The following is a 60,948-nucleotide window of genomic DNA, read 5'->3' as shown; positions in this document are numbered from 1 at the left end:
AAGCCGTGGATAATTCGTGCGCTGGAATATTTGGTCCGTTTTATGCTGAATTTTCATGAACGGCCATTAGGAATTACGTTATATCGTGGCGAATAAAACAGGGATTTAAAAAAGGAGGTTAAGTGGTATTGAGAGACTCTGAGTAAGCTACTTTTCCTTTTTAACCCACCCCCTCCCCTTCCCACCCCGTCGCACAAGGTGTCCCCTAGCTGCGATTTTTAAAGAGACGACCGATCTCCTGCGAAAAGTCAAACAGCGAAAGGCAGTAGGATTTATATCTTTCAAAGGAGTACTATATTACTCTGTATCTCGATATCCTTTTTCATGTTCTTCTTACATGGTGTTTCGTAATGATACGAATTAAAGACGATGGATGGTAAAATGAAAAGTAATAGCGAGGAAGAAAGAAAATGACGGCGAGCTTTTGAATGAAATGAAATGAAATACGATGTTGTGGTCATATCGTTATTATTATCATAAATATTCTTTCGTATCGTGACAAGCTGAGGAACATAACGAGCATCGATACCAAAAAATTGGCAAAAATTCCGCTAACATCGTCTCTATTACACAAAGAATCGTGAAACTATGCTGCGTGCACGCGAGATATCTCTCTCTCTCTCTCTCTCTCTCTCGTTCGCTCGCTCTCTCTCTCTCTCGCTCTCTCTGACACTTTACATTTATTTTACTCTTTCTTCTTTCTATTAGACGCATAATATCTCGTCCGAAAATATCAATTACACCGCTCTCATGCGTTTTTTCTTTCTCTCTTTCTCGTTTCTTCGTCCTCGTCTATTCGTTTTTATTTGTTCTCTTTGGCTAATTCTTCGAATGAAACACGTTCCCTATCGAACGCTCGCTCGCGTTAGCTACGTAGAAACGATGACGGTTTCAAAAATACTTATTACAATTAGAAAATCATGTAGAGTATTATTCAGTCGTTGCGATCCTTAGTCGAGAATTCGTAACTAATACTAGCACACATCGCTCGTTAATACATAATATACATATACATATACATATATATACGATATTCTTCGTATCGCATCTTTCCATTCTTTCATTTCTTTTCCGTTTTTCGTCCTTTTTCTCTAATTCTTTCTTGTTCGATCGTCACGCGTTCGTCCGTTATTGCGAAAAACGACAAACAAAGAAACAAATAGATAATGGTTCGAGCGACGCGAGTCGCAAGACGTGGAATTTGTGCGCGTACCGATTCGAGGCGAACGATGCACCGGCGTGAGCAACAGGAAACAACGTTCCAAACCGGAAGCAAACGGGGGAGAACAGTAAGCTCGATATTCATTGTAAACAGAACGTGACTGTGTAAATCGCTTTTGTTGTTCGTTACGTACGAAGGCGTGTCACACGCGGTTGACAAATGTATCGGAGGGAAACGCATTAAATCGAACGGTAAATGGCTATTAATTTAATAAACCGAATACATAATAACCTTCTGCCGATGGAATTACACGGTGTGCACGCGAATAGAAGAGAAAAGCGTGGGGATAACAAACGACCAAAGTTTTTTCTCCTTTCCAACCGTAAACAGATAAACTTCTCTTTCACCGATGTTCTTCTCCTCCACGTTTGTTTGCCTCTCTTTTTTTTTATTTTTTCTCCTCTTTCGTCCTGCCCTTTTGTTTTCTCCGTTGCCGCCTATTTTCCCCGCACGACAGCTTTTCACGACGGCGAACAATTCGCGCGGGAAGAACGTTGTGGCGCGACAGCACCGTCCTTTTTCTTCGGTTTCGTTCATCGTCCTCGATTACAAGAATATTAGACACGATAACAGTAGCAACGCAAAGTGACTCGTCGAAAATCCGATTCATCAGGTACATCTACTCGCTTGCTGTTTCTTACGCGCTTCCATATTTCGTTTCATTCTTCTTGTTCGTTTAGGTGAATCGCGTGATGTGATAGAACCGCTTTGTTTTTCTTTTCTTTTCTATTTTTCAAAATTAAAATCGACGCACGGATGGAAAGACAGAGTTAAAAGAAGAAGAGAATTAGAGGCAATGAATAATGGCAGTGAGAGACGGATATAGAGACAGATTATACACACACACATATATATATTATATAGAATATACATGTATATATATATACATCCACGCTACGAGTTTAGTCCTTTGTCGGGCTTTATAAAAGTATGAAAAAGAAAACTGTCATTTTCGTCTTGGAAACGATGCCACCGTAAATGGTGTACTACACATTGCGAACACGCGATTTCTGCCAAAGAGAAAGCAAATACATAGTGTCTAATAATAATAAAATATTTCGTCGGACGTTGCCCGTTTCTTCTCCGATGTTCGGCCGATCACGGATGTACCTCTTTTCGCGAGAAGTTGGTTCGTCGATCGCCATCGTCATAGAGAAAATTAAGATGCCGCGATACAGCTGTATCCAAGTTCTCCGCGATTCACCGGCGAATTTCCTCTGTCCATTGCCTCCTCTGCTTTGGCTTTCTCGCTGCTCCTCCAATTTTGTCAGCTCGCGCCAACCGACTTATCCAGCATCGAAACTTCCTAATAACTCGTTTCGTCTCGTTTTCGTTCGATCTTCGGCCGAGTTCCTCTTCCTTTCTCCCTCACACTGTGGTCCAGAAAAGGGTGTGACGCGGCACGCGCGTCGCCGGAGGACGACCATCGCGCGACACAAAGCGGCCTGGACTTTCTTACAAGCACGTCGATTTATATAAACAGCTCCAAAGCGCGCGTAGTTGAATGCGGTACGGTTAACGAATGGCGATCAAAAGGAACGCGAGCAGTCCCAGGACCAGCCGCGCCGACGGCAGCCGCATCTCCGACCTGGACGAGCCGAGAACTGAAAACAGAGAATACACAGGCTGCTGCACTCAAAGTTCTGCGTTCGTTGGATTCGTCGCGTGCTCGCGGCGATCGCTCGCCCGGAACGCCATGGATGAATAAATGAATTTATACCCACCGCTTCCATTTTGGCTTTTAGACGTACGAAGCGGGTTAAGTGGAGTTTCGACCAGGCTGAGATTACGTTTTCGACCATGTTTGAACAGAGAATATTATGAATTTTTGCCTCGGAGCAGTGATGACCAACAACGGTAACAGGCTAAATCGCGTATTCGACCGTGCTATTGTCGCGTAATTTCTGAATAATTACACAACTGTTGATTTTAGTATAGTCTTTATTTTTTAGACTTTTATTTATTTTTTAGAGTTTTATTACAAAGGTTAATATTGTGACTGAATTGGAATTGAGAATGGAACTGTTTGAACGGTCTCTTACCATCAAAGAAGAAAGCTCGGTGTGGGTGTTCCCTTTTGAACTCAGAACGCGGATTCGTTGTCCACACTTTTTGGTGGAAAAGTGAGGGTAACGATCCGCGATGCCCATTGGTAAATGAATTAGGTAGTAAAGACAAGGAGAGCTAGATATGGCTCGTGGGCATCCTTGTTTATGGGAAAAGTCTTATCTTGCCAGACACCCGCTTTCTCCGTATTAGGTAAGAGTCGAGTGCAACAAACATAAACCGAAAATGTTTAAGTGAAGAAAACTGAAACTGAACAGATTCGGTTTATGTCGTCTTCTTAGGCCTGCTGCGAGTTATTAGAACAATAGATAGGTCTTGGCGTCCGGACTACGGGGAATCTCGCAAGGACCGTCACATCTGGCGTACCACATGGCAAAAAGGAAAGTTGATTCGTGACACTATCCGCGAGTGTTTCCGCGATACAGTAACGCTGTACTTTGAACCGACAAATGCTTCTCCGCAACGAACGATCGTTGGAACGGAACGTTTTTCCGATCGTTTCGAAAATGAACAGAGTAATCGGAGAACGCGACGAAAGCAAATTATTTGCTGGAAGCGAAAGCTACGAATTTCTTAGATCGTCAAACGAATGGAATTTATGGACGCTCGTGATCGACGTTTCCGAACATTGTTCGGGTTGGAATCGTCGCTAATGGATCGAATTACCGATCGACGTTCTCCATAGGGCAGCTCTTTCTTTTTCCGAGAGAACAAAGCGAGGAGAAGGGGAGCGACTACGGGGAGGGATCCCGTTGCGTCGAGGCGCGAAACTTTCCGAATTAATACGCGCCATTCTACGTGCTAATACATCGCTGTGTAGTCAGCGATGTAGGTGCTGAGCACCGGGAATTGAAAGTAATAAAACGGCGCTTCCGAGCATAATAACGCCTGTAGAAAGAAAAAAAAATGAAATTGAGGGTACGCTTATGCTTTAACAGCCGCCTCCGGATGTAGGTCATAGAATTTCGATCGAGGCTTTCGAACGATGATGGATGACGGATTTCCTACGCGCTACTGCGAATGAACAAAAATTTCTCTCTCTCTGTCTCTGTCTGGACGGTTGTACGCGATGGCAAAACGATAAATAACATAGATAGAAGAGAAACGATTTTTGGCCTGTCGACGCTCGATCGCTAGGCTGGACTTTCTCGACCCACTAATTAACCCCTAACCATGGTGACTTGATTTACACTGGCAGTCCCGATCCAGTCACGGGTTTCGATCAAATATTATTCAATGCTCTGCGAGTGAATTAACTAACCTGGATCGCTGCAGTCACGCTTCAAGGCCTCGAATAACATTTGAACGAACCGCGAGCGAACCGTGACCGTAACGCGACTCTGTCTCTTTTCTCCTGCTCTCGTCTGTCATCCCCTCCTCGCCCCCCCCCCTTTATCACCAATTCTATCCGCATAAACGACGCTTAATTACGACGCCGGTTAATCGGTAGTATTACCACCTTTTACAATGCTCGTTTGTGCCCGATGGTTAATTTAGTAAATTTAAAGCTGAACGCGTTCCTAACTATACGTAAATCGCGCAAACACCGACCGCAGGCTAAATAAAGTAACACGGCCACCGTGGATGCCATATGCTGCCATTAATTATCGTTAATAATCGTCCCGTTCACTATTATATCGTATTATAGTTACACTTTGTTACAAACACTCGGCGGCTTCGCTCCTATATATTATATATTAACGTTTATTTATCGTCGCAATTACGCGCAATGGGCGCGCGGTTAATTCGTCCGCAAATCTGACTATCCAACGGCTCCATCCAGGGAAAAAGACGAATGGATATGATCGGTGGAATCGATACGCGATCTAACGAGCAAATATTTCGTTTATCAGGTAACTTGCTTTGCCACGATCCAGCGGAGAAACGAATACACAGAAAGTATGGATGAAACCGAAAGAGGGGTGGCTGCCGCTACCGATGGAAACTAGAAGAGCCGCTTCTATAACGAGGCAAACCGGCTAACTCGAATAACAAAACGAAGTTTTTTACAAGCCACCGTCAATGAATTCGATCCTGCGTTTTTTCCCATCAACGAGAATGATTTCGATCGAATTGCGACTGGCACGGGGGTCATTATATAACGCTTCTTCGCTGCACCGAGCAAACCTATATCGCGTCCTTTCGCTTCTCTCCTCTGTACGTTTATCTATTTCCATCCTTGTTTTTCGCTGTCGTTGTCTCGTCGTCGTTGTTTCGTCGTTGTGGCGCCGTTGTCATTTTCGAGAGGAGCGCGGCGCGCCGCTGAAGTGCGGCTCACTTGACGCCAAATAATCCAAAGCCGCAGCAAATAATCCTGGAATACGTCGGGAATTATCTTCGCCGCAGCCTCGGATTAGCTGGCGTGAAACGAATTATTTGATGGCGTGCCGAGCTATTTGACGTTAACCAGGATAATTCGACCGGTCAGATTATCCCGGACCACGATGTGGACAAACAATCGGATGCTCGGCCGTCGTGCACAGCCCGTTCGTTTACGGCTCGATGGGAGAAACGGAAGGAAAAAAATAGCGGACATGCCAGTTGCTCGATTTAATCGGTCAAAACCGGCTTCGTAACTCGCTAATCTGCAAAACGAACGTCTTTCGTTCGACAGAGTCGTCGTAAACGAGCCACCGATTGAAATGCCATTGCGAATTTCGAACTTGCCTGTAATGCTTTTCAGTTTAGCGCGCGATCGATGACGCGCTCTTTTAATGGATTTTTTCGTATTTTTTAATCTTCGTATAGAAGCGACACGGTTTAAATTCGTTAACGCTATAAGCCTACGGCGGTGATTGCGCGGTTTAAGTAATTGGTTTTGCTAATTAAATATTGGAAGCGTATATGCGGCAGCCACGTAAAATGATTGGCGATGTTTCTGCCGATGATAATAGGAAAAATGAATATTCGTTAATTTAATTAAATTAGAATGAAAATGCCACCATCTCGAGCAGCCATATCGAACACGACGATTTTTCTAACGAAGATACTCGGCTGTCGTAGATAAAGTGGCAAGTTTCTGAAGAATAAATCGTCTCTGTCTCAAAATTCACGATCTCCCGTTTTCCTCGTCTTTAAGATATTTATCGGAAAGTTTGGAAATTTCGGTATTCTCTCAGAAACTTATCGTCGCGTTTTAATCCCAACGGCTCTAGATTCTCCGGAATACTAATCTTTAACGTTTATCAAACATCGTTATTTCAGCCCAATAAATTCTCTGGAAATAACCAATGAAGACTGAAAGTTTGAAAGGGAAGACGGCAATCCCACAGTCTGCAACAGTAAACCAACCCCCAACAGTATCGCTATCGAAAAGTTCGATCAACGACGGGTGGAATGCTTTTCACGAAGCCTCCCTCCTTGTAAACACCCCGAAAGATCTAAGAACTCGCTAAGCCTATTATACGACTTAAGCAGCCCTTCTTCTCCCTTCGCGAGAACGCTCTTTCATCCTGTTGCAATTCTGGAATTTTCCGCTTTTCGATCTTACTTTCTTTTTTCCTCTCGCAGGTTGAAGCGTCAACTTAACGATCGAGATTCACGAAACGTTTCGTTCTAGAAGAAAATTTATCAGATTTTTACTTATCACGGACTACGATCGAAGAAGACTGAATCTTTCTACAACTTTGTGTAATCGCTCGTAGCGAATATTTTCTCAATCGTAGCGAACGTAAACGAAGTAGCGGTAAATTTGTCTTATAAATTCGATTGCTAATTAATAAAATTCTTCTCGAGGGCTTGACATAACAATAATTCTTAAATGACGAATAACGATCGTTGATGCTTAACAACAATCGTCTCTCGAACTTAACGAATCTTCCAACGATAAAAACGATAAAATTCTATGGAAAATTATCCGAAAACTGTAGGAAAGTTAATACTGGGTTGGCGACTAAGCGATTGCGGACTTTGTCGATACCACCCCAATGACAAACTCCGCAATCGCTTAGTTGCCAACCCGATGACAGTTCACCAAATGAAAATGCAAAGATTTGTTTTACCTTTGACTCCAACGTGTCCATCGGGTTTCTTCTGGCCGGTCTGGAAGTTTGGTGGCGGCTGTAGGTAGTTGATACCGACGATGGTCGCCGCTGGTTCGTAATGTATGAGCCTCGGTTTGTCCTCCTCGGTGCTGACCTCGGTGCTCTGCCAGTAAATGTCGTATATCGAGGCGCTGCATCGTATTTTCAGCTTGCCCCCCGCGAAATGGTCGTGCGTAACGAGGAACTGAAGGCCGATCTGTGAAACGTGCCACTCGGACTCGTTCGTGTCCAAGGGACTGTAGGTGCGGACGTGCGACTTGAGCGGCTGCGTGTGACAATTTGTACGAACAGGTTAAACAGGTGGCCTGTCATGTTCGTGAAAATTCTCTGGCTCCCGTTCGGCTTTCCACTTACCGATAATTAATCCGAACGTCGTCGTATCGATTTAAGGACAAATTTCAGCCAGATTAATTGGCTGCGACCGAGGAATTTGCTAATCGCTTCGAGCGTTTCCGATAATAAGGTTTCTACGACGTTTAGGGCTACTCGGATCCTTTGTGGTTTTCGACTGACGATAGTTTGAGAACCTGATACGCCGAGAGCGTAAAATGTTGGAATTTAATGGCTATTAAAGGCGTCATTGCGCACAGTATCGAAAATTAAGGATCGTTTCGAGGGAATTTTCAGAAAAATATTCGCACCATCGATCTTCGTCCTCGTCGGTTGATCTTTCGAACGATCGATTCGTCGATGAGTCTCTTGAACGACAACGTCCGATTTTATAGTCGAAACTGTCTATACCGTCTATACATCGGTTGCTTAGTATTTCGTTAATTATTCTAAAACTCTATCAAGTTTGAAGCGATACTTTGGTCGACGTGCTTCTTACACGATGACATTCATCGTTAGACTGGGATTGTCTATCGAGTGCGCGACGAGGTGCCCGTTAATTATTCTGCAATTTTATCAGGCGTTAAATTAATTTAAATTTATGTTGCAATATCTGCTTTCAACCATCAATTTCCAATGTTTTAACGGAAACTTTATAATGGAAGAATATTAATGAACATTGAATCCGTTTAAGGACAGATCGATTTAGAACCATTGGCGAGTAAAATGTAAAATTCGTGCAAAAGTCTAAACGAATGGTACTGTAACGGACGAAAGACAGGCTTCTATCGTAATATTTCACAACCAGAGAATCGTTCAAACTGTTAAAAATATACCGTTGTAAATCTGTGGAATTATCACGGAAAATTACGAATTGATTTTTCGAAAATTCGCTACTTGCACCGCAAATATCTCCTTTGAGGAATAATACGATTTTTAAAAGGGTGTACGGTGTCGCGTAAGAGCAGAAGACAAGCGCAGCGGCTTTCCGTCACTCCAAACTGCTGATAAAGAGGAGGGTGCACGTCAAAAGTATCGGTATTTCGAGCAACAATGCGATTTTATCGCCGGGCACGCACGTAGCACCGAATTGATAGACAACCGATTCGACAGCACCGTGTTTTGATAACGCCGTCATTACACGTCCAAGAAACTTCGATTACTTTTTGTTCTCTCTTTTATTTTTCTCCCTTATTTTTCGTCATAACGTTGCAACGTTGCTTTTTCCGTGATATGTCATTTTATTGAAGGAATAGACAGGAGAAAAACACGCGACGAGCTTTCGTTAGGTAACATTTCATCGCGAAATCAAATTTCCGTGCCTCGTTCCGATCGGAATATGCGTATTCATCTCGGACAAAAATGTCCGAAATGCGGTATTTCGCGAAATATTTCGCATCCCGATGAGACGAGAAACGTTTCTCTTGGAAGAAACTTGCCGAAAATATAATTCTTCGATCTTTCAACCTGACGTAATTAAAGAATAAAACGCATCGATGTTCGAAACGCGAAGGAACGAACGACATTAAAAACGTGACAATTTAGAAATTGGATCCGACGACGGATTCCACGCACGAGACCGTGTATTTAAAGACAGTGTAGAATTTGATCAGCTGAATAAATAATCAGCTGTTCTTCGCCGTAAAAAAATATAAAGCTTCGAGATGACACGAGACAGCGTGGGACGCGTCCGAACAAACGACGGAGCAATATCAACGAACTGTTCCGGATTCGACACGACGAATAATAAAAAATAACACGTACGCGTTATGAGTGAAAATTTTTGACTAGAAACGAGATTAGGTGGAGACGGCGTGGCTTGGAATAAAACGAAAGTCGAGAACAACGAGAAGAATTAACAAATTTTTTAATTGAACCGTCACGAAGACGAACCTTGAAATGGAAAAATTGCATTCTACATTTTCGATTCATTATCGTCCATAGAATGATATCTGGCGGAGAGGTAATGAAGCGTATTTGAGAAATTTTCAATTCGGTTCGATATTCAATTTTCGAAAATGATGCTCGCAGTGCAATTTTATAATTCTTTGTGGCGATCCTATTGTAAGTAGTAGCTGGCCGATCTCGTTTGTACTAGGAATTTCGATCCAAGCCCGTATAATTCAATTTCTCCACTCAATTTCGCTTCACATCAAGATAGAACGAATGAAATTGAGAAGGAAACCACGTATTCGACGTCTTGCGCGTATCGCTAGGCGAAAGACGCGACGAAACGATCGAAACGACCGTAACTCCTGTTGTCTTCTCTCCACAGCGTACGTCTATTTCGACATTTTAATTCAATTCTGTTCTATTTCGATGGATGATAAAAGCCGGGAAGCTGAGCCACGGATTTAGCGCAATCGATACACCGCGCTGCGTTCGAGTATCGCGGTGCATAACGGGAAACTCGGTGGAGGAACACGTCAAGACGCGTATTATAATCTGCAACTTTCCTAGAATCGAATAATCTCGAAACAAGTATCTTCCAAAATCCGCGGAAACGAGTCTACGGACAAATCGATGAGGCCAAGTATCGTGGAAAGCGTCGAAGACCAAGCGACATTGTCGGGTTGTCGCGATATCGTAAATACCTTGGTTTCGTTAAATTTCGCAAAAAAAAAAAAAAAAAAACCGTAGAATCTATGCGGAATGGATTGCAGGAAAAAAATACCTCTGGATTGTCTTTTGTAGCCGCGATATCCAAAGGTACAGAGGCGCATTATAAATTGATGGAAAAAGAAGGCAAGAGCGAAGCGTTGCCGCAATTTGATCGCAGCCCCTTAATGGATTAAATCCATCACAAACTGCGCAACCGTAGTTCCTCAACCGCCATAACAATTAACTCTAAAATCTCAGACGCGATTCCGCTAACTGTTTCCTAGCCAATGCATCCGCCGCGTAATGCACAGTTTCGAAGCATTCGTAGCGGCGGAAAGGGGTTGTAACTGGAAACGGGGCAGGGGGCGGGGGCTGCTTGGTTACGTCTTACAGGAGCCAGAGAACGAGAAGAGAATACGGTACGAGAGGTATGGGAAGACATCGGTGATAGGAGCTTAGGAATTTGTAGTCGCTATTCACGATTTCATATAGCAAACCGTACTTGTCGATCGTTGATGTACCAGGTGAGATTGGCCGCGGGTTTACTCCGTCCGGATGTGCAGTTCAAACGTAGCATATCGTCGATCCGGTATTTCCTCCTTAACCCGTGTATCGACGGCCCTTGAGAGGGTAATTCTGCGGAACAAGAGACGTCAGGTACACACGGGTCCCGGAAGTATGCGAAGCATGTTCGAAACACCGCTTTGACGTTCGACCGTTTCCTACGTGTGTGTGTGTGTATATACACACGTGCACGTACGTACATATATATATATATATATAACAAATATATGTATATAGATAGGACGTCGGGTGGTTTGGTTGCGGGGGCGGTGGCGGGGAGGGGGACTTTTCAAGATCCCCGGATGCACCAACCAACCAACCAACCAGTGTACTCACGTGTGCACAGATCGAGCCGATAGATCCGACCGTGTGTTCTCGCCAACGCACCGACAGCCTGCCTGCCTGATGAAAAATTCTTCTTTTATGCCTGGCAATTCGGGCTCGCGTTTCGATATCGGAATAATGCATTCGTAAGAGAGACAGCGTCGTCCCGATCCCTCCCCCTCGCAGAGAATTCACCGTGCCAAATGTTTCCGCGGAAGTGTTTTCGAAGCGGGATGCGTTTCATACTTTTCGTTTCGTCTCTACACCGATGCGCGCGTAAACGCGCGTGCACCGTTATACAGGGGCCTGATAAACTGTAATATAACGAACAGAGGTATACCCTAGGAGGAAAGAACCGGCGGTATAAAGGCGTAGAACAAAATTTTTCAATTATCGTTCTAGTTACCGGAGGAAATGGTTCTAGCAGGCAGTTTATATCGTTAGCTTAGGGGATTTAACCTGGGCAAACTTGGTCGGTGCGTTCTATTAGGGTAACCAAACAAAAAGTGGTACGCAAGAGGAGTAGGTCGTACAGAGAAGATCATTTTATATTATAATTAATTTTCTAATATAGAAGCTTAGATGTTTGTATAATATCGCGTGCTTGGTTCATATTCATGGGACACATCAGACCTTTTATACGAAAGTCACGAGCGTATAAATTTTCATTTTCGCATCGAAGAACGGTCGAGTATCTTTCTCTCGTTCTTAATTACGTAGATTAAAGAGACGAGTTTGTTTTGCGGGAAACGTAGTACGATAATGTAACGATTACGCCGCAAGCTTAATTCGTCTGATAATTTCACGTTGAATCGTAAATTTTTATATTTTTCACGACAGCGGCGTAAGAACGACGGATACGTATCGCACAAAGTTTAGCTGTTAAATCCTAGGACGCCCAGTATATAACTATAGACACGAACATACGTATAGGTAGCCGGATCTGAGGAGATTCGCGTGTTTCGTTTTTCCATCCGTGGATATAACGGGACCGTTTAAGCATACGGATCCCGTGACTCTCTTCTTTTTCAACCCCCTTATCCTACCCTTCTTTGTTCCGTATCGTTTTCGTGATTTGCGAGAGCCTCTCGAGTTCTTTTTTCCCCTCTTCCCCTTTCTCTTTCCTCCTGTATGCTTTTTTCCCTTTTTCTTTTTTTTTTTTTTGTTATTCCGCCAGGGAGAATTCACTAGCCTCGCGATCGTCGAGGAAGGAAACGTGGGAAGAGCGCGGACGAACTTCCCCCGACCAGCGAGCAATGCTCGGCTCCGATGTAAAAGTTTTCTCTTACCGTGTGCATACGTAAGGTCTTTTTATTGTCGTTCTTCCTTCGAAATTTGGGACTTATTAAAAGTTGAAAAAAACTGGCGAGAGAGTACGGTCGTAGGATTTCATCGTTGTCGCGAGTTGGAATATTCTAAGCATTTTGTTCTCCCTGCGCTCGCTCGTAATCCTCGTTAAACCGTTTCGGACAGGAATATATTCTATCGGAGCGGCAGCTTTTTCTCTCGTAAGAAAATTTCATAGTTCGCTGTCTCTTTTCCTCCGCTGTCTGTTTTCCATGAAAATTCGCCGCATGATTTCGTGGGTGTAAAAGCAAATGAAAAGAATAGAAGGAAGACCGGTTTGTTTCCACAGCGCGCTTTATCTTATCTCGTTTCTCGGAAATTTCCAATTTTTCGATACTTTTCTGATAAAAATAATCCGAATATAAATATCGGTTTCGAGTTTCGTACGAAAAATTCCTTTCCGCGAAACTTACCGCGCTATGATACGAGGAAACTTTTTCTAACCAACCACGAGATCGCCGGAAATAAAGGATCGCGACAAAAATTTCTCGCCAGAGACAACGAACTCTGATTCACTGGGAAACAGCGTGCAGGCGGCGACAAAATTCAAAACGGTCGGTGTTTTTGCAGTGTTCGTATAATTGTAATTCGGACGAAGCGACGGTGTCGTTTCGTGGAAAACACGGTTAATTCGATTCGAGTCCCGTTTGCGTTAACGCGTCAGGTACGAATGAATAAAACAAATTGGTTGGAGAGCGACGTTGAAATTGAATATTTATGTAGAAATATTCGCGAAAGTGGATATTTATGTAGAAAGGAATTCAATGATTCGTAACAAGATGAAATTTAGACACGCACTGTGTACATTACCGCCCGAAAGTATCTCGATACTTATAGGTTTCCAGTAAAATTGCATACGTAGAAGCACGATCATTTTATCCTCCAACCGGCACGTAGATTACAAGCCATATGATTTCTAGAAACTAACGTACGATGAGAAAACTACCGTCGATGCTCTTCAAATATCGCGAACCTGAGTGCATTAAGTAGTCGCACATGTCGTTGCCCCGTCTTACAACGAATAATTGAAACGATGAAGATAATTATGATTTTCAGAAACTAGTGCGCGGTGAGGAAACTACCGTCGATGCTCTTTTGTCCGAAAGATGTTTCTTTCTTGTTAAATTACCAGAACCAGCTCAAATATCGCGAACCTGTGTGCATTAAGTAGTCGCACATGTCGTTGCCCGGTCTTACAACGAATAATTGAAACGACGAAGATAATTATGATCTTTAGAAACTAATGTGCGATAAGAAAACTACCGTCGATGCTCTTCTGTCCAGAAGATGTTTCTTTCTTGTTAAATTACCAGAACCAGCACAATTATCGCGAACCTGTGTGCATTAAGTAGTCGCACATGTCGTTGCCCGGTCTTACAACGAATAATTGACACGATGAAGATAATTATGATCTTTAGAAATTAATGTGCGATAAGAAAACTACCGTCGATGTTCTTTTGTCCGAAAGATGTTTCTTTCTTGTTAAATTACCAGAACCAGCTCAGATATCGCGAACCTGTGTGCATTAAGTAGTCGCACATGTCGTTGCCCCGTCTTACAACGAATAATTGAAACGATGAAAATAATTATGATTTTCAGAAACAAGTGCGTGGTGAGGAAACTACCGTCGATGTTCTTTTGTCTGAAAGATGTTTCTTTTTTGTTAAATTACCAGAACCAGCACAAATATCGCGAACCTGTGTGCATTAAGTAGTCGCACATGTCGTTGCCCCGTCTTACAACGAATAATTGAAACGATGAAAATAATTATGATCTTTGGAAACTAATGTGCGATAAGAAAACTACCGTCGATGTTCTTTTGTCCGAAAGATGTTTCTTTCTTGTTAAATTACCAGAACCAGCTCAGATATCGCGAACCTGTGTGCATTAAGTAGTCGCACATGTCGTTGCCCCGTCTTACAACGAATAATTGAAACGATGAAGATAATTATGACCTTTAGAAACTAATGTGCGATAAGAAAACTACCGTCGATGCTCTTTCGTCCAGAAGATGTTTTTTTCTTGTTAAATTACCAGAACCAGCTCAGATATCGCGAACACGTGTGCATTAAGTAGTCGCACGTGTCGTTGCCCCGCTTTGCAACGAATAATTGAAACGATGAAAATAATTATGATCTTTAGAAACTAATTATCGATGAGAAAACTATCGTCGATGCTCTTTCGTCCAGAAGATGTTTCTTTCTTGTTAAATTACCAGAACCAGCTCAGATATCGCGAACACGTGTGCATTAAGTAGTCGCACATGTCGTTGCCCGGTCTTACAACGAATAATTGAAACGATGAAGATAATTATGATTTTCAGAAACTAGTGCGCGGTGAGGAAACTACCGTCGATGTTCTTTTATGCGAAAGATGTTTCTTTCTTGTTAAATTACCAGAACCAGCACAAATATCGCGAACCTGTGTGCATTAAGTAGTCGCACATGTCGTTGCCCCGTCTTACAAGGAATAATTGATATTTATAGTCTTTTGATTCCATTAAACGATGCCAAGTACTATTTGCGATCGTTAATTCATTATTAATTTACGTACTTTGTTTACATTTAAATGCTGTTACTGAAAATCGAGGGAAATGTTCAGATGCTTATGAACCGTAACGCGTATCGTCGATCGTGTATTTCCAACTACCATCATCGTATCTCTCGTTAATGAATCAAAAACAGATTGGTTTATGAAAATTCAATAATTTGCGTCCGCGCACGCGAAACTTCTCGTAAAGTTCGCACCGTTCTCTTCTCTCTTAAGCTTCAGTCAGAGGAGAGAACGTTGCGGCTCATTAGCTTTATTTCGCATCAACCTACACACTGCCCTTGTACCGCGTTTACAACGGATCCGTTCTACGTTACTTTTACCCTCTATTGGTGTCTTAATCATATTTTCCGATACGACAACTCTCTTTCTCCTTCTCTTTTACGTTGCTTGCAATTTAGAGACGTCTATGTTCCCCTGGCCTACAATTTTCCGGTTAACGCAGACGAGAAATTTAACGACCTCGTAAAGTGCTCGTTATACCGTAATTCTATTCGAACAAACGACAATTGCGTATAAATTAATACATCAAAATGATAACTCCGGTTGTCTGACTCTATTCCACGCGAACAATTAAGAAAGGCCTTCTAAATACTCTGCTAATATGGAACGTCGAAATTAACAACGCTGATTTACTTCTCTACGTTTAATAAAAAGTTCCTTTCGTTTCTACTAACCCTCCGATTCTTACAGATATCGCTTTTCGTTTGTTCCATAAACTATATCAATCTGCTAACGTCGTGTTAGACCAGGCAACGTATATGAAACGTGTAATTCGTCACAGCAACTTACATTTTCTTTCTCGATAATTATTTTCATGTTCGTAGAAATATCATCGTCGTAACGTATTACTTTAAATCTAAGGAATCGTCTTTGTAATATACGATTTAAAACAATGAAACTTGATTTGTTAAGATTCCGTGAAACGTCACGATCTGGTTTCCAACTCTCGTAACTGAGATTATTATATAATACAGGAAATTTTGATCATTTTTATCCATACTGACGCAATATTAAAAAGTTAAAGACTAGTTTGGAAAAATTTGTTTCGAGACGCGTACAGACTTCGAAGAAACTTCGAGCTTTTCAATTTTAATTTCCATAACGCAAAATGTGTGAAAGATGGTCAATACCTATTTCAATATTGTTGAAGTGATCGTCACTTCTGAGAAAACTCAACATCTGGTCTTCGGTTTTCTCAACCGCCTAAGGTCTTCGAAGGCGCATAGACAAAAGAATGCGTTTAGGAAAGGCCATAAGCGGTACACGTTCGATGTTGGTTGAGGCAGTTGCCTTTAGTCTAAGGGTAACGCTGCTAGAGAGAGGATCTGGATAGGCGCACATTGTACCACATATTTTGTAATTTACTAGTCACAAAATATACACTTTCAATACCTTGCAGTTTGCTCACGCATTTATTTAATTACATCCACTGAATAATCTTAACAAATATGTTAATTCACGATACTGTCGGTAGGATAATTGATTTCATTGCTATTTCGATTGCCTTTAGCGAAGCGATTTATTTTCTTAGAAAATATATTTTCCCGTTTCTTTGTCCCGTTCGATTAACTTTGCGATTACGGTTTCGAGAAAAGGGTAAATTAAAAAGTTATATATCTGGAATTTCCATCGCCGTATGAAATTTATAAGAAGTTAAATTGTTTGTAACTTGAAAAATAACTCTAAAATCACACGAACGTGTGAAATTTTTTCCTACCACGTACGCTTTAACATCCTACATAATAGATTCATATAGAACTTACTATAATAATATTTGTGTGATATTTGAGTTTTTATATGCATTACGCGAGCACATTGCATACTGATACAATACCGATATTATAATTTTAGCGTGCACCTGTTTTACCTCGTTCGCTTTTTTATCGTCGAGTTATGCTTTTTTGTTGCTTTCCACAACAACGAAATACGATAGAAAATATAGAATTTTTAATAAACACAGGAAAAATATTTTTCGTTTATACGAAAGCAAACTGTTCGAAAATCTTGCACTGTCTATCTTTGTAAGAATAAAAATTACTCAAATTTATATCGCGTTACATTTTGCGTTATGGAAATTAAAGTTGCGAAGCTTGTTCGAAATTTTCTAAATTAGCCTTCAACTTATATTGCGTCAGTATGGATAAAAAATGATGAAAATTCCCTGTATCATATAATAATCTCGGTTACGAGAACCGGAGGGTTAAACTCCGATCGAGTCGTTTAATATTTGTTCGGAAACAAATTAAACATATTCCCCTTGTTACTCTCCTAATTACTTCATTTAACAAGTTTTCGTTTCCAGCAACTCGACAGAGGCACGAGATGATAACCGAAACCGTCCTTTTGCCTCGACACGAAACGTATCGTCAAACGAAAGGGAAGGAACGCTCCTTAAATTTACATTCCGCAACATTCACGATACACGGGAGGAACCTGTTCAACCCTTTCGCGATTGAAACTTCGTTACTCTGCGCTCTCCAATTTGTCGCTCGACGAGCTGCCAAGTGTTGACAAACGTTCTCCGCCCCTATACCCAAATTCTCTTGCTAAATCCTTAGAAAAAAAAAAAAAAAATTGTCCAAAGAAGGAACAAGAAGAGACGAAAAATGAAGCGAGTGAAACGTCGACGTACTAATCTCGAGGCATTCGCAAAGAACGAAGTTAATCCGAGCAATGGTTTGGCAACTCGTTACAGTTTCTAACAATTATTATCTGATTTGAAACCGGTGCGAAGACTTTAGACGTTCGTTCGACTGCATTAACCGAAGAGTTAGCTAAAGAGAGCGAATCACTGCAGATTCTGTGGGTCTCGTGCAACTTTAAGCGAATCTCGGTATGGCGGAAGGTGGAATCGTCGAACGACCTGTTTTTCTTAATTAGTCGGTAAATGTGGACTGGCGATTTTTGTGCAGTGTTATAGCAAAAGGATCCGAGGATCCAAAATTTTTGTTTTTTTTTTATTTGGTAGAATTTTTACTACTGTAACTTGGATTATAAGTGTTCCTAGTATGTTTGATTCTAGTTGAAACTAATGCTTAGATCTAAAGGGTAATGTCTTCTTAGTCCGCGGATCTGACCCGTCGTGTCGGGTAAAGTGGATGCAAAATCGAACAGAACGCACGTAGTACGAAGACAACACGTAAAATATTCAAAGTGAACTGTACGATAATGTTTTCTATCATACTCCGTGAGCAAAATAATTTTCCACCGGGCTTCAACATTTTTAATTACACTCTGAAAAACGTACGAATTTGCATAAAAATTCGCTACAAGATACAAACAAGGTGCATAGGATTTTTACCCCCGATGTATGGTTTCGTACAGGTTCCTCGTATTTACGAACGACGGGGTAAACTCATTCTGCCAGTGGCCAATCGCGCAGCAAGTTCGAAAAGGGGGCGAAGCGAGGGGCAGAGGGTTGAAAAAGAAGAGTAGCAAAACGTAACCCCGGGGTGGCTTCGTTCCCTGGGCGCCTAAGACACCTAATTCCCGTTCATTCCGCCGCGTGTACCCGCAGTATTATCTTCGGCTCGGTCCACAGCGATTCGCGTAAGCCTTTAAGTCCACCGAGCCGGTGGCTGGCATTAATTCGCAGTTCGAAAGTGCGCTCGCAAGCCAACACAGCTTCGGCTATGTACACGTGCACGTGTACATATGTACACACGACCGAACCTTTCGGTTCTATGTGCCGCTTATGGCGGCTCGTAAAGTAAAGCAGCTCGAGTCTTTGACCGGAGGGTTAATAAACACGTTCTCTTACCAACTATGTTCATGGTGCCTTGGACGCAGGCCGTCTGGAACGAAGGAGCATCCGCGGACACTTCGCAACTGTAGACGCCCGCTGCGTCCAGTTCCAGGTTCGTCAGGGCAACCCGGGTCGAGTTGCTTTCGCTTTTCTGCAACAGACAGGATCGTCGTAGTCAGCCGTGTATCGTTTCTTTCGCTTAACCCTCGCGAGCAGTCGCTACTCGCTTTTCTGTTCTGAGGTCTTTTCAGAGGTTTTGTATTTTTTTCCTCAGAGCTCGTCGATGTACGACGCGGAAGAAAGGGGAGGTTCGGTAATAGGGAAAAGGGTGGACACAGCCTCGAAGATGCGTTAGGTGTATCGCGAGATCTTTGAAGCTTTCTCGTGGATGGGGCAATTTTTCTTTTTTTCTTTCTTTTTTTTTTTTTGTAGAGTAGAGATCGTTGTCGTTATCTTGATTTTATTTCTTTTGAAATACGTAGACGTATTCTCGTCCAAGCCAGACTAGAAACTCTTCTAGTTATCGCGATTCTGTTTCTCTTGCAACGGGGAATAAAGATGCAAATAGTGTGAAAAACGTGGAGATATGTTCTTCTTCGAGTTGAAGGGGGCTAATTCCGATAGAAGGAGGATTTTTTCGTTTTCAGTTTAGGAATTGAAGGTTCTCGTTTAAAAGCGGTTTTACAAGTACGACTGGGACAAACGTTTGAAGAATATGCAGTTATATTATATTCGTAAAATTTCCCTAACAAAGTACAAATTGTTCATTTTGTCCACTGTGCCAGTTGTAGCGTTAAAACGATCCTCACACTCGTTCATAAAAACAAAACATTTCCGTTCTGTAAGTGGTTTAAGGTTTTCGCATAGTACTGTAATTACTGCATTTGTTTAGCGCAATTTCAGTTCCATTAGAAGTTGAAAACAAAAGACACGGACGAATAATTAATCTGCGCGAACGTTGCACACAGCTAGGACTCGAAGATAAATGAAAAATATACAACGTCACCAGATGTATTAAACATCGTTTCGAATCAGCCGTACAAAGTTAACGTTAAACGAATGTCCGTCAGACATGTTCATTCCGAAGGTCGAAATATGTCAGCATTTGATTTCTATTCATTTGGATTTGTCACGTTTGGACAAGTCAGATGGTGCAGGTGCGCAACAGAGCCGAACAATGACGACAAATGTCTTTTGTTTCCATTGTCATTTATGAAGCCTATTGTCCACCGCCATTTACCGGAATATTCCAGAACAACTCTGCTTTCTTTGATCTATTTCTCCTTTTAGGAAAACACCGATGCCAATTTTACGTTCAATTGATATCAACGAAGGAATCATCGCCGTTCCATCGCCATCGTTCGATCTTTTGTTTTATCGCTCGATTCGAAACTATGCGACGATTCAACAGCGATAAACTGCGCAACGAACGTGGTACGAGAGAATCTCGAGCAATCTGTCACACACACACACACACCTCTGAATACTTATATTTAAACATTGATATCTATTCCCTGGAAAATATTGAAAATGCGCATCGTTCTTCCGCTTGAAAATTTTCGTGTCGAAGAAATAATTATTTCCCGCGTCGTTCGTTCGGGATTCTTCGTCCTTCGATTACGCTGTCAAACGATTAATCCGTCCCACGATGCTACGTCACCGCTCCATCCGTCATCCAACAACGCACGAGGAAAAGTTTCAAGTTCCTACTCTGTGACTAGTCTTTTGTCACGACCAGTCCTGCATCTTCGATGCCTATGAATCGGCTCTGACAATCGAGGATTTATGACTCTACCTGTCCATGCACGAGCAACCTGTGCCACGGCATGGAAAAAACTCGACGCAACAAAAAAAAAGAGAGAGAGAGAGAGAGAGACAAAGAAAGAAAAAAAACGAACATCGAAGAATGACCGCGCGAGCATCGATCAATCGACCGGAAGACAAAGGGTGATGGTCAGCTCGTCGCATTGTTTCGTCGCAGAATCGAGCCAGGAGAGCATTTCTACGACGAGGAAGACGAGTCGAGCTCAACGGACCGTACAAACGCCTCCTTGCGATATCGATTGCGAGGGCCACTCGATGTCAGCCTCGCCAACCGCACGTTGGCTTTTGGCGCGGTTTACGAGCAACATTACGACTCCGTAACGGCGCACCGACGGCCGGTTACGCGAAATTTCGCGACACCTCGCGATTTATTCGCGCGTAGGCTTGTCCCCGCGGCGGGAATTCGCCCGAGGTAAATGGCGACGGGATCGGCGAACGCGGTTTCCCTCGGATTTACTGGAGTTGATAAAAAATCCGACGCTGACTAGCCGCATGTTTATGGCGTGGCGACATTTTCGCTGCACACCTATTCGTTGCGGCTTTCGAAAGGAGTCCGCAGGGCCGATGACTATACCTTCGTAATAGGAAATTTTTGCCTGCCCGCAAAACACGCTTTAATTAATTACTGTCTTTCTTTATATTTCGGCCTGGCACAACGGGGGTTGATAATTTAGATGGTCGTTTTTCCAAGATCGAGTTGTCGCATCATGCACTGCATGGAATACAGCGAGCTACTAGAAGTGTTTCCAGAGGATATTTTATAATAAAATACCACGGACGGTATGTTTTTAATCTAATGTGTTGTTTGGTAAATAAATTGCCCTGGATGTCGGCCTGGTGAAAGGATCAGTGGAATAAAATGGTAAAAGTTGCGCAAATTCTTTCGTTACAAATAAAAAAAAAAATGAAATAACGTTCTCTCGCTTTGTTGACAAATAACAAAGTGGCGTGGAGGGCTGTCCTATTTTCATTAAACGTAACGTTATCGAATTGATACAAAGGATGGCCGAGGATTAATACAATGGAGAAACGATCGATTGCTAGAATCTTAACGACCTTTGTTCGAAGAAATTTTGGGAAAATTAAAAGTTTGCCAGAAAGGCGAAACATCGTTCTAAAAAAATAAATAAATAAATAAAGCAACGTATAATATACTATTGGCCAAAAAAAAAAAAAACAAGTGAACTGCAGTTTGCGTACGTCATTTTCGAAATTACGCGCATATGTAAACGCGATATTGCTTATGGAATCACTTAACGGCAAGCTTGGCACGCGGAGGTGTCGTAATAAAATATAGTAGCGCGGTGTTAAAGTAAATAAAAGATTTTTAAAAAATACAGACACGCGAGTATGTAGCTTCTACGTTACACGGCACGCTGCAAAGGATTAAAATGTATTTGTTCAGTTAGTGGAACCGTTGTAAGCTGGCGTATAGTTTGTTCGGAAGTTCGAAACGGTACTGAGGGGAAGTAATATTCGTTTTTCCGTTTCGAAATGGCGAGAGCCACCCCCCTTGTTTGTGGAAGACTGACAGGTTGGAAGATTGAATTTCCCCGATGGTTTTATTTCAATTTTAAAAAATTACATCGATTTTTATCTACTCGCGAAAATAGATAGATTTCATAAGGGTTGATTCGATCTTCAAATGGACGAATGCCAACTCGTCAGTGGTTAGCCCATGCGATCTCTCTCCCTCTCTTTTTCTTTTTCGTGTATTTAACTTTAAAAAAGTGTAATGTACGCTTGTACGAAAGGTGTTTCATCTTTTTGTTCCGGCTTTTACGAATATTCTCGATCGTCAAATATTCATTTCCGCGTTTGGCGGAAAACGATGGCTACGAAAATTAACACTACGAATTAAATTAACTTTGCTGCTCTCTCAGTGGGAATTGCGCTTGCCACTTGGTATTCTACTTCTGTCAAGAAACGAAGGAATTCCGATGTTAATTTGCCGTGGCGAGAAAACCACGAAAAATTTTCATTCGGACCAGACAAATGGGGAATCGCGAAACGTTAGACATCTACGTTTCGCGCTATTTATGCAAACATTTTGTAATTCGTTCAATATTTATTATTAGAGCTGTCAAATCCGACAAATCTGATAAGACGACAGGATCTCGATTATTATTTTTGGGCTTATGAAAATTTATTTTTACTTCTACTTAGATCGAATCGTGATCAAGTTATCGCGATATATTTCACTATTAAATTCGTTAAACTCGCCAGAATGACAGAATTCAGATTTTTCTACATTTTTCCGTTAACTTTTGACATTAATTTTTATCACAGTGCTACTATAGTTGTAAAGTAGAAAATGTACGCGGTACAAGCGAAGAGGAGACTTTTTACTTCAAGCGAAATTTAAATTTCACGATGCACTTTTTTCATGCAAGGCTTTATTTTCGAAAACAAACACTTGGAAATCTTTTTCGAGCATGCGTACGTTTATCGTGAAGCGACTTTTTCACCATGGACAAATATACTCCTACACACGTTTGTATTTACAAACGTGCTTCTGTTCCATCTATACAAATGAAAAACAAAGCTTGGCACGGAAAAGTTTTATTCTACAATTCTAGTCTTCCTTTCAAATCTTTGTTTCCGCGTAAGGAATCACACCTAGTGTCACGAATCATGTACAGATACGTTATCCTTACCGTACCATTTCGTGATACATGTTCACAATATTTCATAATATATGTCGGAGATGAAAGGACACCGGTGCCTTTCTTTCCGAATGTTTGGGAAAGTCCCCGATACTTTAGTCCAGACTTTTTATTATAGCCGTACTTGAACAATAAAACTGAGAAATAGCAGTTTATGAGTTAATTCAATTATGATTGTCCGAGATTTATGACAGTGGGCTTGGGCTCGAAGTAGCATAACGGGTCACTTGTCGCGTAATTTTAAACGATAACCAATTAATTCAGTAAAATGACTGCCTTTATTGGTAACACAGTCAAGTCTTTTTCTACAAAAAGATTACAAGAACTGTCGCAGACCCGTCTCGTACCATCAAGGAGGAAAGCTCGGTGTGGGTGTGCGGATTCGTCGTTCACACTTTTCGGTAGAAAAGCGAGGCTAACGATCCGCGATGCCCATTGGTTAATAAATAAAACTACGAAGACAAAGAGAAGCAGATGTGGCTCACGGGCATCCTTGTTCATGGGAAAAGCCTGCTATTTCGATAGACACCCGCTTTCTCCGTAATTGGTAAAAGGAATCTCGCAAGGACCAGCGCATTTGGCGCAACACATGGCAAGCAGAACTCGATCCGTGACACAGTGAACGTAGCCACGGTCACGGGAGGGACGTGTACCTAACAGAGGTGTAAAGTAATTAAATAACTCTCCTTAAAAACAGGGATTGACCCGAGGAATACGGAGAGGAGTATATAAGGGCAGTTCCACTTGGACTGAGGTGCAATCCGACAAGTTCGACCAGCCCAGTGAACACGTTCGTCGAGTTCCTAATCGCGATCGTCATCCCGTTGATCGTGTATTCGTTATCGAACCTAAATTCATCGTCATAGGCATCTCGAGCACTCGATCATCGATGTCACTTGTTAACTTTTGTAATGCATTTCCATAAACAAACATCATCTGGTATAAGGCAACTATGGACAACTAGCAACAAGACCCATCACGAATGAATCTTCGTGCGAGTTGGCCATCTTTGTTGCATACCGGATGATGTTCATTGAAGCGAATGTATTACAAAGGTTAACAAGTGATATCGGTGAGTGAATAATTAAGATGTCGACGACGATGAGTTTAGGTTCGATGGCGAGTACACGGTCAGCGGGATGACGATCGCGCTTAGGAACTCGACGTACGTGTTCACCGGACTGGTCGAACTTAATGGATCCAGAGGCAGTCCAAGTGGAACTGTCTGTTACGTCGCGTGAGGTAGTCTAGCCGCCGAGACCTACACATCGTTACACTGACCCGCAATAAACCTAAGGAACCACCATAAACCGAATCTTTCTAGCTTAATCTCTATTCATATGAGTATTCTCGGTTTATGGATGGTCCTTAAAACAGTCCTTATGTTTATTGCACGCTCCTACAAATTACGGAGAAGGCGGATGTTTGTCCAGCGAAATAGCAGGTTTTCCCATTAACAAGGACACCGAGCATCTGCAGGAGACTTTCTCCTCGTATTTTTATTTATTAACGTTGGCTATAATAATATAATTAGTTCAAAAAGGCACACCCACACCGAGCTTTCCTCCTTAATAGTACGAGGCGGGTCTACTACTGTTCTTCCAATCTTCGTGTAGTCGAATCAACGGTCTTATCCTTGGAGCAGTCATCTACTGTTCTTTCCATCTCAGCGCAGTCATCTACTATCGCTACACATTCAGATCAGTCAAATCTATTGTTCCTTCGATCTCCACGCAGTCATCTACCGTTGCTGCAAACTTAGGCCTCGCTACGGTCTACGCGACATTAACTTAATGTACTTTTTGCATAAAAGATATAACTTAAAAAACACAAAGCTGGCACCCCGCTGGGGGTAGCCACCCACATGCTATATTTATTTTATTTTATTTTTTTTATTACCAATGAGATACAACACTTTACCAAATGTCCTTCAGGACAAATCGTAAAAACCAAAAATAAACTATAAAAAAGAAAAAAAAATGTACTTTTTGCTTATACGACGCTACTAGCAAGTATACAATTATCAAATATATCTTCCGACACGGCGCAATAATAAGTGTAATAAATTGTTGAAAATATAAATCTTATAAAACTGTTGATTACAGTTTTATTACACAACAAACACCCCTATGATCCTACAAGAAATAAGGGGATCGATCTGTTCGTGGTGTCGATTGTTATAATCGTAACAGGAATTTACGACTCCCGTTGACGTGCTTCAACGCGATCGCGTCTCCCTGCGATTGGACGAAAAAACACTGCCCTTATATACTCTTCTACGTACCTCCCTGTATCCCTCGGGTCAATCTTTGTTGTTAAGGAGAGCTATTTAATTACTTCATACCTCTGTTAGGTACACGTCCCTCCCGTGACCGTGGCTACGTTCAGTGACCCATTATGTCGCTTCGAGCCCAAGACCACTATCATAAATCTCGAGCAAACATAATTGACTTAACTCATAAACAGCTATTTCTCACTTTTATTGTTCAAGTACGGCTATAATAAAAAGTCTGGACTAGAGTATCGGGGACCTTCCCAAACATTGCAAAAGAAAGGCCCCGATGTCCTTTCATCTCCGACATATATTAATAGCGTAGTATCGTGGACGAGGGATCTGGGGGGTGTCGGGCGAATTATAAACAAGCGGTTGCGAAACACGTGCGTGGTGAGGCTAAGACAAAAGACAAGGGGTTGCTAAGGGACGAAAACGAATTAACAGTCAGTGTCAGTTAACCCCTTGGCTTGCACGCTATCTGCTGATCGCGCGAGCCATTCGTCTGTTCAGCCGTCTGCTCGAACTGGCGCAAAATGTAAACTTCTTACGACTACAAAAGGAATTGTGAAATAATAAACAAGGTTTGAGGACGAATAGTATTTTTAAGGGCGTAATCACGATCAATTGATCAGTTAACAAAAACAATTTATTATTTCAAAGTGGATAACGAATCGTTAGCAATTTGTAAATTATCACGAGTCAGACTCACGGGTTCCGTTTATGGCACAAATCCCTTACCACGAGTCTCGCTCGTGGTTATAGGGGTTAAGGGGTTAAGAAGTCAGAGAGTGCGAATTGAGTCGTCGAGAGAGTGTAGCTAGCGTTGTCGAGAGTTACAAATTAACTATCTAGTTGTCTTAATTATAATACGTTATCGTGATTAGCTCGCGTTAAACAGCCATCTTCTCCTGTTTGATCAACATCTGTTTAATCCATTTATTGTAAATAAACTAATCGCAGTAAAGATACTACGTTAGTATATGTGAAACGTGGATGACGAACGCCTTAAACAACGCTCTTTTACCGACCAATCTCCGCTATAAATCCAGTCGAAAGAGACTTTTTCTTTCGAACTTTAGCTTCTCTTTCGACTCTTCGAAGACTAATTAGAACTCACTGTATTAAAGTTCATAAAAGATACACTTCTGAAGTATGAAATTGGTGAAAGAGAATTTTTAATCTCCAACGTTTTTCGAAAGTACGGTCCCCCCTCCTTAAAAAAAAAAAAAAAAAGAAAATAAAAAGACGGAAATTCGTGCTTCCCGTGATTAGTTTTACGTTCGAAAACGAATTTTCCACCGTTTCATGGAAAAGTGGAGATCTAATCAGTCTTTAGCAGGCGGATGCTGGTTTCGAAGAAAAGGAGAAGAGCAGCGACGAAATGGGGGGAAAAAATATACCCTGACGGGATTAAAATTCGGGTCGGACGATTATGAGACCACTGGTTGCCATTAAGCCGTCGTTTCTCTCGTAAGGGGTTCCAGCTCGCCGCTGTTTTACGCGTTACCGCATAAAACACCCCCTTTATCGCCCGAATATTCTAAGCTATCGAACGTCTATGAAATGTTCTTTAATCCTGCCGTCTACCAGCCCAACTTTCATCAGCATCAGCACCCACCAATGAATAGAATTTCCCATTTTCTCGTACCATTCCACCAAGGCAATTCTACCGTTTTAATATCCTTCTATCTGCCACTCCTAAAAATTAACGAATATGTTAACAGAGTTATTTCTCTTGGGGTTAAAAAAGTCACTTTCGACGTTAATCTATTCGGATTGTAACCAGCGACGAGAAACTATGAAATTCGTGTTTGCCGAAGAAATCGAAATGAAAGGCAACGTATTATTTTATGCATTGACTTTAAAGGTGAAGATTTTCTTTCTCGCGCGTGATTCCAATTGTTTGACATTTACGTACAGACGTAACCTTTTTCAGATTCAACGAAATATACAACCACACGGTACTATGATAAACTATGATTTCTTTTAAATCGTAGATCGGACGAACGTTTTATATAGCAAGTTTATTATAAAGCGTCTGTTTTTCCAGTTCGATGAGTACTTTTACAAAAGTTTACAAAAATTAACTTATAACGTCGCCTTCACGCAACCTTTACGCATTATTTCACTGCTTGGCCTTTAACGAGTCACGCACCCTTGTTATCCACGAGAAAACGAGCCGTGTTTACGATATCTTTGGCCATGATCGCAAAGTCTTCGCGATAATACTTCGATTCTCCAGGAACCCTTTTGCTCATTCCGTGACACACTCGTAAAAACGAACATTGGAATAATTCTTCGACGAAATTGACGGCGTTGCCTCCCTCCGCTCATTAAAGAAACCAACGCGACTCGAAGTTTCGTCGAAGAGAGGACAACGATATCTTTCTGTCGTATTTTACAACGATTGGTTATTGTTCCATCTAACCTTCCTTCATTGCGATAAATTTCTTAATAAACAGTCCCCTTCAGCTTCACCTGCCTTTTACCTTGCTTTACTTTTTATTATTTTTTTCTTGGTTTGGGGGTGTGAAAGGGTGGAATTAAAGTCAACGTACATTTAAAGCGCAGCATGGGAGCAACAACGTTATCTACGTATTAAAATATTAATCTAACTCGTCGACGTTGATACGACATCTGTATAACATTAGCAACTTTATCGATTCAAAAATAGAAATCACTTTGAATTATTTTGATATATTACGAGTGGAAAATGAAACGTTACTTTTTAGATGAAATGCGATTAATTGCAAGATTCCAATTTTTACGGAGAAAGAGAGAAATGTGTTGCTTTGTTTGAAACAGTAGTTGATTGCTACTTATGTTCAGTACTCGTTGAGGTATTCTTAAAAGGAATACAGAGTAAAAAGCAATATGACAGAATTAAGGAGAATATTATCAACGAAGAGGATATTTATTACTATTATTTATTAGTAAAATAACAAAAACAACTGTGAACTCAATTTCCGATTCTCGACTCGTATGTCATACTCTCGATTCTCGATCATGCTGCATTTTTAAATGTCTCACACGTGCAATATATATACATTCTGGCCACGTGCACCACTTACAAATCTCCACACAAATCTGCACGTACCACTCTGAATCTCAAATATCCATGTTCATTCACTGAATCCTCTGTAACCGATACTTTACCATAAAAATGAATATATCGGCGATCGAAATCCACCAATTTTTCATTATTCGCTACGTGAAAAATTGCAGCGTACTACGTGAAAGACTGAATTACTAATCGACAAACTTGATCGCGATATCATTTCTTGGACATTCTGTACAACGCTCTTTGTTGTTGCGATATCGTCGGTCGCGTTCTCATACTCTCCATTAAGCATCGACTCCCTTTTGGTCGTCGTGTCACGAGGTCGAAATGCCACGAGGAAGGCGAAATACAAATGGAGCACGATGCTCGCTGTTACTCTGCTACGTCGTGATTTCATTTCTGAGAAATGTTCTATAATATCATAAAAGATATAACTTAGAAAAAACGAAGCTGGCACCCCACTGGGGGTAACCACCCACTATATTTATTTTTATTTTATTTTTTTCACCAATAAGATATAACACTTTACCAAATGTCCATAAGGACAAATTGTAAAAAACCAAAATAAAATAAAATTAAAAAATGTTCTATAATAATCTGGTTTCGTTCGGATACCTGGTACGCTCTCTGTTCAACGTCGACGGTCCTGTAGACTTGGCGTAGGCTCGCGGGCCACGAGGTGGAGCATACGAGAAAAAGAAGACAAGCGATAGAAACAAGAAATACCGATATTCGTGGTTACTCTAGAAACCTCGTGGTGTTTTCATTTTTGGGGCACCCTGTATAACAATCTGGTGTCATTCCGATACCTGACACTCTCTATCGAGCATCGACGACCCTCCACACTCTGCATAGGCTCGCAGGCTACGAGGTCGAGTGTGCGAAAGAAAATGCATAGACAGAACACGATGCTCACCTTCACCGTCAGGTTGCCGATGGGGAAAGTCTTGACGACTGGGATCTCGTTCGGGGCATAGCGATAAAACTCTTGACCCCCTTTGTACCACTTGACGGCGTATAAAAGATCCCCCTCGGTGTCATACCAGCAGTTGAGTATCGCCGAGTCACCTTTCTTCACGGCCGTCGGTATCTGGATGCGCACCTCTCGCAAACCGGAGCAAATTCCTGCAACATACGGTTCACACGTATACAACATAGCTGTCGTTTTGTATTTGATATTGTACGTGCACAGCGTACAAAGTGTTGGTGCGTTCCCTCTCACACCAACAACATCGATCGTAGAAGGTGTCGACCCTCTTGAGCGAGAATTAATGAGCTCGAGACCTGGGTTCAAGTTGGAATAGTATTCTCGAACTTTCTTGGTAGAAAGAGGAGGCAAGAAAAAAGAAAGAGAGCAGGGACGAAGGAGTAGGAGGTAGAAGGAGAAGAAGGTGGTGGTTGTAGGAACCGCGGCGATGCGTTTAACGACAGGTAGCTCCTGCTCAGACTATTCCAGAGGTTTTATCGTTGGGTTTTGTTTCAGCGTGCAGTCAAGGAGCCTGCGGGTTTCCTTTTTTCGTTGCCTTTTTGGTCGAAGGAAAGGCTAAACCGAATTGTAAGCTCGGTTTCATGCTGGTACATTACGCTGCGTACACCAGCGAATTGTAGCTTTCATTGAGTTACACGACTGAAAATGTTGAAGTTTTTCGTGTTTGTAATTTTGCGGATGCACTTGGCTCCACGGTCTTCGAGACAGCCGCGTTTCACCGGAAATAATTGCGACTTCCGCCGCGATCCCGCTGAATAATAAAAATTCCGACGTGAATATTTTACTTAGAAAAATGCACGTCAACTGGTTCGCCCAGTGTGTTTCTCAACGTGCTTGGATTTTCGAACGCTGCTTGGAAATGGTGAATTTTCAAGTTGACCTTATTGGACACGCTACACTCGCCATTTCGCCCCGATCTTTCCAGATAAATTTTTAAATATAGCGGATATAAATGAAATAATAAATTCCCCGGAGTATAGCAGTCTCGAAGAAAGGAAAGGTAATCGCGTAATAGAATATTCCGCGCTTGATCGTCATTTCCAAGCTGATTTCTTAAACGTAGCAACGAATGCGATCGGAGGAATAAATAAAAAAATAAAAAGAAGCGAGGAAGAGATAATTCGTCATAGAATTAGTTATAAAATTTGGAAACAATTCTTAAAATTAGTCCTCCGAATAATCAGAAATTTTGCAAAATATTCCGAAAATATTTATCGTAAAATTTCTGAAGAAGAGAAGAGATATTATACCGTAATGTACCGTTGTCGATTAATGTTTTTCTAAAGATGCTTTCGTAAACGGAGCAATAAAGGCTGACATAACGATAATCGAGGTTTATAGAGGATCATAGAGGAGCAAGAACAGCGTTTCGCGTGCAACACTGAAGGAAGATCGATGTTTGTCATCAGTGGAAATCGTGAAAGGGTTTGAGGCACTTCAATCGACCTGTCCGGAACAGATTCACCACTTTGAATGCAGTTTAAAGCACAACAGACGAATACCGCATGAACCGAGCGAAATGAATTTCGCTGATTACGGTCAACAGAATTTAATATCCTACGGGCTAGTTAGGCGCAATCTTCTGCAGATATTTTAAGCTTGGGAAAACAACGAATTATCGTACGACTACGTAAGCGTGTGTTTTTTCTCGCTAATTAATTCCACTTGCGCGTTATCGTGTATAATGGTATTCGTAATTATTTAACGTATCGTTGTTTATATTGAAAATCCTATAATCGTATTATAATGTGAAATCAAAATTTTGACCTCCGCTTTATCCCTTGTACAACCAAAATTTTGTTTGCTTTCGCGAGACGTAAAAGTTGTAATTCGTTACACTTTGTTTGCTTAATCTGAAATCTCCGTTTAATTATTATCATAAATACGAGCAACGATTTAGTGCTATTGCGATGCTGCATTGGTAAAATACGATGGTAAAATGATATCGAAATGGAATAACATTAAAAAAGATACCGAGATTCGCGAAAGTATTTGAACGCTAACCGTAGAGCATTTTTATAAATATACTACGCGCGTTTAACATTCACTCGAGGTAGTTTTCTGGGAGCTACCCGGTTACATACAGGGTGCGACCGAGTAACATGTACGAGCTATGCATAAAATTCCGTTGCACGTATCTTGCTTATTTTCACACGCGCAATTCTGCCGATTGTTTACTCCTACCTATGTAGTAATTAACCGAGTTCAAGCGTGCTTGACAAATTTTGTAGCTCGATTTTCAAACTAAAATTAGGCGTCGTACGAAGCAATTCTATTCTACTGGTTGTTTTCTTATTTCTTCGTCAGATAGTGGCTTATGGCCGTTCGTACGTGTTATTGGACCGCAGCCTGTACACCGAAAATGTTCACATTGCCGAGAATTAGTTTGGCAAGTTGGCCCAGCGTAATTTAACAAGGTGAGTGCAAGAAAGCAGTTAACTAAATCCCGTCGCAAGGAAACGTTACAGTAGCGAAGACCATCGATTTCAACTAAATTTTGTCTAGCACGTAGAATCTAGTGCGGGCAAATCTAGAGCAAACCCGTATCCATGCATTTGGATGAATATGCATTATTTACGAAGACATCTGATATTGAAGTTTCGAGAACCGAAGACTCGTCTTGATTGCTTAAGTATTTAAGTCGAATTGCAACTTCCCACTGCAATTGCACAACGTAAATCGATATTAAATACAATCTTGTAACGCGTCCGTTACATTATTGATAACTATTGTAAATTTCTTACCGTTCTATAACGGACGACTTATACTTGCTTTATTTATATCGCTGCAGAAAGGGTGCACGTATGTATATTTACGGACATTGTCTAAGGATACATAATATATTATAGCAGGGCGACACGCGATATAACGGTTCGCGCAGAATATTCACCAACAACGTATTGTACGTATGTATAATAGATCGTTTCCAGATGATGTTTGCGAATTTATACACGTCTTAATGCTCGGTACACAGGATTTTACTTACTCGTATCAAATTTTCTGATAAATTGTATCTAGCAAAGTAGGAATTCACTCCCTCTCTCTCTCTCTCTTTAATTGTGGATCTTAACCGTCGAAATAAAAGTAAAGGAACGCTAAGGTTACACTTAGAATTCATATCAAAATAGTTTTAGACTTACTTAATAGACGATTTCTTCGTCGATATACATTTGCACGCGTCTCGGCACTTTCTTTGTCTCGCCATCTTCCATACCACACTACCAACGGAACAGCTACGTTCGTCTGTTTTTCGAGACGCAGCGCACACGCATACTTTCACACAATCATATTCACATACGTGTGTCACTACTACGCGGCCAATCTAGTCTAGCACACAAAATTATACGTATCTCGATAATATACATATATGTATAAAAGGAAGTACGATAAAGTAAAATAAAATTATTTAAATATAGACAATCGTAGTAAATCGCAACTCGCAAAGCATCTAATACTATTCGGAATTTTTTGTCGAAGAAAATGTTAGGTTTGTACGATCGCTAGTTCCTACGTGCAAAGTTGGTACGACTTTTGACGACGCTCTTTTGTTTTGACGTCCGCTACGTGTTAATTATCAGAGAGTATCCGGTGTTTCGTAATGGCTGTGTGAGTCAATTAAATATCGAACATGAAAACCTATTTAATAACGTTTTTATAACACGCGTGACTTGTAAACATTCCTCCAACGATCGATCGATCTTTCTAACGATTTTACAATAACAGGTCCACGCTGTGTGTGGAAATCGCATGCAAGTGGGAACATGAAAAGAAGAATTCTTTCCATTAACCGAATCGAAGGCAACACACGGGTGTCCACAATCGGGCAATTGGTGCTCTCAAAGGAGACGATCTTCGACCTAGTGAATCAAGTACAACAACCACGAACTCCCTACCGAGACTCGTTCGTTCCAATTCAAGTCTCGATTCAAGAAAATCAAAAGAAAAGCGGCGATCCAACGAACGAAAAGATGGATAGAGATAGAAGCAGGGGTAAAAGGAAGAATAGAAGTTAGAATGAAAAACGTCGGGAATCGGAAGGTTGGTGGAATGGCGGAGAGATCGAAGAGCAGCGGAACATCGAACGGAGGTGAGCGCGCGGGACTCGGGAAATTAGGTTGTTAAGATTTAATCGGACACAGAGGCATTTTAAGCGGCCCGTTGTCCCATCCTCCGCGCGATGGGGTTGGCGTCGCGAGGTTTGCCAGATTTAAATTGCACCGGCTCCCTTGAGCCACGCTTTCCCAGTCGCCCTGCCACTCTGTCCCGAGAAGATAGCGGAGGATCGTTAAGATTTCTGCCGGATTCCGTTCGCCGGAATTTCATTTGCGACTTGGCCCCGGTAGCTCACCTTTGCCCGGCCCCCGTAATTTAATCGTCGACAAGATTGCTTGGCTAGGATTGTTTAAAGAAGATCCTTGATGAACGTTTGAAACGGAGCTGTTGCTGCCTCGTCAGGGCGCGCGGATGTTTTCGCAGGGTCCATGGAGCGAGGGATGGCACACGAATTTCGAGGCGGAAGTTTCGGCACGGATGGGGGAAGCGCGTGTTGTTGGAAGTAATTAGGGGATCACATGCTTCGGCAAATGAGTAATATCGAGGGATAATGCGACTATTGTCGGAGTGTTTGATGTAAGATACGGCTCGCGTTAGGATTGTATCGCGCATTTTCCAACAGAATGGATACATTTTACAAGGATGACGCGATACGCGTATGCGACGAGCAGATTTTTGGAAGAACGACTCGAAACAATTACCAAGCTTATGGGGACGAATTTTTTAGCAAAGATGGAAGTTCATGGAAGGACGTGGCGTCGACGAGGTAATCGGGAAATCGCTTATTAGCGGAATAAAATATATTAGGACGATAACAGCGGATATAGAAGAGTTTGACGTAAGATATATGTATAGCTCGTGTTAAGTGACTTTGAGACAGCGTTCTTTTTCTTTTTTATTTTATTTTGCTTTTTACAATTTGTCCTGAAGGACATTTGGTAAAGTGTTATGTCTCATTGGTAAATACAAAAAATAAAATAAAATAAATATAGCACGTGGGTGGCTACCCCCAGCGGGGTGCCAGCTTCGTGTTTTCTAAGTTATATCTTTTATGAATTTGAGACAGCGTAGCAAGAGCTTTGAAGTAGAATGATGCCCTTACTATCGTTTAGTACGCAAAATAAATTTAGGAAAAGTATGCGAACGATTTACAGATCCGCGAAAGCGTAGTTTTCGATGAAAATGGAAGTTTAACGGAGTAGGTAGAAAATGGAAGGATGTATCGCTAATCGCAGGTTCGAGTACGCGGCTAATATCTTGAGGATAATGGAGGATATCGTTGAAGTGTGTGACGTAAGACATAGTCCGTGTTAGACAACTCTGATGATGTGCTAAAGATCTCGAAGATGGATGACGTAAAATAATATGGTATATCATTGTATTACGTAATAAGGTTGTAGCTTTCTGAAAACATATCCTTTGTTGAGAATGAACGTCTTAGCTTTTCAGAATTAAAGGCATGTACCCATAATTAAATTCTCTTTTCGCCTTGCCAGTTTTTGTATCTCGAAATGTATTTTTTATGAACCTTAAACGGATGAAATTCAATTAGTCCTCCTAAGACTGTTACTCGCAGAGAGGAAAGTAAAAATGTCGTTAAAATGCTACGGTACTTAAAATTATTGCTGATACCTCGGATATATAGAAACAGTGTACATTCTCGAGAGAAAAAAGAATTTCAAGAATCGTGTAAAAAAATATATATGTGCGTTTGTTATAAACCGGATCATTCATATTCACACCTGATCCTTTTTTATCGTTTTCGACGTACGAAAACTTGTTTAAAAAATTCTAGAATACTCGAAAAGATAAATCGAATAGAAGAAATTCGGCTTCGCGTTCCTCTGTTTCTTTTAATTAACATTCGCAATTGCTTTATCAACGAACCAAACTTTCTGTCGATCAGACGAGAAGTGCGTAATTCGTACAAAATTGCACAAAAGTCCGACTCATCTCGTTTAAAGCTATAAATTAATTTTCCAATAATGTAACTGAAGTAGACTTTACTTAAGCTTCTCATCCTACTAAACAAAACCTTGGTTATAGAGTATCTCTGAAAATCATGAAAATGTAAGCCGCCCATATAGTGAGCAGATGAAAGAGCATGAAATATACGAGAGTATCAAGATTTCGAGAGCAGTCGGTTCGCCGGAATTTCATTCGCGACACCGACCCACCTTCTGCCAGGCGGTCGTAATTTAATCGGCGATGTAATTGGCGGCGGGTGTGCCGGTCGTTTAAGAAAACCCTGGCGAATTCATTACGAGGCGGCGACGATTAAATCTTGGGCCCGTGAAAGCTCGTTCGTTCAGTGAAAATCATCGGGGATAGAAATGGTTTCGATAACTCATAACGTTATCAAAAGACTCGGCGAACAATCTTCCTTGCGATCGCAAGCTATGAAAATTGCTTCTCATGGCGAATAAACCGATTATATAAGAAGTTTGAAATCTGATGGATTTAACTTTGTAAGTCGAGTCGCGTTTCTTATGGTGAATGGTTTTACGAATTCCTGAATGCTCCGGCCAACTTAATGGCGCGAAAACACTTTACCGATTTCCATCGTTTTCCATCCGATCGTGTTTTCCTACCGTTAAAAAGTTTCTCAACTTCCAGCAAGATCTTTTTGTTTCAGTTTTGTAACAATGTTTTCCTTGCAATATTAAAAGTCTCTTTTATTCGTTCAAACAGCATGAGGATATAAAAATTTGAGGACCGTAACAGAGTTGGCTGTCATCCCTTGCGTCAATTTGTCACGTTAAGAGGAATGAAAAAAGCAGTTTGCTCTGCTTCTCGTTTTATCGTTTGTAGAGCTTAGCGAGAACTGCAAAAACGCATATTTTTCTAGAAACAAGATAAATAACGATAACGATCCACTGAGATATAGATATATCGTAATTGAAAGAGAAGCGGTACAAATGGTATAACAGCGACATGCGATGTCAATGTTACGAGTTATCCTTTACGCAGCGGGAATTATTACTATTATTTTTACAATGTACAATGAAATTGTTTTACGATAATTCTTCTATTGGATGTATCGTTGAATATTGAAGTTTTTACTTCGATACTACGCGGATATATCAACTAAATTCTTGTGTTTGAACTCTGTTGGACAATATATAACTTTCGTTAAAAGAAAGTGGTGATTGGTTGGACGAGAGAAGTGAAAAGTTCAGATGGTTGATTGAATAGTGAACGAAATTTGTAGAAGGAAAAGGTTAGGTTGAAAGAGGTCTGCAAACTAAATGAATGCGAGGAAACTCGGAAAAAGAGAGAGAAAGAGAGAGCGCTGATGGAAACAAGCCAAGGATGTAGCCCGTGGTATTGTTAAAAATTTTCAATTTACGCTGCTTCTTAGTTTTACAATAATCAATTATTCAGTTTAGCTATCTAACTCGCTAAAACTCGTTTCGTTATACCTTATACCTTGGACATTTTGACGCTAATAATAAAAAATCAAAAAAGATCTAACTTAGAAAAATCGAAGCTGGCACCCCGCTGAGGGTAGCCACCCACATGCTATATTTATTTTTATTTTATTTTTTTCACCAATAAGATATAACACTTTACCAAATGTCCTTCAGGACAAATTGTAAAAAAACCAAAATAAAATAAAAAAAATAATAATAAAAATCCGTAAAGTAGAATGTGCAATCTAAAAACAAAACAATTACCGATTACGAGATACGAGCTAATCACCGAAATACAGTAACATCCACGACAAGGAAAAAAGGAAAAGACCGTAAATCGAAGAATCGAACACCGACATGGATTGTTGCAACGACGATCGTAGTTCTGTGCGGAGTTGTAAATTTTTCAATAAGATATGGAACTAAAGCTAAAGTATAGTAGTTTCTAGGGAATCATAAAATCAGTCATCTCGACGAACAAGCTTAGACGACACAGTTGTAAAAGTTAATAGAAATGGCGGAAAATAAGTAGTCGAAGAGATCATAGATCGGATACAGAAAAGAATACCTTTTCGTTGTAGCGAGGTTGTGAATGAATACAGCGAGAAATTGACACAGTGACACAGGAATTTTATGCGGCATTCTACATTTTTTAACAGGACGTATAGTATCCTCCGTGAGACCGTAAAAGACTGAGAAACGTCATGGTTTACGTGTTCCGGTATATCGACGAGTAAATTGACATAAAGCATAGACGATAAAGTTTCGAAACCTCGGTCATGGGTCAGGAGATAGTATATATAGGAAGATACAGTATGTACTCTCTCTCTAATAAAAAGATTCTAAGCTAGAACATAGAATAAAGATGGTTGCACGACCGCACTGCGGATATTTAAGCAAATTGTGTTCTTACGAGAATACGTGTTTTGATAAAATCATTAATGTATCGATGGTGTACATTTTATTTATCCAAAAGATTCTATTTCACGTACGTAAGATCGCATACGCTACATGGCATCGCCCGATTTAAACTAACAAATAGTACAAATCATAAAGTTCTTTGAATTCAATTTCTTAAGGTTATTGGATACACAGGAACGCGTGGATAAATTGTAAGGTAGAAAATGTATACGTAAGATCGTAAATCTTGGGATAACTCGGGTGATCGATTCTGAATTCTGAAAATCGAGTTTTACTGTGAAAGTAATTAGATAAAATACAAAAATAAACAACGATTGATATCCGTCTATAACGATAAATAACAGTAAATTACATAAACGGGAAATAACAAGAGAATCGATTTTCAATGTCCTGAGCTACCGATCTTTCTCCGTCAGTCTCCAAAAATTTTAAATAATTATTCTGTGATCTTGTCTGTCTCCGATGTTGCTCTTTGTCCGTCCGTTTGGCAAACGAGTATCCCTCCAAAATGGTCGTCCGTAAAACGTAAGAGGGTCGTTCTGTCCGTGAAACAAAGAAAGTCGTGCTACCCGTAAAACAAAAAGAATCCCTATCCCACGTGAACTCTAGGGAGTTTACATACATATATATTTTGAATATTAAGGTATAAGTACAAAGTTTAAAATACGACATGAGCCGATTCAGATCCGCACGCTACCAGCGTTACCCTATGACTGAAAAACCCTGAAGCCTTCGACGCAGTCTATGCGCTGTCGATGGCTTCGGTGCTTGAGAAAACTAAGGACCAGATGTAGAGTTTTCTTAAAAGTGACCACTTGAACGCAATTCAAACAGTTTAGGAATAGTGGCGTTCAGGATACGATCTTTTAGGGAACGTACCAACGTAACTCTTGCTTACAGATTCGATGACAAGATGATCGGGCCAGTTATACCGCGAAAAGATCTTTTAATATATTTCTTCTGACTGCAACTTACTTATTACTGGTCATCGAAGCGCTACGATATATTTTCTAGGATCGTAGAAACGGAAAATCATTCGGTCGGCGATTCAAACGAATCACGTCGCGATATTCGTGAACGGAAGTGTATGTATCGTATTCTCCATCGGCTCGTAAAATCGGTCAAGCGTCATAGTTTACACGTTCAGGTGGCTGGACGAGGAAAGTGAGGGAAACCATAGAAGATAAGGGTTGGAAACTTCAGTCAGAGACCTCGAGAAGTGCATACTAACTTCCACCTAGTGAGATTCACAATCGAGGTGCCAAGTAACAGCATACCAATTGATGCAATGACAACCAGAATTCTATGCGCGACCGTTGTAAGCTTTTGGACAGGGGACCGAATCAGAGCTGCATTTCACGAGAAGCAAATTGAGGCTTCGTAGCCGCATCTTCCGAAATTTCGACAAATTGACTCGTACAAGCGTTCGAATATGTAAACTTCGATCGCCTAAACAGCGTTACGACACTTGGCCACATCGTAGAACCTATTATCCTTACGATTGTTCGGATTCGGGCGCGGCATTAAACGTTCAGGAAGAACATGTTGCTGACTTCCGAGCAGGAACGCGCGTTTCCTTCGACGATGAAACGCATCCAAGGCAATTATCTCCCACTCCGAATGATAAACATGGATGCAAATTAGCGAGATCGCGCGGATGGTGTCGCGAGGATTGCGTTTAACGCCAGCGTAGTGCCTTAACGCTCGACGATGCCGCTACAATCAGGGCAAGTTTCGTCTGTTTTGCTGTACACGGTGTCGCAGTTGTCGTGGGATTTCTACGTGAAAAGTAAGTATTTTGTTAGGAGACTCTTGTTTCGAAGAAAATCGGGTTTCGAAATCTTCGTGAACGAACGTGCTATGCTACGGTAACCTGAAATTCACGACATCCTCGTCCTAAAAGTCGCCAAAAACTTACGCTTCCGATTTGGAACGTAGCCTCTTAAAGCTAATACCAGCAACTGTTGTACCAAAATATGAAAATGTGCGTTTTAAATGTAAACAAAAGTTAAAAGACATACGTATCGTACACCGAATCTTCCATATCTCCGTCCTAAGTAATAATATGCAAAAGACGATAAATTGGTTATTTCTATTCTTCTATTTCGTAGTATTTCCCAATCTCTTCTAAGTCGCGATTCCCTTTTAACGATTGTCGATCAAACTGGATCTCCGAACATAGAAGAACACTTTCGACCGTATTGAAAAACATTATTTCGGAATATAATTCTAATCGAACGTTTCACCAGTGCTAAAAACAACCGAAACAAACGTCGCAAAAATACTTGACCTCGTTGAGTGAAAAATCCGAGTTGTACTGCTAATGGAGCCAGCGACCCGAAACATCAAACGCTGCCATTGCTTGATATTTTAATCTACGAGCCACGTATCGCTATATTTCGTCCTATCCAACCAGTTACCCGTGTCCCGGACTGGTTCCTGGCCATCAATTGAACCCAAAGAATTCTTCCGGTTTCTCGTGGCCGCGGTCTATACTTCTTTCGAAAGAAATAGTAGGAGGGTTGGGCGCGGCAAGAATCGCTGGTTGCGTAAGAACGGAATAAGGAACGGCGACCGGATAGGTCTGAATAAATCGGGTCGCTTGCTCGTCGGGAGAATTGCTTGGCCGCGGTGGGAAACGACGATCCAGGCTGCAAGAGTGGCGGAGCTATTCAACGGAGTCTAGCTGGCAGCGCAACGCCGCGCGATGCTGCGTGAAAGATGACAATCGTCGTGACTCGTTAACCTCTCGTGGCTGCTTGGCAAGGGGGTGAAAAGAACAGCTACGACGAGGAAGAAAGAAACGGTAGCTGTAAGGGTAGCACAGAGGACGGAGAACAGACAGAGAGAAAGACGTAGGAAGAAAGAACTGCGCGAGAGAGAATGCACCTGCTCCCTCCTAAGGGAGCGAAACGAGCGAAACGGGATGAGAAAGGAGAAGAACGGGGATAGGAAATAAAGAAGAAAGTCTGGCTGACGAAGATGGGACACTGCTCCAACCGATCCGACCGACTTGCATCTTTCATACGATCGTGTAAGTGCACGCGTATCGGGGGAGGCTTGGCGAGATATGATTAAAAAAGAGAGAGAGAGAGAGAATGGAAAATAGAATAAAGGGGTAGAAACGGAGAAAGGATCGCGCTGGAAGAAAATACACGGGGAAGGCTGAAGAGGCAGAAAGAGGCAAGGAAAACAATCTAGCGGCGCCGCGCGAGTAAAGAACAAAAAGCCGGTCGGGAAACGGGGAAAAAAGAGGAAGAAAAGAGCGCTCGATGTCGATGGAATCGCTACAATGGAATCGACGTTTCGACGCCGCGCGATCGTATTTCACGTCGGCGATTCGACGAAAGAGGGGTGTTCTCGCGGCTGAGAACCAAAACGAGACGCGCGAGTTTCGTGCGCGGTTCTGGCTCCCGGCGTTTCTATCCGTGAGCTCGTAAAACCGCACGAACATACACGTTCGATTAAACCGCAGTTCTTCGACACGAATTTTTCAACAACGAGTTTATCGTCGGTCGTGTTTAAAAAGTTGAAAGGGACGAGAGATCAGCTGGATGAAACTGGCGGTAAAAAAAAAAGGGGGGAAAAAAAACGAGAAGAATTCGATAGAGTGTCAATGAAATAACTCGACGATGAACGGACGCGAAGGATGGCTTGATGATGGAGGCCAAACCAACGGAGGGGGTTGCGATTTGTTGCGGCGAATGAATTACGATAGAAAGAGAGGGATGATCTGGCCTGAAACCGGCAGTGCTCGTTCGTGCAGCGTTAACGCAATTATCCATTGACACAATTAATCGTCAAATTCGCTAAATTTCCATCATCGAAACGACCGTTCGACCGTCCCAGAGCAGTGACCCTTCCAAGCAGCGTCTCGTCGTCGCGAGCCACCCCCCTTTCGCGAGTTCAATGCTCCGATGGATGAGAATCCTCTCGACTTCCTATTCTCCTTCGTATCTCGTACTTTGTCCAGGTCTTTGTTTATGTCTTTGTCTACGTCCGTCCATGTACCACTCGTTTCTTCTGCCATTTCCTCCTTTCGTATCCTATCCACCACCATCCTTTGTCTGTCTCTCCCCTCCTTCTGCAACTTCTTACGGTTTTTTGCTCCTTCACCTCTCTGCACGAATCTGCACGGAGTAATTTTTTTCCGATCGATCGATACGGTTGTTCGTCGATGAGATATCGGTTCTCAAACGTGTTCGCCAATCGAGCTGTTCGATTAGCGTTCGACGAATAAATAGTTTCGAGGACAAGTATTTTAACCGCCCTGCGACGAGTCAACCTCCTCGCCCCTTCGTGTATCGTCGAAAAACGATCTCGACATCTGACTTTCGTTCGCAGTTTTCCCTTCCTTTTCGCTCATTTCAACCTTGCTGTCCCTTTTCCTGTCTCTACTGCATATCCCCTGTGCGTATTTTGTACCTGTACATGTGTGCACGCGTATGTTCACTTTTTCGTTTCTCCTCTTTTACCTCTTTTTTCGCTTGTTTCCCTTTTTTTTTTTTTGTGCTTTTTCCATCCCCTAAACAAAGAGTCGGTCGATACACACGGTCGCGACACGTGAAGCGAGGTGAAATTACAAAATTTCACGGAAGCGTCGATATTCAACGAGTTCCTCTCTCTCTCTTTCTCGCTCTTTCCCTCTCCCTCCCTCCCTCCCTCTCTCTTTCTCACTCTCTCTCTCCCTCTCTCTCTCTGTCTCCTGTTCACGTTCGAACGGCTTGATTTCATGCGTTCATTTTTAATTGAAGCGTCCAGATCCGTTAGAAATCCGATGGCGATGATTTCACGAAAATTTCGATACACTTTCTTTGACTGTATAACAGCCGGTTCGTTCTTTCGTTATTCACAGGTGTTGGTTGATTTATCGCCTTTCGGCTCGACAGAAATCTTTTACGCGTTTCAGCGTGTAACCGCGCGTGCCGTTTCCTAATTCCCTAAGCGAAAAATAAACAAAAATGTAACCATCGTAAGTAGTGGAAAGAAACTCGGCGCTTGGTGAAATTAAATCGCGTTTCAATCCCCTCAAAGAACGAGCCGCACGCTTTTCACCAAACAACCCCGCCGCTGGTGCATGAAATCATACTTAAAATTCATGCCTCTGATCTCATCCGGCAGCTCGTGTTCCTTCCACCCTCCAGCTTGCTTCAATCTCGCTCTATCAAAGAGAAAACCACCGACGAAACTGAGAGACATCGACGTGCCGACACACGCCACAATCTACACGAATCCTCTTAAATCTATCTAAAATAACTGCAGCCTCGTTCAATCACCTAAGAACACGCGACGAAATTTCAAACCGCCGTACGCGTGAACATTACTTTATCGTGCCTTTAGGATAACGGCCCTCGTTGGAACGGAGAATCTAATCCATACAGGACGCGAGACACGAGGGGCAACGGCCCGCAAGGATGGCCGAGGAGCGAGGGTCAAGCAGGGGCAGAATGACGGACGAAGTAAAAGGAACGTAGGAAGACCAAGGACGAGAACGGTCGGACGAGAATTTGTACGCGCAACGATCATGAAAATGTTGAAAGAATCCACCGAAAGATCACAGGATCGTGTTACAAATAATAGACACGAATTTGACGATATCGTTTCACTCACCCACGATATGAACGAACCACAGGATTTTCAATTCCATGGATGCTCTCCTGCAGTGTTCGTCCTGCGAATATCACGTTCCTACTCCTGCACAGATCGGTGGTGGTTAGGATGATCGTGGCACGTCTGTGTGTGGTCGTAACGCGGCCGGCGCGACGCGTCTCTTCGCATGTCGCCCTTCCAGCGCGTGTTCTCTCCCCTTCGCGTGTCCAGTGCGTGTTCGCGTCCTCTGCTATATTCCCGCTGGCACCCGAGCGAACGACAACGACCACGATCACGACCACGACGTCCCCTTACATAATAGCAACGTCGCGCACGGTCGACGAACAGTCGTGCCCCCGACGGCTAGACGAAGGACCAAGTGGCGGATCGGACGGTGTCGTGCGAGACGAACGATGCGAACAACCCCCTGTGCGGTGTGTGCGCGGTCTGCGGAGCCCGGCTCTTCTGACGATGCTCCCTCGTAGCCTGGCGTTTCGCGCAGAATCAATTTCCTTGCAAAACGACGTCGAGGAGCGGCGCGAGTGCGAGTGCGCGCGCAAGCGCTCCGCAACCGATCTCTCTCCGCTGTTCCTCTTGGCTCGTCGCCGTCGTCTTTCACCACCACCAAGCCAGCCGACGAGGGGTGAGGATAGTCGCGGAGGACGCGCGATAGCAAAGCGAGAGGATATCGTTTGCGTGTGCCGGTAAGCCGTACACTGTGTCAGTGAAATCTGGCCCACCGATAGATTCCGAGCAACCCCGAGCCGATAGGCCAACCCCTTCCTTCTCTTCTCCCTACCCCCTACTCTAAAATCATCTACTCCCACCCTTGCCACAATACCGTTCCTCCTTCTCTCTTCCTCCTCCTCTTCTAACCGTGTTAACTCGTGGTTGCTTCGTTTCAGGAACCTCTTCGTCCTTCATAAGCCAGCCAACGAGTATGTGTTCACAGAGGACGCGAACGCAGACGCGTCCCTTGTGCAACGCGGAACGCTAAACTCGTAGCGGAGCATCCTTCTTCGCGACACACAGAGACGCATCCTTGCCCTTTGTGCATGCTTCTATTGTTCTGGAAGCGGAGCTACGTACCGGGCCACCGATACCGGCAATTCCTTTACAACCGGTACCGTCCTCGCACACGTCGTCGTCTCTGTTTCGTAGAAGAGGCTGCTAAGAGGTGGAAAAGAAAGGGAAGAGCTCGCGAGATTGCTCGTCGTTTTGGAGATTCTGTCCGCACGGATGCCCGACAGATGCTTTCGCCCGTGCCCGCGGGCGACTCGAAGTCCCTGTACTCGATAGAGTCGTCTCTAATCGACCGGAGATCGGAGAATGGATTTAAGGAGCTTGTTCCGAGATACTTTGCTCTCGCGAGAAGCTCGATGCTCCTTGTTTTTTTAATGAAATTTTGTTGCGTAACACCTGTTGGCCTACGTTACCCCTCGTGGCCCGATTCCGACGTTTATTTCGATGGTTTCGCGAGGCAAGCAAACCGAAGTTGTCCTTGGGGAAGTAAGAAAGTCTATCGTTCTCGCTCCTTCAACTTGAATTCCTTTTTCGACTTTTATGACATACACCGACGATATTTCGCGATACGTGATAAAAATTCACTACCGTAGATTCGTTATCTTAAGTGTTAAGCACTCGAGATAAAATTTATTAAAGTTTCTCAGTTCGTACTAACGCGTAGGTGTCCTAGTAATGATAATAATAATCGTGACCCGCAGAGTATTATCGCGATTACAGACGCGTTCGTACGTGGTCCAAATTTGATACTCGAAACGTATACTTCGTTTTTTGGCGGGGGGTTGTCGTCATACGATTTTATTACGCGTGTTTGTCAACGACTTTACGCCAGTAAAAATTCGTCGAAGTTGGAAACACCGATACGTCGTAAATTTCAATTTCGCGGCGATCTCTGGGATAAATCGCTCCGCAGGATAGTCGGGGGGAAGAAGTTCGGTATCGATATATTTCGCGCATAATCGAGTGTCTTCTCGAGAACGATCGGATATAAATAGATTCGATGTATCTCGATCGTTCAACCGCGGGACTGTTTTAATATTCGCGGGCAAAAAGACGATTCTCCGTCGTAAATCGTGGCTGTCTCCGGTGAGAGAGTGCGTTTGAAAAAATGCACGGTTCATAGACAGGGTCGGGAAAATGGCGAATCTAAAGCGTCATCCAAACAGCGTTACTCGAGGCATCCAATTTCCTGTTAATATGTGGCCAGAAAATATATAGGAGATGGATTTCCATGATCTTGCTTTTCTCCCGTGGCAATTTTTCAGAATAATCTGTCGGAAAATTTGCCACCGGATGCAAGACTCTGTCGCTTATATACCTATATGTATGTGTGTGACGTGTGTGTATGCGCTGGTACTTCGTCACACTTAACTTCTTTTCGTTGGATTGCACGGTTTTTCAATAGCTACGTCTCCAGAGGATGATGGATTTGGTTAGCATAAGTAGCGTAATGTGGTCACCTCGATCTCTCCAGACTCTCACTTAGATATATTTTTTGTCCTCCTTTTTATTTCTATCCCGCGTAAATGGAATTTTCGTCAGCTCTTGCGCCCGGTGAAAATCGACGAACCTCGCGACCCGCAACAATGGCTTTCGAAGTCATTAAATAATACACAATGGCTTTCGAATTGCTCGCGCGACGAACGATATTTTCAGCTGCTTTGTGGAGTATGTTCGAGCAGACACTACGAGCATCTGTATAACCCGAAACAATTGTAAACCAACTGGTTGTTCTGCTCGTTTATCGAATTGTTGTTGTTCGCGTCTTTCAGAATCCGGATTTCAGCGGACAGTCTTTTTGACGAGGATTTTGATCAGCGCGACCACGTAACTGGCTATAACGCGGTTAAATGGTCCCACGATTACGTATTATACACGCTTGACAGCACGAAAATTACGAGATAATAACGAAGAGAAATTATTTTACAAGATACATTTGACGCTCGTACCTACGGCGAAGCTTTCAAAGTCTATTCGATGCGTTTTTCAAATAGAAATTTCTCTGCACCGGAGATCGTTATCAGGTGAATTATATTTTTATCGATCTTCAAGACGAACAAATGCCGAATAAGGGAGTACTTTGCTACGACGTACGTAGTCGCAAAGGGAAACAATCTGTTCGTTAGTGAAAAAAATAGGAAAAAAAAAAAATAAGAAAATAGAAAAAATAGGATGTTGCTATGGATATTTATACAAATATGTAATAGTAACTGATAATGGATCATCAAACTCGAGCTTCCATCTCATATGGAATTTCTCAGAAATTTAGATTTATACCTCTCAATTCGAACTTTATTATTCTTATTCGATCTTTCGTGTACTTTATATCAAATCGTTTGATTTAATCGCTTAGAAATTCAAAGTGGAAAATAAGAGACGAAATTATTTATGAAACGACTTGATACTATAGAGCTTTATCGAAACTCGTTAAATACGATAAAAATTCTCATAAATACGCAAAACATGTTATCGCCAGCATGATCCCTCCCCCTATTATGATACTTACGAACGACCTTTCGTAGGGGAGTCGGTAAACGTCTCAAAAATGTCAGGCTCGGTGTCTTAGAAACCGAAGAAAACGCGACAAACAGGGGGAGGTGAGCGACAGTATGCGTCGCGAAAAAAGGAAACGGAAGATAGGGGAGAAAAGGGTGAATAGAGCGTTCGTGAAAGTTTCGCGTGACACGCCGCGTTGGGCTATCGTCCGGTTCGTACAAGGGTGATTTTGCTAGCCATGGAACGCAGGAGGGTTCGCCGACCAGGGGTTGCTCGGCATCTATCGGTAGGCCAGATTCGACCCCCGTGTGCACGCGAACCCAACTTTCTATGGTATTGGTTTCCGTGGAATATTCGTGCTGGCTCGATCGGTCGACGGCTGATGAGCGCGTGTAATAGAAGAAACTGGTTGGCATTCGTGAGAGAAGAAGGAAAGATAGGAGAAAGGATGTAGAGAAAGAGGCAGAAAAATAGGAAGAACGCGTAAGATGATTTCACGAAAATAATTTCCCTTTTCGATCGAAGCGTCTTAGTTGGAAGACCGACTTGCTGCAACGGTTCATGCTTTTCTAGTTAGAGCTTCCCTTCGGATGAAATTGCAGATATCGTCGATGCGAGATTCACGGAGGGTAGATAAGATGGACAATTTAAATTAATGGACGATTAATTGTTATCGATTTGTCGCATTATCGCTTATAAATTGGATATTCCAGTTGCTAATTATTCGTTGGTATTGTAATTAATATCTGAAGAAGGAGAAACACCGATAAGAACAATATCAAGCAAATTTGTGCGACTCATTTTTATAATCGCTTTGCCGCGGATCTTTGTTCGTTTCTAGAAAATTTCAAGGTGGAAAATTACACGAAATCCAAATATATATAAAATATTCGAAATGCGAGACTCTACGACATTTATAATAACTTTCTACCCAGGCTGCATCTTTTTAATTACATTCATAAATTCGTACGAATATCCTCAACGAAGGATCGCAATATGATCTCGATAGATGTCGATCGTGTGAATCGATTAGAAGGAAATCATAAAACGAAACCGAGGCGTTAACGCAACGTTGCTTCTTCGCGGTTTAATCTCAAGCTCTCGATTTCACGTAGCTCGGTCGCTCGCAACGAACGATCGTATTAAATATGCGTTCGCACGTTACGTATCGTGCCGTTTGTTTCGATCGTGGCTCGTCCGAAAGTTGAATTTTCCCTTGGTTTTTCGTAGAACGCTTTGGTTTTTTGATATTTTTGAGAACGAAGCCAACGAAGCCAGACTTGGAATTGCTCGTCGCCGTACACGATGTCATTCCTGGTTCTTCCAATTTGCCGGCAAGCTGCCGCGTTTTTGAGAGGCTGCGTCAGGGCTTTTCCGTACATAGTCTGGCAGAGTTTCGGTAAAACGGCCATTCAGGGGAAAAGGAGTTTTCCAGAATAGAATCGCGACCGTCCGTTTCCTTCTCGGTCTTCCACGCGCTCTCTTATTCTTTGCGTCACTGTACAGTTTTAACGACGTTCAGATCGAGTTCTTCTTATTAGAATGCTTTTGTTATTGTTGCGTTGAATTTTTTGAAACCCGAAGCTAACTTCTTATCCGTAAGTTTCTACGCGACAGGAAAGTCGTTCGTTTTTCTTGCGAATCCTGCAGTTCGATTTTTCATTTTCTACTTTCGTTAGGTTCAACAAAATATTTTTGCGCTCCTGCATGTTGTGTTAATACGATCGGTAATATAATCTTCCAATGTTTCTGAAAGTTTAGCTCTCAGAACTTTCCGTTTAGTTCTTTCAGCCTTTCAACCCCTTCCTCTACAGAAACTTTCTCCGTTCGGATAAACGTATCGGAATCTGAATAAACGATAACCGTAATGGCTGGTGTTAAATCAAGTGAATATAGACGAGGCTTTTCCTTTTTTATATATTTTCTCTGTTTAATTCCATAATTTTGTCCGAATCCTAAAACCGTTATACTCTAGAATGTTATTGTAAAGTCAGCCGCTCTGTTTAAATCGCATTGGATCGAAACTTCGCCTCAGACCGTTGACCTGGAATGGATTAACTCTAAATACTAGTCTATTACATATTTCGATGTACGATATTAGAACGAACAGATGCTAGAACGAACGGAATTCTAGAGCCAATTACGTACGTTTTAGCATACATAGCACGAGCGACGAAATAAAAAAAGTACCTTATAATTATCCTTTTGGAAGGTTGATGAACGTGTTTAATCGCGGGTTAGTATTATTACCTGGTGAAAATAACACTGTCACGATCGACACGTAGCTGCAAAGTGTAACTTGCTCCTCGATATTAATGGAACGTTCGATTGCATTTATTTGACTCTATTGATCGGTAAAATAAAAAAATAGCACACCAGGGTGAAATTTTATCCAGAACGGTATTTATTATCATGATTTCGTTTGATTATTTGATCAACGATTATACGAGAATAACGAATGCGACGAAGCGAGAACTTACACAATACTTATCATAATAATCGAGCAAGACATTCTCGCGACGTCCCGTACATCATTTTTCAGAAGTCAAACTGATTAACTTCGTTTCTTGTTAATTTCTCACTGTCGCTACATTGTCGTCATTGACGATGTTGTTGTTGCTATCGACAAACGAATGGCTTACTTCTACTTCAACTTTATTTATCGCGGAAAAATAGCCCAGATAACGATAAACTGTTAACCTAAATTTTTAATGGGTAGCTGTAAAATTTCGTTTGATTTATTACCGATTTATTTATTGATCCGTTCATCGGTAAGCGTATGTAAATAATATCGACGAATTCGTGGCGCGTGGCTTGTAAGATTTTATTAACAATTTCAATCGTGCGATCGTCGGTAGCTTCGATGTTAATGTCGCGAAGTTTTAAAGTCGCGAAGAAAGATAACTACTTACGACTCTTTCAGCGCCAAACGCGAAGTCTCCTATTCGCATTATCTTTTTCCTTCTTTCTCCTTTTCTTTCTTTTTTTTTTTTTTTGCGGCTCCTCGATGAATTCACCATATTTCGAAAAACGCCGTGTCAGAGTTTCCGCGATCGTCTACTTCGCTGATGACGCGACGACGAAACTCGATTGCACACGAGCCGAACGAGAATGCCAGAGTTGGCGGCAGAACCGGCGTAGTTCCGTTCCCACGGTACCGTCATCGTTGATTTTCTCTTCTTCCTGCGAAGTTTTTTTACGGTTCGAAGAAACTGTGTCAGGTTTTCCGCAACATCTACGAGCCCTGCGAAAGATACGAGGACAAAACGCGGTTGCACGCGTTTGCGATGGCGAACGGCCACGGAGTTCTTTCTCGCCACGTTCCTCCCCGTTGTCTCCTAGCTATATTTTATATTTCCGAAAGACTGCGTCTGCTTTGTTGGGACGCGCATCGCATTCGCGAATATACGACTATGAAACTTGCTTCTAAACAAAGAAAAACAAAGATGCTGACACGTCCGTTGTGCAACGTACAGTTCTCCTTTCGCTCGCTCTGATCGCTCGCATCGCTAAAGAATTATCGTCCACCGATGTGTTTCACCGATCTCTTTGCGATAAAATATTGCTGAAAAATATTGTTTTGCGTAATAATAGGATACTCGTGTTCCTGTTTGAACTCCTCGTAAAGTCTCTTTCGGTTGCGATCGATTTGGATTCGACAAATTTGAAACCGCGCAACCTGCTTCGCGATATTCTCTCGAATTTATATACTTGCCCACGTTGGTCATGTTGCTTGAATTTTGATTATTCCGCTTACTGTTCCTTCTCTAGCTGCTCCGGTTACTCGTATCCAAAGTTATCTTTCCTACGTTCTTACGTTATCCGGCAAACGTTATCATTTTCGTGAATTTGGATACAAAGGTGAAACGGTAGGAGGAAGGAAAAATTGGCGTTAGGCGCGTTGTAGTAGTCTCGTTTTAATGCAATTAACATTCATACACACCTAATCTCTTTCCTGCGTGCTATTTTAGACATCCATTTTAAACGAGATATCCACATAAAGTCAGATTACATGAATTTAAACAACCTCGAGTCAAACATCATCCCCGCGTATATGAATATAAATTTGAATTTAAATTTGAAAGAGGCTTAAAACTTTCTATTTTCGTCATTTAAAGTTTGTGCTACGCGCGAAAGGTATTTTCGCGAAGTGTTTGCGATAGAAAAGTGCGTTTCACTTGGAAAAGAATGACGGCGAGCCTCGGCTCTCGTATGAAATGAACTTTGACGTTCGCATTAAAACGAGAAGTTCTTTTGATCATAACAATTTTATTGCGCGACGTTTCTCAGAATTCCGCGGAAACTGAGCCGGGTTTTATGCGACGAGGTCACAATCTTTGCCAAAGGTAAGTAGTATAAACGGAACTCGTTCCTCATACAAAATGAACTCCGACTGTTACAGCTTACGCTAGTTATTGTGAATTTCTAATATTAGCAACGACTGCGGTGACACAATTTTTATTTCTTTTGCCTTTTCACCGTAGAAGAGGAACAACGACAAATTGTATAAAACATTGAGCGCAATTCGCTTGAAACGAATTTTAATATTTAGAACGAAAGTATGGCGTTCTCTGTCGCTAACCATTTTCCCAGAAATGTTTTTATCGCCTTTAATTACACAAAACCATGCACCGGGCTGAAATTATAAACATTCGTCAAATACATTCGACGAAGTTTATTTCTCATATAAAAACCTAGACTCTTCGCGATATTTCTGTTGCGTAAACGTTACAACGGTAGTTTTAACGAATTTCATATTTTAAGATTATCGTTGGTTCGTTCTGCGACAGACGCTATCGTTTCAGAGGGAAAGTACAATGAAAGTTATGTTGGAGAAAGGAAAGAGTACAATGACGTTTATGAGAAAACAGTTCAAAATAATCCTTTGAACATACTGAAAAAATGATATTATGGTAGCACGCTGGCATCATAAAATCCTGCATCGATGTAACCATGAAAGTTGCACACCGGAGCAAGAAGACTTTCGATATTCTGAATAAAAGTCGGAGTTTCGCTTCGAAACTACTTCTCCTACCTTATATTTTCAATATATCCGACAAATTGTTTCTCGATTTCTGCGCGATAACGCTACGAGATTCGTCAAAGCTGTAAACGATAATATTCTGCCTTTTGCCGTGCGGAGAAAACCGTGATTTTCTTCTTGAAACGAAGTGATTCTTATTTAACATACATTTCTTACTATTTCCAGGCTATCAAACAAAAATAATATTACCATTTCTATGACAATTTGAGAAATCTGTATCTGAAAGAGTCCTCCAAACGACTGTATACTCGAACGTTCAAATGCTTTGAATCTTTGCAGGTTAAATTCAAAGACTCTAATCTCATTCAGATATAACCTCGTCGTATATAATTGCATATATATAAAAAGTGGTACAAGTCCATTTTCTTTTGTTTCGAAACGTTGAAGTGATCATCACTTTTAAGAAAACTCTACATCTGATCTTTTAGTTTTCTGAAAAATTAAAAAATTTCTACTGGCTCATCGGCCGACGTTCCAACTAAAACACGCAAAGTAAAATTACACTATACAAGACCATATTAAAACCAAAATCCAACTATGGGGAACAGCGAGTAATTCCAACATAGAAATTCTCCAACGATTCCAATCGAAAACCTTAAGATCCCTAATAGATGCACCTTGGTACGTCAACAACGAGACGATACATCACGACCTCAAGGCACCCACGGTCAAAGAAGAAATATTCAAATTCAGCAATAGACACAGCACAAGAGTTGACAACCACCAAAACCCTCTAATTACTCAACTACTCGACACGTCGGAACAGATCCGCAGGCTGAAAAGACATTACACCTTAGACCTAAGCACTAGATTCAAGTAGAATCAAACATACTATAAACATTTATTAACCATATCATAGTACCACGCCAGAATAATTTACTTATAATTCTCAACGAGAATTGATTGTAAAATTCTTCCAAATAAAAAGAAATTTTTTGTTCTTCGTTCGACTCGAGATATTCTTTTGCGTTCGCACGCTTCATCTTGTTGGTCGAGCCGCTTGATTTTTATATTATTCTGTAGGATCTTTACTACAATTAGTTTATCTACAATAAATGGATTGAACAAATGTTGGTTAAACAGGAAACGATGGTTGCTTAACGTGAACTAATCACAGTGAGATATTCTTTTGCGTTTGTACGCTTCTTCTTGTTGGTCGATCCATTTGATTTTTATATTATTCTGTAGGATCTTTACTACAACATTAGTACTTTCGTCGATCGTAAGTTTGCACTTCGATACGATGCGATGCAAATGTAATTGATTTAATAATATTTCAAACTTCGTAATAATTACGTTCAATTATAACAATTTAACTTAATAATAGTATCGATAATTTAATAAATGTAACGATAATTTACAGGTAAATTACTGAATCGCATTTAAACAACTTGTTCACATCCCTGAATGCAATATTATTGGTACAGAGATTACGATTACATTCACTGTCATTTGTTTCTAGCTATTGGTTTATATTATACATTATATTATAGATTGCAGGAAATGGATTTACATCGCTTTCGAAATAAACGATTCAATAATATGATACAAAAATATAAATATACGTCTCTCGTTATCCTGTAACAGATAACGAAAAAAGGAGAATTGTGTCGAAGGGAAAAGAATTTCTACGCTATAGCTACTCGAGAAAATTCCTTTACCGTTAAAGATTAAGCTATTTTTGTCTCGAAGATCCTATGAAATTGTACATTGTTTAAAATTTCTATACTTTCTCTCTTTCAATGCATGGTAATTATCTGTCAATGTCATACTTTAAGACCAAAGTTAACGTTCGCGCGTTATACAAAAAGTATCAAGCCAAACTAGTTTAACGTAACGTTCCTAAACATCATCGTTTATTTTTAATCGAATATTATTCAACGTTGATACGTAGTATCGTGGACGAAAGGCCTAAGAGATATCGGGCGAACCATAAACAATGTCGCGAGAAAGCCAACGTGCCGACAAGGTCCTTCGATCGAATAGTTACGCGGAAAGTCGGTTGTCGATCAATTATCAACCAGTTATCAACGAATTATCAGCGATCCTATTTTACGACTTATACACTGTCTTTGCGAACATTATCTGTATACTAATTTAAATACATTCGACCAGCCATCCTCTACACATAAACCTCTACAAATTGGTAGATCAATAGAATAGTTAGGCGGAAAAGGCCTGCGTGAGCCTGGCCACGAGCGGTTGCGAAACACGTGTGTGATGGGGCTGAGACAAAAGACAAAGGGATGCAAAGGGTTGGACAAAGACGAGTTAATGGTCAGTGCGAGTTGAGAAATCGGGGAGAGCGAATTACGTTGTCGAGAGAGTGTGGTCCACGTGAGAGAGAACGTTGGAACCGTAGTGACGAGAGTTGCGAATCAACTATTTAGTTGTCTTAATTATAGTACGTCGTTGTAATTAGTTCGCGTTGAACACCCATCGTTTCCTGTTTAACCAACCACTGTTTAATCCATTTATCGTAAATAAACTAATCGTAGTAAGATCCTACAATATTATTCTTTATAATCGTATCGTTCGTTTTTTTTTTTATTTTATTTTGGTTTTTACAATTTGTCCTAATGGACATTTGGTAAAGTGTTATATCTCATTGGTAAATAAAAAAAATAAAACGAAATAAATATAGCATGTGGGTGGCTACCCCCAGCGGGGTGCCAGCTTCGTGTTTTCCAAGTTATATCTTTTATGATTTCGCAAGAGTGTTGGGTCTTTTCGAAGTCTAATTAACGGCTCGTCGTCGAGAATATTTTCAAACGCTATCCTCGAAGATCATAAAAATGTTTGCCTAAAAGGATGCGACTCAGTGGCGTTACCAACGTTCTCCAGTTTAGGATACCTTAACGAAATACACAGGAAGAAGCCTCTCGCAAAGAGCTGCCTCTTCATGCTACATAACGTTCACCATTTCAGGACATGTTTCTTCCCTTACGTTTTCAATTTATCCAACGAATTACATTATAGTCCGTGCGCGATGGTTCGCAGAGATTTGCCAAAGGTGTAACGCTGCAAAACCTCGTTTGTCACACGAAATGAACTGTGACGTTTATGGAGGAACGCGGTGTTCGCTTTCTACGATATTGTCGCCGCTGGCACGACCGCGTCTCGGGGAATTTTCTCCTCTCCCAAGGAACTGCACTGGGATTTCCATGACATCTGCGAACCCCGTTAAGGAGACACCGAACAACAACAACAAAACTCGTTTCGGACGCGCAACGAAACCACTGACGCGTTGATGGCGAATCATAGAACGAGCGTCGGCGTGTGTCGCGAATTAGATTTCACCTGGTATTGCCAAGTATACGTGCAGCCACGTTTCTTTACCGACGTTCCACGTGTCGGAAATACCTCGAAGCGTAAACTTCGATCGATCGTTGCGTATCCTAATCCTTTACACGAACCTTTCACGGGATCCAATGGTATTTCGATTTCATTTCTCTGTGTTTCGATAAATATCGGACGTAGGATGCGAGGAGGAGCATGCGTGCCAGGACAAGATGTGCTACGGAACGAAGGATGTAGAAATATGAAGCGTAGGGTGAAGATATACACTGTGCGAATTAGAATGGAATATATGGTCCGAGGATACTGGGAAAGGAATACAGAAAAGGACACAGGGAATATGAAACGTTGTTAGATGCGAGATGAAAATGTGAACTGTGGAATAGGCTTGGATAATGGACATAGTGACACAGTGAATGTCAAATGTAGAATATGGAGTATAGAGTATGTGAATGGTGGAACACGTAGCAAGTGGGATAAGGATCGTGGAACGTAATATGCAACTTTTTTGTGGCGTCGTGTATGGAAAATGAAGTATTGATTATGGGACGCGCGTTAAAAGATTTGGGATGTGAGTCGTAGGACGTAGATGACAGGATACGTTGTAACTCGTCGATAAATTATTTTCCAAACGATACTCCTGATTAGAAGAGGCAACTTTGTCTAAAAGCATTTTTTCTAGCTCTTCCATTTGGCGTTTCCATTATAACGAAAAATCGGAAAATAACCGAATTTTCAGGGATCGATCTCAGCCCACTCCGCTCTTTTAAAGTGAATTTGTTCAGATAAAAAGATGCATAATAAATATATATACCCAAAGTTTTATAATTTTTTGAATTTACGGATCGGAGGTGTTTCCTCGCGAGTCTGATAGACTTGTAAGTTGAGATTTTTGAAGAGGAGCACGTGTCTCAAACAGACAAGCGATTCCGAGGAATGTGCGCGCGTGTACGTGCGCGAATCTGACAAAAGGTACGAAACGAGATGGAATTTTCAGGAGCTGAGAAGAAACGTCTCTTGGACGAGAGAGTTTGGAAGAAGTTTTTAAGTTTACAGGTTTCGGTTAAAGAGTAGCTGGACAGTTTTCGGAAAACGTTTAACATAACTGCATCGATTCCATTTATCTTCTGTATCGTCCTCGGAGTTTCTATTGTTTTCATTAAAAACTTTTCAACTCCCGAGACGACCAGTCGATAAACTCGGGACAATAATCACCGAACATGGAAGAAACTCGAAAACTTTGCTTCGCTTTTTCCATCTTTTAATGACCTTGAATCAGCAACGATACGACAATTCAACGGCGTGCCATAACTTTCGACTAATCTCGAACATGAAAATTTGTCGTTTCTTCTCATTTCCTTTTCGTGCTATTCGCTTCACGAAGAAATACCATCCAAACGCTATAACGAATCGTATGTTTGCGTTATTTTTTGCTGAGCGGTAATCTGAAATTTTATGCACGTGGAATAAATATCCCTGTATCACGTAAACAGTACGTATACGTAACGTGTTTGTTCTTATTTCATGCAAAAGCGCTGAATTTAAACGAATCACGGCCTGATTGTTTCTTGTACTTTACACGTATGTATACACGCGCGTACGACGTACGTGTGTGAGAATCGCTAATGCGTCCGTTTCTTGTGCTAACCGCTAAAGGGGAAAACGTAGTATCTCGTCGGTAGACAGAACAAACAATCAAAAGTCCCTGACACGCGAAAAATTTTGCTCGTTACGGCCGAAATACCGGCGTCGAGGTTAATTAACAAACGCAATAGCAACTTGCGAACACGTTCCACTTGCTCTTCTCGAGCGGATTAGACAGCAATGCTTTAAAGGAAGCGGCAGCGCGTCCGGTTTAATTAGCTTAGACGAGGCATTTTTTAATTTAAACAGACGTAGAAGGCACGCGGTGCTTTTGTACGAATCGACGGTGTTCTCGCTCGTACTCGTCGCAACTAATAATTACTGTTGTTTCTGGTTGTATATAAATCTGCATACACCGCGTTCATAAATATGTAGACACTTTTGGTCGATTTGTATCAACGACACACGCGAATGTTACCAAAGTATACGAATTAATGGTAAACCAGTTATGACAAATATCGTGCAATCAACAGATGTATATCGTATGGAATACAAATTATTTATTTAGAATTTTTTCAATGAAATATCGAAAATGATTCTAGCCCATGTTTTTCCAGAAAAACGCGCCAGGACATGCTTCGTATATTTCAACTTTTTTAAACTCGTGAAATTGCACAATGTTTGTAAGTATATCGGTATATCGATGTCATGAACGAGCTGTATCTATTTAAATCATAAAATCGTTGAACCTCGATAAATATCGTTCTTGTAGAACCATTTAACTTTCAATTTAACGAATATATCGTTATCTAGAAAGTAAAAAAAAAAAAGGATCATTTGCTATGACTTATCGATTCGAAGCAACTTGCTGCTATTTTATTCACAGTTCGACAACGAAACGATCTGAGAACAACGAAATCTTTAAATGACAAAACTTCTCCACGATGTTTGACGTTTACAGATGTTAATTTAATTATTATCCGTTAACTTTTAAAAGTAAATTTTACAATACCAATTAATATTTCAATAAATGCTAAAATCAGCACGAGTGTTTCCAGCTGGTTAACTTTGCAACTAAATTATATTCTGCTAAAAAGTGGATAAAGGTTTACGCACTTTCGACCAGTAGTACGTAGTATACGGTAGCGTACACATACAAACGTACATAGACACGTTGCAATTTCGGATCAGCGTTGCTTTGATTAAGCGAAACTTTCAGCTTCTTTCAAACGCGTCGGGTTTTTCTGGCTACGAAGTCAGAGCTCGATGCAAAACTTTCACGACTCTACCTCTACCGTTGCTACTCTTATCCCTTCCATCTTTGCTCGTCGTTTCGCCGCTTTTTTCCCCGCTGCTAGTTTTTCCATTATCCGGTTTTATCTGTTACCGTGGCGCGCTGCTTTGGCGGAAAGCAGAACCGCGTTAGAAGCGAAACGACCAGAAGAACGCCTGCCCGGGTCGAGCAACCTGCGGAATTGGCCACTCAGGGAACGTCCAGGCTTAGGATATAGAAATTGCTTGGATTTTTTCCCTCGTATGAATATAACGTTGAACACTTGCCACCCCCTTGTCTCCTCAAAGAGTGCAGCTACGTTTTCATACGAATTTAAATCCGGATGAACGTAGAAATATTTAAACACGCAGAGAAATAGGAATTTTTCCTCCTATATCGCCTTTTTCTCTACATCTATACATCTATATGTCGGATTATCATTAGGCTTAGGGGCGTGTAACGAATCCTTCTTCGGATTAGACGTTGTTGTTGTGCAAGAGCAAAGATATTTACTAATACAATTACGATTGTGACAGAATTTGACAAGTAGCCGTGGTAAATAGGTACTCGGGACGCGAATGGCAATGATCTTAGACTCGATAACGAATCCACGGTCAACGGGATGACGAATGCGATTTCTTCCACGGTCTAAGTCGAACTCAACTTACTGATCCACGATTCGGCCGTGACTCGACGTACTTGTCCACGGCACGAGTAGAACTTATCCGACCGAATCTCAGTCCAAGTGGAACTGCCCTTGTGTACTCCTCTCCGTATCACTCTGCGACCCTCGGGTCGATCTTTGTTTTTGTTAAGGTTACTGGATGTATGCGAATACAAAGGAACGCGTGGATAAATCGTAAGGTAGAAAATATATATACGTTTTGAATATCAAAGCGTAAGTACAAAGTTTGGAATACGATACGAGCTGGTCCAGATCCGCGCGCTAGCAGCGTTACCCCATGACTGAAAAACCCTGAAGTCGACGTTGCGCGTGTACCGTTTGTGGTTTGCCTTCGACGCAGTCTTTCGTCTATGCGCTGTCGATGGCTTCGGTGCTTGAGAAAACTAAAGACCAGATGTAGAGTTTTCTTCGAAGCGGCGACCACTTTAACAGTTTTTAAGGAGAGCTATTTAATTACTCCATACCTCTGTTAGGTACACGTCCCTCCCGTGGCTGCGTTCAGCTACCCGTTACGTCGCTTCGAGTCCAAGCCCACTGTCGTAATTCTCGGGCACCCGTACTCGGATCAAATCACGAACAACTATTTCTCAGTTTTATTATTTAAATGCAGCTATAATAAAACGTGGACTAAAGCATCGGGGAGCTTCCCAAACATTGCAAAAGAAAGGCCCCGATGTCCTTTCGTCTCCGACATATATATCCCGAGCGAAAAGCTGGTTATAAAAAAAGATAAGCCAGATTTGGAAAAGTTTGAAGATGTTGTTAAAATGTTGAAAAATAATTATCTTCGTAATACAAAAACCAACTTGATATTGTTACGATAAGATACTGGTATATTCGCCCATTGATCGTGAGATCATAAAAGATATAACCTAGCAAACACGAAGATGGCACCCGCTGGGGGTAGCCACCCACAAGCTATATTTTTATTTTTATTTTTTTTTTCCTAATAACTAGGACATAATACTTTACCAAATGTCCTTCAGGACAAATTGTAAAAAACCAAAATAAACTATAAAAAAAAGAAAAATTGATCGTTAGAAGGTAGTCGCCGATGAACGATGTGAATCGTAAATTATTCAGCAAATATCACTTTGATGCACGCGATAAAACTTATACATTTTTACCGATTGTCGTGAGTCGTTATCGCACCGAGGACGATATCAATAAATAAATAAATTTTCATTCGTCGATTAAACGATAGAACGAAGAGGATGAACGAGCTCTCGAGCTTGACTTTTCTCCTCGACGATGTTGAAGCCTGGCCTCGAGCAACCCCACGTCTGTGTACCCTGTCTCGCCGCTGTCATCTAAACGGAAAAGCGGGGGGAATAACGAGGGACGAGGGTCTTTGTTTGAGACCTGGAAAATGTGATTGTTTAAGCCGCGACGACGGCTAATCCGGAATCGTTCTACGGATGGGACAAGCCTCGTATTATTTGGCTAAAACGGATTCGTGGTTAGCGGTTATTCGTTTGACTCTCGAGCAACGTCCCAGCTATTTGTCTGGTCGAGTGAATTGTAACTGCTTTGCCATTGCTAATAACTAGACTGCGAACTCTTATGCATTCCCGTGGAGGAAAATTTAGGGATGCAAAAATATGCAAAATTGTACGAAATACGGAAAATACGTAAAGCGAATCCACTCTGATATTTCAACAAAGAAACAAACATCCGTTTAGCTTTCGTATCTCTAATTGCATGCATAAAAGTACGAATTTCTATAAACATTGGCAATCCGCTCGTAACTATACGATTTAATACGATATTCTTAAATTTTTCGAACGCATAGTACAACCGAAAACAAGCATACAATTTTACTTAAAACTGCAACAAAAGCTCTATCTCCAAGAAAACCACGATTTTACAGTTTAACCTGCTCTTCGTTCCATGTTCCTGACAATCTGTATAATAAATCGATTACCACACACGAAATTCCCGAATTTATAAGAAGCCCACA

At 41.6% G+C, this 60,948-nt stretch overlaps 1 protein-coding gene across 1 annotated transcript; it reads right to left on the bottom strand.

Annotated features, from left to right (window-relative positions):
- Window positions 1–451: 451 nt before the first annotated feature.
- Window positions 452–44,307, bottom strand: LOC132908665 (cell adhesion molecule 3-like). Its single transcript, XM_060962877.1, has 6 exons — window positions 43,608–44,307; window positions 29,539–29,747; window positions 18,812–18,947; window positions 10,766–10,899; window positions 7,291–7,597; window positions 452–2,826 (listed from the first exon to the last, which is right to left on the bottom strand). The coding sequence occupies exons 1-6, from the start codon at window positions 43,642–43,644 to the stop codon at window positions 2,738–2,740; spliced, it is 912 nt and encodes a 303-aa protein (XP_060818860.1). The 5' UTR covers window positions 43,645–44,307; the 3' UTR covers window positions 452–2,737.
- Between the last annotated feature and the right edge of the window lie 16,641 nt (window positions 44,308–60,948).

The sequence above is a fragment of the Bombus pascuorum genome, chromosome 7 (genome assembly GCF_905332965.1).
Source record: "Bombus pascuorum chromosome 7, iyBomPasc1.1, whole genome shotgun sequence".
Classification (NCBI taxonomy): Eukaryota; Metazoa; Arthropoda; class Insecta; order Hymenoptera; family Apidae; genus Bombus; species Bombus pascuorum.
The sequence above is the reverse complement of the archived record's forward strand: the minus strand, read 5'-3'. Positions and strand labels throughout refer to the sequence as shown.

Excerpts from the sequence above, each read along its gene's own strand:
- LOC132908665 (XM_060962877.1), bottom strand. The coding sequence starts at position 43,644 with ATGGAATTGAAAATCCTGTGGTTCGTTCATATCGTGG. Across the intron at positions 29,748-43,607 it reads GTGGTTCGTTCATATCGTGG|GAATTTGCTCCGGTTTGCGA; the intron begins GTGAGTGAAACG and ends CGTATGTTGCAG. Across the intron at positions 18,948-29,538 it reads TCGGCAACCTGACGGTGAAG|AAAAGCGAAAGCAACTCGAC; the intron begins GTGAGCATCGTG and ends TGTCTGTTGCAG.